The sequence below is a fragment of the Sceloporus occidentalis genome, unplaced genomic scaffold (assembly GCF_023333645.1).
Source record: "Sceloporus occidentalis isolate IW3139 unplaced genomic scaffold, rSceOcc1.0.p SCAF_1, whole genome shotgun sequence".
In the NCBI taxonomy this organism is placed as follows: Eukaryota; Metazoa; Chordata; class Lepidosauria; order Squamata; family Phrynosomatidae; genus Sceloporus; species Sceloporus occidentalis.
In genome coordinates, this window is record NW_028316981.1 from 156,008,307 (window position 1) to 156,080,395 (window position 72,089).

The 72,089-nt window shown below is 42.8% G+C and overlaps 1 long non-coding RNA gene across 1 annotated transcript; it reads left to right on the forward strand.

Annotated features, from left to right (window-relative positions):
* Positions 1–20,345: 20,345 nt before the first annotated feature.
* On the forward strand, positions 20,346–41,117 carry LOC149322483 (uncharacterized). Its single transcript, XR_016279909.1, has 3 exons — positions 20,346–20,495; positions 31,674–31,718; positions 41,000–41,117. It is a non-coding gene; the product is annotated as an uncharacterized LOC149322483 (long non-coding RNA).
* Positions 41,118–72,089: the final 30,972 nt, after the last annotated feature.

A 72,089-nucleotide genomic window follows, 5' to 3' on the forward strand; every position in this document is an offset into this window, starting at 1 on the left:
GCAGGAGCTTTTTTCTAGACTAAAGTCTGCTTCCTCCGATGCTTTTGGTGGAGTGGAAGCCAGAGACACACACATATAAATGCCATTGGTATGCGAGGATGTCAATACAAAAGTCCTCCTTTTCCAGGACTTTTCCAGAGGTCCCCATTTTCCAGGATGGTCCTCCTTGCCCAGGACTTTCCCAGTCTGTAGAGAGATCTTGTAGCACCTTGGAGACTCACTGTAAGAAAGAAAGTTGGCAGCAGGAGCTTTCGTAGACTAAAGTCTGCTTCCTCAGTTGCATTTGGTAATAATAACAATAATAATAATTGTAGAGAGATCTTGTAGCACCTTTGAGACTCACTGTAAGAAAGAAGTTGGCAGCATGAGCTTTTCTAGACTCAAGTCTACTTCCTCAGATGCATTTGGTGGCATGGAAGCCAGGCACAGACATATATATGCCATTGGTATGTGAGGATGTCAATACAAAGGTCCTCCTTTTCCAGAATTGTCCTCCTTGTCCAGGACTTTTCCAGAAATCCTCCTTTTCCTGGACAGTCCTCCTTGTTCAGGACTTTACAGAGCTCCTTCTTTTGCAGGACTTTTTTTCCTCCAGAGCTCCTTCTTTTCCAGAAGTCCTCCATTTCAGGCTTCTGTCCAGGAGGAATTTAAAAAGGTCCTCCATATTGATCAGGACTAAGCAACATGGACTGACATTTCTGTCAGTGGTGTTTTTTCTTTTTAAGCTTTGATTTTGTCACGTCCCACATTTTTTTGGAATGTCCTCCATTTTGCGGTGCCTTGCGGTGAAGTCATCTAGTGATTTGATTCTGGTGTGTGTCCGTGTTGTATTCTGGAGTGTGAGTGTTGTGTGCCTTCAAGCTGTTTCTCACCCCTGGTGTGAACCTAAGGCGAACCCATCATGGGATTTTCTTGGAAAGATTTGGTCAGAGGCTTGCCCTTGGTTTCCCTTGAGGCTGAGGGAATATAACTTGCCTAAGGTCACCCAGAGGGTTTCCATGGCCTAGCAGGGATTTGAACATTGGTTTCCAGTTTCCTAGTTCAACAGTCACACCATAGTGCCATGTTGTTGTTGTTGTTGTTGTTGTTGTTGTTGTGTGCCTTCAAGTCATTTCTGACCTTAAGGTGAACCAAGGGTTTTCTTGGCAAGATTTGTTCAAAGGTTTTCCTTTGCGAAGTCAAAGGCTTTCATGGCCAGCATCCATAGTTTTTTGTGGGTTTTTCAGGCTATGTGGCCATGTTCTAGATGAGTTTCTTCCTGACGCTTCACCAGCATTCGCTGATGATGCTAGCCAGAAATGCTGGCCAAACATCAGGAGGAAACTCTTCTAGAACATGGCCACATAGCCCGAAAAACCCACAAAAAACGATGTTTGCCTTTCCTCTGAGGCTGAGAGCAAATGACCTGCCCAAGGTCACCCAGTGGGTTTTGATAGCCGAGTGGGATTTGAACCCTGGTCTCCAGAGTCGTACTCCAACACTCAAACCATAATGTCACAATGTTTCTCATGATTCTGGAGACCAGGGTTCAATCCCCCATTCAGCCATGAAGCCCACATGGTGCCCTTGGCCAGATTCTCTCTCAGCCTCAAAGGAAGGCAAGGGCAAACCTCTTCTGAACAAATCTTGTGAAGAAAACCCCATGATAGGTCCACCTTAGGGTTGCCAGAAGTCAGAAATGACTTAAAGGTACACAAAAACAACAAGGCAGCATCTTCTTATTTTGCCTTACATGGAAGGCAGCAACTTCTAAGCCAGGGGGTGGGAATCATGTCCTACCAGTGGTGTTGGACTGCAGTTCCCAGCTTGCTTCACCATTGGTTATGGTGGCTACCACCAACGAGAATTGCAGTCCAACACCATCCAGAGAACTAGGCGATTCATTCTAAGCTCTGGAATGGGAGCATCTGCCCTGTAGAAATAATTTTGTTTGACACCACTTGAACTTCTCCATCCTACAGAAGCTTGGGATTTGTAGTTTGATGAGGCCCAGCACTCTTTGACACATCCCAGCATTCCATAGGAATGCTGAAAGTGGTGTTAAACTGCATCGTTGCCACAGTGTAGATGCACCCAACAGCATTTTAGTGAGAACACCCAAAGCTGTTTCTCCCCTCCTGTTGAATAGCCTCTTTTTGGGATTTTAACCCTTGACTCATCTTATTCAATCCAAACAGGTAGAACGTTTTGCAGCAGTGGCGGGGAGAAGTGCAGAAGTTCAAGGAGGTATATTTTGGGATCCTATTGGCAGGTGGAAGTGTCAGCTAAAAGTAAAAGGAGAAACCCCCCATGGATGTTGAAGATCCCACCTTCCAAACTGACTGTTGACTTGATAAGAGTGAAGAACCAGTGTGATGTGTGGTTAAGATCCAGCTTCAAATCCATACATGGGCCAGTCACTGTTTGACAGCCTCTCCCACCCCATATGAGAGCCATATTTGTTCAGTTAAGCTTGTGGGAATAAAGATGGGAAGTAAACCAGTGTATCTTGGGTTGCCCTATGGGATCAAAAAACAGTAAGAAGACAAGCTTTTTTTATTAAAGATCTGAATGAACAGTTGATCTTCTCAGAGCATGTGAAGCTTGTCTCCTTCCTGTTTTCTGCAATGTGCTTTTCAGTCCTATGTGAGAACATATACGGGACTGGCACCAGTGGCATCACGAGGGGTGTGTGTGGTGGTTCGGCCCACACTGGGTGACACCCCAAGATAGGGGTGACACCCAGCTGGGCCCTCCCCCTGCCATGTTCTCTCATCCTTTATGCTCCCTCCCTCCACTGTGCCATCCTGTCTCTTGTGCTCCCTTCCCCTGGTGCTGTCCCATCTGTCGTATTCCCTACCCCCCACCATGCCACCCCTTCCCATCCTCCATGCTGTCTCCCCCTGCCATGGAGTGCAATCCTGTCTGTTGTGCTCCCACCTCCCCAGTGCCATCACATCTATCACACTTCCTCCCCTGCAGCGCTATCCTGACCTGTCCTACTCATGAGGAGAGGGATGAGGGCAACACCTAGGGAGGTCACGTGCTGGGCCCCAGAAGCCCCACACCAGGTGGCACCAGTTGCAGGGACGCCACTGATGGGCCCTAGATTTGTGCCCATTGGCTACAACTGTTTATTTCATTCCTGAAAGCTTGCTGTGGACCAGAAGCTGATGGACAATTTTGAATTTTGGAGTATTTTGGAATTCTGGATAAGGAATACTCAGCCTGTAATGGGACTTGAGCATCCACAGAGTTTGGTAGCCATGTGAGGGTCATGGAACCAAACCCCAGCTAATAACAAGAGCCCACTGTAATGAAAAACTTGAACATCAGATAATGCAAGATAAAGACTTGAAGGCACACAACAACAATAACTTGACATATTTTCTGTTGAATATGTTTGCTTTGGTGAACAGAATTACTTTGATTAATCCATTAATGAATCCAGACAGGTACTCTGTGGGTTAGTGGGCCAGTCCTCTGCACATGTTCTTTGGAGTAAATGCCATTGAGTTTAATGAGGCTTACTCCAAGTAAGCGAGTGTAAGATGACAACTTTTGCAATACAGTCTTGTACACACAATTATTCAAAAGTAAGTCCCATGTAGCTGAATCAGATCTGAAGGGCCTAAAAACGCTAAAAGAATCAATCCCTTCCGATCTTGGAAACTAAGCAGGATCAGCCCCAGTTAGTATTTGGATGGGAGACTACCAAGGAATACCAAGTGCTGCAGGCTATATTTCAGAGGAAAGAACTGGCAAAACCAGCTCTGAGCATCTGCTGCTTAGAAAACCCTATGAAATTCATAGGGTTACCCTAAGTGAGTTGACAGATAATTTGAAGGAGCGTGCGTGCACACACACACACACACACACACACACATGTAGTGTTTCCTCATTTCACTCTAAACCTGCACAAGTTTGCCTAGAAAGATGGATTTTTGAAAAAAAATGTGTTCTTTGTAATACTGTGATGCTAACATTTTTGTTAGATGTCATTTAATGTGCTAGGGAATTGAGATAATCCCTTAAAATATATCTTAACATATGGTGATGCAATTTTTGTGCATTGTTTACCCAGCTCATTTTTATTTTATTGTTTTAATGTTCTATGACTGCCTAATAAATATTCACTCACTCACTCTATTTGATTTGATTTTGCTCTGAAGAAAACATAATCTAAAGTCAAGGCACCCATTTTAAACCACTTTACTGAATGGAATATATTCTTGTGGGAATTCTATTGGGATAGTAAAAGAAGAAAGCCAGGATATTTTGTTTAGATGTTTCAAGCTTCATTCATAGCTTGTTTCATAATGTTATTACATCACTATTACTGTGAGATCATTGATGTCTCACTGATCTTGGAACATTAACCACATTTCCAACCGAAATATTAACATGAAGTAAAAACAACTGAAGGCATGAGGCACTTAACTAACTAGTCCAGTTAACTACTTTGTGTTTCTGTTTCTGTTGTTTGGCTTCAAGTTGCTTTTCACTTATGTCCTAATGTGACCCTAAGGGTGATTTTTCACAGGGTTTTCTTGGCAAGACTAGTTCAGAGTGGGTTTGCCATTGCCTTCCTCTGAGGCTGAGAGAGTGTGACTTGCCCAAGGTCACCCAGTGGGTTTTCATGGCCAAGCAGGGATTCAAACCCTGGTCTTCCAGTGTCCTAGTCCAATACTCACACCACTATACTGTGTCACTAGATGGTTTAGTAATTACCTGTTTAAATAAGAGTGCATGCATGTAATGCAGTTTTCCTATAATTCTTCAATTTCCTACTTTGTTTGGCTAAACTAATTTCTTTCATTGACTCAGAAACAGTTAGGTGCATAATAAATTATCAGAAACTATAACAAAGTATAAGTAATGAAAAGGGTGTGGATACTGCATTGAAAAGCACGACCTTTAAAAATAGTTAATTTCAGGAAAGATTGTGAGTCTAAGATTTGGTCATTACCCCAAGAGTAACATATACTGGGGTAACACTAAGGCCTGATTATTATTATTATTAGTAGTAGTAGTAGTAGTAGTATTACTATTAACCTTTATTTATAAAGCGCTGTAAATTTACACAGCGCTGTACATACAATCATTTTAATTGGATGGTTCCCTGCCCTCAGGCTTACAATCTAAAAAGACACGACACAAAGTGAGTGGTGGTGGGGAAGGGGCCTCTCTAGTAGGATAATACATATAAAATACATAGCAATATAGGAAATGATTCAATAAAACAGACAACAAAGAAGCTTGTTTTCTTTTTATCGGGTTTGGGCTTTTTCATAGCTGTGGGCCAGAAATCCAATGAGTGAGTTATTTCTGGTGACTGTACCTGTTGAATTTCAGCCTGACTTGGTGTTAATACAGAATCCTGTCGGAAATATTGCTAATGACCCCCCCCCCCCCCAGCAGAGAAAAAACATCTTCACATGGAGATGCAGAAGGGACACATATTTCTTCTGTCTTCTTTCTGTGGTCTATTTGTTTGTAACATCCTCATTTCTGTAGTATTGTTTCCTCCCCCTTCATGCTACCTGGAACAGAAACCAGGTGAACATGGGTAGGCAGCCTGGTGCTATGCATATATTTTGGACTGTGATTCCCATCAGCTACAGACATCATGTTTAGTTATCATAAAGGATGAAAACTGGAGGGGGCTAGGTTGCCTACCTCTGCAGATGAAATGCATGCCATAATTGTATTTGATTTGTAGGCATTAAAGATCTCTTCACAGTCTATCCTTAAGCTAGATAAGAGTGATGGGAGAGATTGGCGGCTGTGCCACAGACTTGCTTTCTGAATTGTCTTCACCTTTTCATTCTGGTATTGCCTTTCCAACTGTGAGACTTAACAAAAACTTTGCTGTCAGATCTAAAAGGTCAAAATACATTGGATTGACAGGCTGACATCCGAAAAAGGGACCAGAGAGACATTGGAAAATGAATCTCAGCCTGCAAGCCTATGCATATTTATCTGGAAATCTCATTCAGATCGGTGGGGTTTATTCCCATCTAAATGAAGTTATAATAAAAGTGCTCATGGCAAAATAGTTTTCTAAGATGTTAGGATTTTCTGAGAACCTCTCAGGTGCATCACTGTTCAGCTGCTAGGCCTTTCATTCATTGCTTGCAGAACAGGTACATCATAAGGTCTTAATTTTAACAAGAAAGGTCTTGCTTTTAGCAAGCTATCCTTGGTTAGGTTAGGTTTAGTTTTGCAGTATGGTGCAATAGTAAAAGTGGCCATGACTACAGTGACACATGCCTGGATTATATCCCAGTTACATATTGTAATGTACACTGCGTGGTCAGAAACTTCCAAGGGGTCTGAAATGCTGGAGGTAGACTCCTGACTGGGGCTGGCATAGTAACTGCTGTTCTCCCCCAGGCCCCAGATTTGTACTGACAGACAGCATTTTTTACTGTCCCTTCCAGAAAGGAGGAAAGCAGGGGATGGAAGAAACTGCTACTTCTATTTGGAAGCCCTTTCTCCAGAAATGTGGAGCTTCACAGCTGTATTAGGCTGCCTCTATACTGAAGAATTAATGCAGTTTGACACTGTTTTAACTGCCATGGCTCCATGCTATGGAATGCTGGGATTTGTAATGTTCTTAGATATTTAGCTCTCTGTCTCAGAAAACTGTGGTGCCACAACAAGCTACATATCCCAGAATTCCACTTCATGGAGCCATGACAATTAAAGTGGTGTCAAACTGCATTAATTCTGCAGTGTGGCAGCAGCTTTAGAGAGACGTCTGGTCATCCAGGTAAGGTTCTTATTTTTTATTATTGTGATATGCTTTCACATCAACTCTGACTAGTGGCAAGCCTATCCTAGGGTTGTCTTGGCAAGATTTATTCAGAGGAAGTTCACTATTGTCTAACATTGAGGGTGAGAGAGTATGGTTTGGCCACGATCACCCAGTGGGTTTCCTAGGCTGAGCAGGGATTTTAACCCTGGTTTCCTGGAGTCTTGGTCCAACACTGAAAATATTAGACTGCCTCCTACACTTATTTATCCTCATTAACATCTAGCAGTGTACTTAAAGGCAGACAGAATACCAAGGGGTCATTTCCACTCATGTTTTTGTACCAAGGAGATCCAGGGAGAGTCGATGATACCATATCAAAGTTCCCACTACATTTTCCACAATTGAATCTCTCCATGGCATTTTAATCCTATTGATGTTCACATTACTGTAGTATAGATGTAAAGTGGAGCCTCAATTTTGAATGCATTCAATCATTCTCAGGGGTTTGTTTTTTTAAATGTCAAATGATGTGCATCTTTGTCATACCGCTTATGTCAGTATTTAAAACTACTTTCATACTGATAGAGAATGGTAGCCATGCAAAAGCCACAGTGTGCATAAGCCGTTAAATTTTATTTTAAAAAAGTCTACCATCTCATAATGTTCCCAAGAGAACCCCCTCCCCAGCTCTTGTGAGCTCTGAGAATCTGCCATCAGTGCCGATAAGGGGACTAATTCACCAGCAGAAGATAAAAAATGCCAGGCGGCTCTTTAAAGGGACCACTTTCCGAAGCATGGGAAGTTTGAATCCACCGCATTTATGGAGCCAGTTTATTCAGCCCCCACAAGAGGGAAAGACAATGGTGCTTTGCCAGCAAGGCAAGGCCAGTGGGATGTGTATTCCCGGCCCTCTGCATATAACCACTCCCTTCCTGAGTGCTCCAAATGGAATTGACAGCATGTTCTCAGCTGTGGCTCTTTAAAAAAGATTGGTTCTTTCTAAAAGTCATGGTAAAAGCTCCTAGGTCAAAAATACTGGGTTAAGTGGGGTTTTTGCCAGCCCCCCACCCCAAATTGCATCTAGTGCACTTGGTGCGAATATGAACGACCTGGAAATAACCCAGTTTCCACACCGGGTTATTCCAAAGTTTGAATGATCCCTAAATGTAAGAAAGGTAAAAAATTAAAATAAAGTAATAGAATGGTTTATGCTCTAGACTCCCTTTCCTATAGCTTTCCCTCACTTGTTTGGGAGGTGGGGGGTATTTTTTTCCCTAGGCATCTATCATCTCAGGTACTAATTCCAACTTTTTTAAGAACTGTATGGAAGGGAGGATATCCACCAGGTATGATTCCTTTGCTATGAAGGTGAATGCTGGATTTCATTTTTGTGAAACTCTAATGCAGAGGAGCCCTCTCATACAGTGTCACCAGCAAGCTCGCCACAGCCCTACTTGTGGATAAATAGATGAAATCTGAAATGAGTATTAGTCTTCACAAATTAATATGACAGTACAGTCCAAAGGCATATGAAATAGAAACCCTGTTGAAGATAAGCAGGTTTAATTCTGGCGAGTACCTGAATGGGATGAATGAATGAATGAAATTTTATTTCTGTACCACTATTCCTTGCAGATCACAGCGGTTTACAAAAATCACCATCAAGAACACTACAATACATCAACCCATAACCCAGTAATACAAAACCCACGATACCAATTTAAAAAACAATACAAAGTATCCTAAAACATTTCATACAATCAATTCACTATCTAAAAACCAATTAAAAAACCATACAACGAATTAGCTGGATCAACAATATGCACAAGGGAGAGAAAGAATAACATCAAGGCACATGGGGGAAGGCTTGACGGAAAAGAAAGGTCTTCAGATTTTTCCTAAAGAGATCTAGGGAGGTTGCTGAGCGGAGCTCGTCGGGCAAAGAGTTCCAGGTCTGGGGGGCCATGATGGAAAATGCCCTTTGTGAAGAAGACACAAACCTTGCCTTAGGAACTCTTAATACGCCCGATCTGAGAGTGCGGGGTGGACTGTATGGGGTGAGGCGGTCCTCCAAGTACCCTGGGCCCAAGCCATTTAGGGCTTTATAGGTAATAACTAACACCTTGTATTGCGCCCGGAAGCGAATAGCCAGCTGATGTAGATCTTGCAATATAGGTGTTATATGGCTAGTCCTGGAACATCTAGTGACCAGCCTTGCTGCCATATTCTGAACCAATTGTAGCTTCCGAGTTTGGTACAAGGGTTGCCCCATGCAGAGCGCATTACACAAATCCAACCGAGAGGTTACCAGAGCATATACCACCGTTTCAAGGTCCCCCAGCCCAGGTAGGGTCGCAGCTGGCGTATCAGCCGAAGCTGATAACAGGTACTCCTGACCGTCGCATTCACCTGAGATGTAAGGTGGAGCGACGAGTCCAGAAGCACCCCCAGACTGTGAACTGAGTCCTTCAGGGGGAGCGTGACCCCATTCAGGACAGGTGGACAAATATCCATCCCCAGGCCCAGGGAACCTATCACGAGTACTTCCGTTTTCTCTGGATTCAAACTGAGTCTGTTCTCCCTCATCCAGCCCATTACTGACTCCAGACAGGCATTCAGAGGAGAGATGCCATCTCTGGTCACTGCATCAGTCGGAGACACAGAGAAACTTATTTGGGTGTCATCAGCGTACTGATAACACCGTGCCCCGTGTCTCTGGATGATCTCTCCCAGCGGCTTCATGTAAATGTTAAATAGCATGGGGGACAAAATCGCTCTCTTAGGGACACCATATGTCAGGGCCCTCTTGTTGGAGCGACAGTCCCCCAGCTGCACCATCTGGAATCTACCCGAGAGGTAGGAGCGGAACCACTGGAGCACAGTGCCCCCGATGCCTAACTCCCTCAGGTGTTCCAGAAGGATACCATGGTCAATGGTATCGAAGGCCGCCGAGATGTCCAAAAGCACCAACAGGGACACGCTACCCCTGTCCATGCCCAGACGGAGATCATCGACCAGGGCGACCATGGCAGTCTCAACTCCATAGCCCGCCCGGAATCCGGTTTGAAATGGGTCTAGAAAATCCGTTTCATCCAAGATCCCCTGAAGCTGGAAGGCAACCACCCTCTTGATCACCTTCCCTAAAAATGGCAGCAGCGAGACAGGCCCATAATTGTTCCGAATTAGGGGGTCAAGGGAGGGCTTTTTTAGTAAAGGTTTTACAACGGCCGCTTTTAAACTCGATGGAACCTGCCCTTCCCTGAAAGATGAATTGATAATCCAGCGTAACATCTCTGTCACAGCCGTTCCCCCCTGAGCTACCAGCCATGAAGGGCAGGGATCGAGAGAGCACGTCGTCTTCCTAACGCTACAAAGGATCTTGTCCACATCATCAGTACTAACAGACTCAAAATGATCCAGTATAACCGAGTCCACGGAAGCTCTGGACACCTCTACTCTAGATTCTGAACTAATACCGGCGTCGAGATCAGCCCTTATCTGAGAGATTTTATCCGCGAAGAAGTTGTTAAACTCGTCGCAGCAGGCCTTGGATGGTTCCAAAATAGGGTTCGGGGGGGAGGCAGTTGTGTGAGCTCCCTCACTACCCTGAACAGCTCTGCTGGGTGCGACTCCGCGGACGCAATACGTGCAGCATAGAACGAATTCTTTGCTGCACTTATTGCCACTCTGTAGGCCTTCAAAAAAGAGTCCAGGAGTGTCTTGTCGGCTAAGTGATGATGTCTTCGCCAGTTGCACTCTAGTCGTTGCACAGCCCGCTTCCTTTCCCTGAGATCTTCCGTATATCAGGGCTTTTTATTGGAAGCAGGCCAGAAAGGACACTTGGGAGCGATGCTGTGTATAGCCCTGGGGAGGTCTACATCCCAGGTGTTAGTCAGGGCATCAACAGAATCGCCGTCAGTGCCAACCATAAGCCCCTCTAGGGCTTCTTGGAACCTTGTGGGTTCCATCAGCCTTCGAGGGTGGACCATCCTAATGGGTGCACCACCCCCGGGAGGGAACTGGGTAGAATCTGAGGCTCTCAGGTGATCTCTCAGGAGAAATGATATAAATGTATGAAGATAGTCTCCACTTGCTATTCTGTGAAGTAGATAATCTCTTTCCCTTTCCTGTTTTATATGTGGAACTGTGCTTGAGCAATACTGAATTTGTCCCGGCAGCAGATGACTGGGACAAACCTAGGTCTACTATAGCCAGAACAACTGGGCTATGTTGCCTGCTGTCTGCTTTAACCTTAAAAGTGCCAAATCTGAAAATAATGTTAGTTTAAAGCAAAAGACCCCTGTCATTATCATGGGACAGGGTCACATTCTATTTAATAGGATCTTCCCTTCATGCCAAGCCAGAGAAGCATAATGGCTTGAAAGCTGGCCTAGGATCCTCGAAGACCAACATTTGAATCCCCGCTCAGCCATGAAAACACACTGAGTGACCTTAGGCAAGTCACACGCTCTCAACCTCAGATGAAAGCAAATGCAAACTTCTTATGACTAGATCTTACAATGAAAACCTTATGACAGGGTCATAAGTTTGGAGTGACTCGATGACACCTAAAAAACAACAACAAACCCTACCATGGAGGCTGCAGATGTCTATGATGGCTTTCTGGTTGGTGACTACAATGTGTGGGATGCTAAAGCATTCTTAAGCCTGTGTTAGGATCTTGATACAGTCTATGCCTTTGTAGGCTATTTTCAAAGTAGAAAGCTTGGTCTTAAAATGCCTGCTACTGTCAGAATATTAGATGTCAAAGTGCTGGATGTCAATATTAATATCCTGTAACAATGTTATTTTTCTCTTTCACCATCTTTTTAAACTTTCAGATAGTAGCCCACTTTTTATAAATAAAGTTAAATGTGGAAAGGACCTAACTGAAACTGCTGAGTAGTAAGTATCTTTTGCTCAGAAATCACTGGATGAATACTAATATTTGTGAGATCCACTACTGGACTTTTTAAAATGTTTGCTCATCAGTATATTAGTGTTCTGATATCAGGATCAAATTTATTTGTGTGCCAATTTTCCATGGTGAAACCACTCTGAAACTTGGCTAACAGTAATGTCGGGAGGAGTGGGGAGTTGCCTAATATATTTCCAGATAATTCAAGGATAATTGGGGTTTAAATAAACACAGAATGAGCCAAGATCAAGGTGTAGGTTTTGCAAGAATCAGGATTCACATCTAGGTGGTCTCCAGGCATGCTCTATAGCAGACTTTATAGCTGAATTCACTGTCCTGCCCTTCCAATTCAGATGGAAATGAACCAGAAGACCTAGCTGTAGATTTTGAAGGACCTATTATTAAATGCTTTTTTCCATACACTTTCTGCAACAAGGCAAATTCTGCTTTTACAGCTGAAGTCATCAAGTCCCTCTGTTCTCCAGGCCCAATTAGGGTTGCCATAATTGTCCACTTTTACCAGGGACAAAATGTGGAACAAATTCAAGACCAAACTGTAGGACAACTGCAGGACAAAACTCAGCCCAAAATGTAGGACATTGAAGAAAAATGGTGGACCTTAAATGTCCTACATTTTGAGCTGAGTTTTGTCCTGCAGTTGCCCTACAGTTTGGTCTTGAATTTGTCCTACATTTTGTCCCTGGTAAAAGTGGACAATTATGGCAGCCCTAGGCCCAATGGAGTTGGACCTAGAATCATAGGCGGGATAGAGATCGCCCAAAAGGGTGGTCTCCCGCCTCCCTCGTTTGTTGTGTGAGGGAGCCGCAGCAGATAAAACACGCAGCTCCCTCGCGCAACAAAAAGAAGCTACAAAAAGTGGCTTCTTTCTGCGGCGCCATTATGACGCCACAAGGCGCCAATGGCGCACTTGTGGTGTCATCAAGGCACCGAGACGTGTGGATGCTAGGCGTCCGTCACATCAAAATGACGGTGCCCATGTGTATAGGGCGCTGCCATTTTTACGCCTTCATTATGTGCAAGGGGCAAGGTGCGTCAGGAAGCGCCGCCCCTCGTGCGTAACAACGGCACCCAATAGGGCCTGTCTATACGGCGCCATAGAATCATAAAGTTGGAAGGGACTCATGTCCAACCCCCTGCCATTTAGGAATAAGTAATCAAAGCTTTCCCATCAGATGACCATCCAGCCTTTGTTTAAAAACTTCCAAAGAAGGAGACTTTACTCTCTGGACGTTATCACATGGGAGGAATGTCTCTCAATATCAAAAGAAAAGAAAGTAGAGCCACTTCAGTATGTGGATGGTTATCACACCACAGAAGAACACAGCGCCAATGCAAAGCCAAAGTGGTGTGACTGCAAAAGAAATTATCATATGAGTACGTACCCTTCATAGTATAGAATTCGAATTAGCATCCCTGCACATGCGCAGTGAGGGCAGAATCAGATTGTGACCTTTTTACACTTCCAGTTGCTTCCAGTTACCATGGTTTTACCTTCTTTCACCTTATTTGTTCATTCATTACCCTTTATTTCACATTATTTAGGCAATTCACATTATTTGTTCATTCATTACCCTTTATTTCACATTATTTAGGCAATTCATCAATTCAAAATCAGTCCAAAGCAACCTTGTACTTGGTTTGAGCATTGGACTATGACTCTAGAAGGCAGTGATCGACTGCCACTGGGTGACCTGGTGCAAGTCACACTCTCTCGGCCTCCTCAGAAAATGGCAATGGCAAACCCCATCTGAATAAACCTGCCAAGAAAACCCTGTGACAGGGTTGTGCGAGAGAAAGAGAGAGCCTTGGCCAATCCTTTCCCTCTAGTTGGAAAGGATGAGTTTGCAAAGAGAAAGAGCGGAAAGGGCAGAGAGGAGGGAGGAAGGCAGTGTGTGTGTGTGTGTGTGTCTGTGGGGAGGGCTGCTTCATCTCCAAAACATCTCCAGAACTCCGAGAGGAACTTTGTGAGGCTGAGAGAAAAGCCCCCCACACCTGGAGGGAGGGAAGAAAAATTGCAGCCAGCAAAAGAGCTTGGGAATTGTAGTCTGATTCGAAGGCAATCCAATGGCGACCAAGACATGCGTTCCATACCTGGCAAATCTGAAGTGAATGCAACTTTGGAGTGGAACAGAATTTGTAAATTACATATTTCCCTGAATTTACACATTTCTCGGTTGACCCTGGATTGGGTTCAAATTGACTTAGCATTGACTTCGATTATATGTGATAACCACTTGTGCAACAACGTGAACCCCCATGATTGCATCCGGGATCATACTGCATTGACCTTCCAATTTCCCCTGTGTGATATTGTCCTCTGAGGGGGGGTGTTCCACTATCAAACAGCTCTTATTGTCAAGAAACCCATACTGATTTTTAGTGATCACAGCATACTTTCTAAGACCTGACAAAAGACTCATGGTCTTGTGACAGATGTGTTTGTGTGTGTGTCCTTCTGACCTGTATCAGGAACCAGCAATTTACCTCTGCCTTACATCTGTCATATTCATATACTGCCAAATTCTAGTTCCCCAAACCCAGACAGTCACATCTAGGAAAGCTTGAAAATATTATTGTTTTATATTGCATCTTTGGGCACGCTGGTGGTTCATTTTGGGAGGAGCTTTTCCAAACTCTCCCTTTCACACACACACAGACACATACATACATACACACTCTGAGTCAAGAACAGCCAAGTTTTACCAGGAATCTAGACTGTACAACAGTAAGACAAGCACTGTTCCAGCACTGGAGAGAACAAAAGCTGAAAAGCTGAAGACTCTTGATTGTAGCTGTACTTGAAATCATCTGCATGTATTTGGAACAAACTTCAAAGCTTCTTCAAGGTTCCCTACTTTGGAGGAGACTCTTCAGGAGTTGCCTTATTTCTATATCAAATTGTTTTTAATTAATTAAAAGTGATTAATCCCATTTAAAAACAAAAGAACCCTGAGGGTTCCTTTAGTGTGCAAAGCAAACTTTAGATGCTTAGGCTTTATGGTCTTGGAGCAATGGTGGAGAAAGACAGCAGACAGAGCTATTTTGATACATATATGCACACGCATGCACACACACGCGCACAAACACAGAACAAATGGGAAAAATAAACAGTTCCTGACTGCAGAAAAATATTGTAACTGGTCTATGGATGGGGCAAGATTGGTCTCCCTGTTTGTCATCAGTCTTCCTAGAAGCAGGGAGTGCAGTCTTCCAGTGGCAGAGCATTCATTCATCCATTCAGCTCTGGACATCAGAACACCAGAAGCATTATGCTGAACAAGGCGAAAGGCCTATCTAGAGCACCTTCCCGTTTCCATCACAGCAGTGGTCAACCAAATGCTTACAAGAAGCCCATAGACATGACATAAGTCCAGTAGCACTTTCCTGCTCCTGTCCTCCAGCAGCTGTCTCTGGTTCTGGAGGTAGTGTATACCCATTGTGTCTAGTAGTCTCTTATAGCCTTGTGCTATATGAGTTTGTTCAAGTTTCCTTTAAAGATATCTAAACTATTGGCCACCACCAGATCTTGGAAGAGGTGAGCCCAGCTCTATGCAATTGCCCCTCGTCCTTTCCCAAAATTAAGTGGCCACTCCACCTAGTCCTTATAAAACAGTATGAAAGAGTTTGAATTTGCTTATTTTCAACTTCTTTCCCCCCATTGTTTTGTTTTTTAAAAACATAAACAATGGACCAAATCCTGTTGGTTAGCCCTAGCAAGAAAAGACCTGCTGAATCAATGGCTGAATAGTTATTCAGTTCATAAATAAATCACATTAACCGACTGGATTCAGGCCATTGCATAACAATAATCAAAACTGAGCAGCTAATCTGATGAGATTTCAGTGTTTTGATCAATCTTAACTAAATCGACCACTCCAAAAGCTAGACATTTGTTATGTGAAGGTCCATTGATACTGACCCGTATGTTAATTCCCCCCTCATTCTTTTGATTGTTTTGTGTCATATCTCCTACATTGTGTAAATCATTGTCTTCTAATATTAACTTCTTTGGGCACCGTAGCAGATGAGATATATAAATAAATACACAATATGTAAGAAGGGTTGCCAGATGTGAAGCATCCCAGGCCCAGACATTTTGGGGTCAAAACCTGAGATTTCAGGACAGCCCTCTGTTAAGTCCTGACCTACCTTACAGGGCTGTTGGGATGAAAAATGAAGAGGGAGGAAAATTGTTTACAACATCTTGAATTCTCAGGGGAAAAAGCAGGATATAATTATTATAACAACATTTTTCATGTTTCACAAGTCTAATCTGTAGCTTAATTTTCATGTGGGATGAGAGTCAGTAGTTCTTTTATGAAGCTTGAAATCTATAACTATAAACTCCAAAAAGTATTACTAGATTAGAATGAAGCCTTCAGCTCTTCAGCCTACAGCTATTTTCCAAGTAAGCTTTGTGGAGAATATTAAATTCTAGTTGCTTTGTATTTACTAATCTCCCCAAAGGAGAACCTAAAATTGGCTGCTTGTATAGCATTGGGTTAAACTGATACCTAGCAGCTGTTCAGTTCATTTGAGCACACCAGAGTTCTGTCTGCCTCCCTCACAGCATACCATGTGATGCTTGAAGTTGATCTAGAAGAATGCTCTCTCTAGAGGGAAAACTTATTGTTTGCAGTTTCCAAAGACGCTGTCAAATTCTCATGTTGCTGAGTTCCAGTTTCAGAAAAAAGAAATTGCAACAGGTCTTGGGTGGGGAGGGGTGGATTCATAAAAGGAAAGGGATCTAAAGCACCTTGAATGTTTGTGCAGACAATGAAATTTTAGCAGATGTAAAATGTCAGATTGCACCTGCTGAAAATCCCTCTTCTGTACAGTTACAAAAGGTGCCAGAGACCAGACATCCATCTAGCCATCATAATAGACTTTTGTCATTACAGTTGGCCCTCCATATCCATGCATTCTGTAGCCATAGATTCAGCTATCCAAAGCTTGCAAATACTCCAAACAACAATAACAACAAACAAAAAGCAGACCTTGATTTTGCCATTTTATATCAGGGACACAATTTTATTATGCCATAGTATATAATGGGATTTGAGTATCCACAGATTTTGGTATCCATGAGATGGAACAAAACCCCAGCAGATACCCTAAGGCCTATTCTATTTTAAAGATACTGTTTTGCCATATGGTTGAAGGTAATGCATACCACATACTGCACAGAAATTGACTGCACAGATTTTGTCTCCTCCCCAGAAAAAAAAATCCAGACAAATAACTGAAGGTGCCATCAAAAAATTGAATTTCTTTGATGTTTACCCATTCTCTCTGAAGTTTGCTACTCCCAATCAAGGATATTTTAATGTTTTGTTCATAGGAGGCATATTATCCTGTTTAGCATGTTCTCTTTTTTAATTATGATATTTTTGCTGTAATGTGTTTTAAAGACACCTATAAGTAAACAAAACATTGGCGGGGGGCGGGGGGGGGGGAAAGAAGACCAAAAAGGGTGTTATGTAAATCAATAGTGAGCATTATCCTTAGTCTCTTATCTGTTCTGCAGCAATCTTGTTATTGGTAGCTTTGCCCCTCTTGGCTTGAAGATGCATTTGGCAATATGCATAAACTTCCCTTGCTATTTGTGTGTGTGTGTGTGTGTGTGTGTGTGTGTGTGTGTGTGTGCTTGCTTGATGTTAAAAGCACAGGAGCAGAGTCAGTGAAAAGATATGGTAATTTACTATTTTAAATGGTAGCAGCCCTGGTCAGTTATTCTGGGAGCTTCAGTCTAACAGCATCTGGAAGGTAGTATGATTCCCACCCCTGGTTTTAAAAGACCTGGCTTTATATGCCACATCATGGAGCAGACTGGTAAGCTGTCCTCTTTTTTTCTGTAAGTGATTTGCATAGGGTTGCTTTATTATAGTCTCAAGGAAAACCTTCTGGCCAGCAAGTTCTAGGACAATAATTTATACCTGACACATTAAGCCACATTTGGCCTTCGGATTTATTCTCACAATGCCCTCTGAATGAGTAATTGCATTCTAACTTACACTCCAGAGTATTATGTTGCCCATACATCAAGTTGCTATCTACTTGTGATAGTAATCAGACATGATTACCTGTGCAAGAGTAAGTGTGGAGCAATTTTTCCACTAAATAAGAAGAAATCTTATTGTCCTGCCTTATCTATACCCAAATCCAGAGCGAGTTGGGAATGTCTGGCTCTGTAGATGTTGTTTGACTGCAACCCCCACCAGTGCTAGCCAGCATAGGGATCATGGGAGTGGCACTCTAACAAGACCTGAAGGGCCACACTTTCTCACTTTTTGCTGTTTGGAGTAGTCTGTGAAAAGACAGAGAAATATAGGTTTCAGATAGATTTGATTAACAAGCTGTCTGTTGGAGGAGTCAGAATCAAAAGACACAGTCCAGGGCTAGCATAGATCCATTTCTAGAGCTGTTAGCCAAAGTGACCACGGATAGACAGGCAGCATGATCTAAGGAAAGCAAGACAGCATATTCTAAGGACATCAATCCTAAATCCAAGGATTATAATAGAGGCGAGCAACCTGTATCTGAGGATAGGAATGAACTAGTTAAAATGAATTTAGGGCGCACCCACACTGCAAGAGTAAAGCACTTTGACACCACTTTAACTGTATAGCAATAGCAAGAGCAAGTGCATTTCTATACCGCTTATCAGTGCACTTAAGCACTCCCTAAGGGGTTTACAAAGTGTAAGCTAATTGCCCCCAACAAGCTGGGTACTCATTTTAGTGACCTCCTTGGAAGGATGCAAGCCTGAGTCGAGCTTGAGACCTTTTGCTGGGATTGAACTCGCAACCTTATGGTTTGTGAGTGAGTGGCAGCAGTACAGGCATTTAACCACTGCACCACCAGGGCTCCTCTGTAATGACTCCATCCTGTGGAATCCTGGGATTTGTAGTTTTGGTGAGGCACCAGAGCTCTCTGAAAGTCCAGACTGAATACCTCACCAAACTACAAATATCAGGATTCTGCAGGATGGGGCGATGACAGTTAAAGTGATGCCAAACTGCTTTATTTCTCCAGTGTGTTAGTAGCCAAAAGTCTGAAACACACTGCAGAAATAATCCAGTTTGAGACCGCTTTAACTGTCCTGGCTCAGTGCTAGGGAATCCTGGAAATTGTAGTTTATTGTGGGCACCAGGGCTCTCTGACAGAGAAGGCTAAATCTCTCTCAAAACTACAGTTCCCAGAATTCCCTAGCATTGAGTCAGGGCAGCTAAAGCGGTCTCAAACTGGATTTTTATTTCTGCAGTGTGTTTTGGACCTAAGTTATCAATGTACGTTGGAAATTTTCTTACGTAAAGGGGCAGCTTGATTCAATTCATTTTTAAGTGAAATGACTGTTGAAGTTGGAAGTTAGCATTACCTCAAATCCAGGATTTAAGTTATCAATTAATGCAATGAGGGGGTGGGGAAGTAACAAATTTTATATTCCTCAGCTGGTTTTTTACCCCAAACCTTATCTCCTGGATTTTTGCAAAAAAATAAATTCATCCATTTTAATAGTCTTTCTAACTGTCTAGGTTTCAAGTTCCAAGCCATTTATTTTAGTTCAAGATTAGAGTATAACAAGTTGGTTAATTTCAAGATTATAAGACATTAGGGATGCATCTACACAGCAGAAATAATGCAGTTTGATACCACTTTAACTGCCATAGCTCCATTCTACAAAATCCTGGGATTTGTAGTTTTTGTGAGACACTAGCACTCTTTGGTAGAGAAGACTGCAGACTTTGTAAAACTGTAAATCCACGAATTCCATAGAATGGAACTACAGAACTTAAAGTGGTCTCCATCTGCATTAGTTCTACAGCCTAAATCATCAAGTAATATGGTCAGTTTGGAAAGGGATGGTCATTTCATTGAGATAATCCTACGGTGTTGTACACCAGATACCGCATAGGTACTTTTTGTCTGTTCCAGGAAATGGAACTGTCAAGTTCTTAACTAGGACTTTTTCTGAGATCACTGAGCTTCTGCAGTATGGAAAACAGAGGACAATGAAGAAATGATGGGAGAATATTTAGGTAGAATCTCTTTTCCTGTAGCTTGCATCCATTGTTCCGGGTCCTATTCTCTGGAGCAGCAGAAAACAAGCTTGATCCATCCTCAATATGAAAGTCCTTCAAATACGTAAACAGGGCTATCATATCACCTCTTAACCATCTCTTCTCATGTGCTTGACCATTCCAACCTCTGCATTTTGAAGGCTACAGAACAAAGAGTTTTCAGTGAACCTCCTGTATTCATGTAAGAGGAGGGGCTGCAGTCCGTGCATTCTCTCCCATTGCCTCTCTCTCTCTCTCTCTTTTTAAGGGGGATGCCCTTTACAAAGTGAGTGTGGCAGCAATGTTGGGGCAGTGGCTTTTTAACTGACCCATCTGATACCCATCTTCACTAGCCACTGCAGCCAGCCATGGTGATTGTCTGTGCAGTTCATAGATTACAGGGAAACTCAGTAAGGAGAGGAACATGTGGTTCTCATAAACCTTTATTTTGGTCCTGGTTCTCCGTGACCGTAATATATAGACACATTATTTCTTTTACACTGCAAATGGAGTGCAACCCCTCCCCCCCAATATGATTGTATTTCCTATTTGGAACTTTTCCTTTTTTCCTTTAAAGGATTCTGTTATCTTCTCTCTCCAGTACTCTTCCTGCTAAGAACAAGGACAAAGTTGCCTCCCAATTAAATGCTAATCTCGAGTCTCTGTGATTGATTTGAATGGTTCCGTGAGCAACACATGCAGCGCTTCCAAGTCTGGATAAAAAATGGCAAGGGCTATCATCAATCCTCATGCTTGGGTATGTAATTCAAGCACTATTTAAAATTGATAAATTTCTTTAGCAAAAATCCAGAGAGCTCTAACCTACTTGCATGCCACCTATTTTATATTTTCCTGAATTTCTAACACAGCCATTTGGGGTTAGAGTGGGAACACTTCATCCAATAGCCAATAAAGAACGATAGTTCCGTGAGAGATCCCATACTTAGTATGCAGAAGTTTTCAGTCCTCAGCATTTCCAGCCAAGGAAAGGGAATGCCCCTATCATCTGGCCAGGGGCTGCTGTTGGTGTTGCAATCAGTGGCGTCACAAGGGTTTATTATTTATTTTATTTACAGTATTTATACCACGCTCTTCAGCCCTAAAGGCTCTCAGAATGGCTTACAGATAGTTATTCAGATGGTTCCCTGCCCTCAAGCTTGCAATCTAAAAAGACATGACACAAAAGGAGAAGAGAATGGTGGTGGGGAAAGGGATCAAGTCCAGTGGTTCTTCTCTCCCTCTGAGGCCTGGGCTGAGACACTTCCCCACTGACTTCTTCCCATACCACACCATACAGAATCCTTAGTAATGTTTTTTTTCTACCAGTGTTACTCATAAATCATATTTCTTGTATATCACTGAATGTAATAGCAATAGTTGTGATATAAACAACTAGCAAAATTAAAATTATACCTTTAAATTACAAAATTATATGCACAGCCTAAATGTATTTACATGTACATAGTTTCATGTGGTTAAAGTGAAAATTTGGTAAGATGTGATGTATTAAAATTTAAAAAATTAATTTTAAAAATTATTTTTTATAAAACAAAATTAAACTCTGATGCCTCTCCTTTCTCCTCACATTGAGCCTCATCTCACTCGCACCATCTCTTCCTCTGAGCCCCAGCATTTTAAAGGAATGCAGGCAAATGGCAGAGCCCATTTCTGCCCAGTGGCAGCTGTTTTGGGAGCCATGGTGTCATCCCCCCTTTAGGGTATCACCTGGTGCGGTCTGAACACTCCACACACCGCTAATGACACCCTTGGTTGCAATAGTTCATGCATACCTGCCGCACCTTTTATCTTTCCTGTGAAAGATCTCAAGTTAAGAGGGTAGGTGCTGCCAGAATGTTTGAGTTCTTTGGAAGAGGAAAGGGGATCTAGAAGCTGCTGACACACTGGCATGGAGTGGGACTTTGGAGCTTAGATTTGGGGCATCACAAGGGGGAAAGTGATTGCTACAATCTTGATTGGTTTACTGAGCACATTTTGCACAGGCATGCCTTTGAAGAGTGTTGAGAGACTTCATGTTACATGTTAAATCCATGTTACAACTGCAAGGTTGTCATTTCGAGTGGCATCTTGGGGTACTGATTCTGCTTTTTGGTGTTCCAGCTTCTTTTCTTTTTACTGCTGCTGCTGCTGCTACTACTACTACTGTACTACTAAAATTGTCTCTCTATATCCATAGATTCTTTATCCATGGATTCAACTATTTACGGCTTGAAAATATGTTCCAAATATATTCATTCCAAAAAGCATTTTATTATACCACTGTATTTAATGGGACTTGGACATCCTTGGAATTTGGTATCTACCAGGGAGGCAGGGGTCCTGGGACCAAACTCCAGCAGGTACCAAGGGTCCACTGTACTAATATTTATTTCTTACTTGCTTCTCACCAAGGGTCAAGGTGGGATACAACATAGACTAAAAGACATAAACCACTGAAACACATAGGTTAAAACATAAACACATTCAGTCATTGAAGCTCTCTGGGCAGGTTATTGTCTAGGGGCCGCTGATGAAAAGGATTTTGGGAAAGGATTTTTTTCAGTAATTGTCTGCTTTCTCTCTTCTGTCCTCTACACACACATACTCAAAAGGCAGAAACTCTTGTTTTTTGGTAACAAAAACAAGCATTAAAATGTCCCACACTTTCACATCCTTAACCCAACAATCTAGAAACTACATTTGAACTTCTAGAGTCTAATCCAGGTTTACAATAAACTTCCATATTGCCTGTAGCTATATTCATGTGTAATTAAACTGGGTAGCGTAAATGAGTCGATAGTAGAAACCTGTGACCTTGGTCAAGTCACACTCTCTCAGCCTTACAAAAAGGCAGAAGCAAACCCCCTCTGAACAAATCTGGTGATAGGTTCACGTTAGGGTCACCATAAATCAAAAACAACTTGAAGACACACAACAGCAAAAAATAAAATTAAATAATAAAAATAAAATTAAAAAGCACAAGGAGAAAAGTGTGTGTGTATGTGTGTGTGTGTGTGTGTGGGGGGGGGTAATCAGCATTCTAGCCGTGCTCTGCTTCATCACAATTTCTGTCACACATGGAAAAGGACTGTCTGGAAAGGAGAAGTGCAACCCTGATTTCTTTGGGTTTGAAATCCTGTGGTGAGTAATGCCTAAAAGGTATTCACCTCTTTAGAAAGTTGTCCTCCAGGTGTAGAAGGCAATGGGCATGCTAATGGAGGGGAAATGGCATGTATCTGTTTCCTGTCCAGTTATATTTTCCTAAATTTAATAATGCCTGAACAGGAGTAGTAATAGGGAGGACAACCAGCAACCATGAAACCAGAGGTTCTGTAGTTCATTCAGGCTACCAGTGTTTCACAAAAGACTAAAACAAATCAGGAGGCTAGCAAAGGTATATTTGGACTACTGTATAATGAGCCCCACTTCATTATACAGTATGTTTCTTCTGTCATTTACTTTTTGCTCCCCAACCCCCTTTGCAGAGCAACGTTTTTTCTTGCTTGGTTATTCAGCAAGAATAGTGTGATTAAAACTAAATGGGAGTTGGCAACCATTTGGCATCAGAGAGAGAAAAATGTTCTGGTCTCCTTCAAGAAGGGCTGTGATGGGGTGGGCAGGTCTCAGATGTGGTACCTGCCTTGCACTGATGAGAAGCAGCTTCTAGGGTAGAAGAGGTCTCTGTAGTCCCACCACAGTGTGCACTTTATTGTCACTGCCTTTGTTACTCTGGTTTCAGAGACCAGTGGCATGGTCACAGTTGCAAAACAGATGCATTATACATTTAAAATAAGGTACTGGAGGAGCAGTCCTGAGAAACTTCCAGAATCACTTTTGAGTTTAAAATCAAGACACATGCTCCCCTTGTTTTCAAGGAATATGCAGGTTTTTGACCCCTACTAAACATAAATGCTACAGGCTGAGTCTCCTTTATCCGGAATCCAAAATGTTCCAGAATCCAAAATGGGTGGCTGATACAGTGACACCTTTGCTTTCTGATGGTTCAGTGTACACAAACTTTGTGTCATGCACAAAATTATTTTAAAATATTATATTAAATAATCTTCAGATTATTTGTATACATGAAACATATATGAATTTTGTGCTTGTAGCTCCCATCTCCAAGATATCTCATTATGTATGTATGTACAAATCCAGGTATTTTGAAATTAAAAAAAAATAACAAATCACTCCTGGTCCCAAGCATTTTTGACAAGGAAGTCTCAACATGTAGAGTAAAAAAAAAAAATACTATTGTTATAGATACAAAAACAGGTGGAGGTAGGTGTCATGCCCCTCCCTGATCTGCTACAATCTTTAAAAGGCCAATCCTGGTGAGTCTTTATATAATCTAGATGCTAGTGCATAAATAAAATTCTAATCTCAGGATTGTATCTTATTTATATTTAATGTTGAACGTTCCATTTTCTGCTAAAGAACACAGTTGGCACGCATAGAGGTCATTTCATCTCATTCTCACAAGAGCAGTCCAGGTTAAGACAGACTAAGCTGAGAGGCCATCCATCACCAGCCTCCTTGCCCAAGCAAGAATCTCAGTTCTGATCTCCCCAGCCCAAGCCTTTCTTTTCCACACTTGTTTTGGAGAAAATAAGATGCTTTTCCAAAAGCAAATCCCAATACTTGGTGAGTAGGTGTGCTGCTGCATCATTTTCAAGTTTGCGTGGCATTTACTGCCCTGGATCCTTATTCAAAGGAACAGGAAGGCTTCTTAGTCACTTAGCCTTCCCTTCTTTCCAGTGCAAGGAAGGTTATAACTTATTAAGGGAAGCCACTCAGTTATCTAGCATCATAAACAGAGTGGTTATAAACTAGCCCAGTGGAAAGATTCGTAGCTGCACTGTAGTGTTAATGTGAGTGCTTATAATAGTGTAGTAAATAACTCATTTCAACACTACAGCTTGCAGGGCCCACAAACGGGGGCGTTTGAATGTTCCCTAGATTATTCCTAACTCTTCTATATTGGACAATAAAAGAAATTGCTTTCCAGTGTTTCTTCTCTCCGCCCCTTGTGTGTACCTGCTTACAAAACTATCTCATACATAATGCAGTGCAATAAAGTGCAGCACGTAATGGCTGTTTTGCCTTTACCCCAATGTGTAAATAGCAGGAGAAACCCATTATTCAAAATGTTGCCTTCAAACAACAATCTGAGCACGACAAACTTTAAATAATTTGAAAGGACGATGGAAACTGATATTTCCTTGGAGCATCTTTTAGGAGGCTCATCAAACAACTCTTCTCCCCCTCCCTTCCCTGCTGCCCTAGCTCAAGTGCCCAGAAAAATGGATGATTTTCCTTAAAGGTAAAGCTTCTCTGATTTGAAATGGTGCATTAGGATGCTGCTTTGGAAAGTCATCCTCAATTTCAGAATTCAGATGGAAGCATTTTATTTCTTTGCTTTGACCAATTTAGTCTGATTTTTAAGTGCTCTTTTTAATGAATACTGCAACAAATGTTGTAGATGAGCCTTGATTCTCCATATCCCCGTATTATTTGAATTTGCTCAAAATATGGATAGTATATAGAAATAATTCAAAAACACAGCTGTGTTAGTTTGGAAAATCAGTATGCAAAGGGAGCTTGCAGCACCTTTGAGACTAACTGAAAGAGAAAAGCTGGTGGCATGAGCTTTCATAGACTTGAGTCTACTTCTTCAGATGCATGTGGTGGACTGGAAAGCCCAGAGGCAGACTTATATAGCAGTTTATGTGTGAAAATGTCCACAGGTATGCAAAATGTTGTGGATGTGAAGATGAGGTAACATGTTCAGTTTTAATGATGGTCAATGGTCATTGAGGGAGAAGACAAGGATATTTCCTAAAACCAAGGTTAGTAGTCTTGATTAGCCAGTTTCTCTTTTCTGAAGTATGGTTATTGGAAATGCACACGGTTTTTCATTATGTTGTAAAGTTAGCATGTTGTAGTGCTTTGGGTGTTGAATTAGGACTCCCACAAACCAGGATTCAACCCCCTGCTTACTCTTGGAAAGCCCCTGGAGTGATCTTGGGCAAATCATCTCTCAGTTGTTGAGGAGGACAATGAAAATATTCTCTGAATAAATCTCATCCTCCCCCCCCTCCCACAGCAGGATAGGGTTGGTATATGTCAGAGTCAACTTGAAGGCACATAACAGCAGTAACAACAACTGCTTTGTCAAGAGACCAGACTGGACAGTCTGGAATATATACCCATATCCACTAAAGCAGGTGTGGGTAACTTCAGCAAGGATGAGGGCTAGTTTTCTACACTCCGAGGGCCACATGGAATGCCAAAAATGTAATAAACCTAAAGGTGACTAGAAGTATACATTTGGTTTAGAAAAACTATGCACTTGCTTTTTAAAATTGTTGAAAACTGTGTAAGAGAACCTCTGACTTACTTAAAAGGTACATGGATTGCTATTCGGGGAGGGGGGGGGGGTCTAGGGCTGCTGCCACACTGCAGACTGAATGCAATTTGGCATTGCTTTAATTGTCATAGCTCCATCCTATGGAATCCTGGGATTTGTAGTTGTTGTGACAACAGAGTTCTCTAGCAGAGAAGGCTAAGTAACTCAGAAAACTGATTCCCAGAATTCTATAGCATTAAGCTATGGGTTAATGTCTTATTAAATCTTTGGATTTGTCCTCAGAGAGAGACAGTTCACATTCCCCCCCCCCCCTTTTTCCAGAAAAAAAAAAAGAGTGCAGGTGTGTCAGAAGACTGGGAACAAAGAGCAGTGAAACAGCTTTGGCATTGTGTTATGCTCCAGGGCCACACTTTACTCACCTCTTCCTTAAAGTATACATGAAATTTACTCATGGTGGGATCGTCAGAAGTGCAATAAGTGTTTCATTACAAAATTACCCTTTCTTATTTAGAAAATATGCAGGAGTGGCTGTGTTGGCCATTTAGAAAATTCAAACAAAAATCCACCAAGCATGGGAGCTTATCACATGGGCTTTTGGGAATGGTCCCAGCGCAGAATGAAAGGGGGAGGGATGGGAATGGAACGAGGCTATCACTTGTTTTATTGCACAATGGAATGTCACCAATGCTGCTGGAAATGCCTGTTCCGTTCCACATCAGTCTCAGAGAGAAATATTTTCAGGAACTGCTCAGAAACAATCAAAAGAATTCTAGGATTCTGGCCTCAAAGAACAAGCAATAGGGCTGGATACAAAGGTGTGCAGCTCCTGGATCCATAGGTCTTTAGACAGACAGTGCTGAATTCACGCAAGAATTATAATCCAGTCTGGAATTCCTATGACTACCCTGCCTAGCAGCCCTTTCCCATTTGTGGCAAACTTACACTGCAATTCCATGCATGTTACATAGTTGTAAGGTCCATTATGGTTTATGGAGCTTGTTCCCTAGTAAGTAGTTTGAAGATTGCATCCTTAAAATATATATTATAGGAAGGCAGTGTCTTGCTTTGCTTTCTGTATCAGAACATTTTCCATCTGACTCAATGTTATTAAAACTGACAGCAGTTCTCTGAGATTATAAAGAGGAATTTTTCATACCTGGAGTTGCTGAGGATTGACTTTCTGTAGGGAAATTGGGTGATCTCCAACACTTGCCTAAGTATGATTCTTTTCAAATGAATGAGAGTCACAGTTTAAGTAGTGCTGGAAATTCCCAGTAGGTAACAACAGGGAGAAAAATTCATTGGTGCCCTTACTATATTATATAGTCAGATTGAAGCCAATCTTCCAATTAAAAGGATTTTTAAAAGTAAGTGACAAAGGATTAATTGGCTGATATATTTGACCCCCTCTTCAGTATTTATAGCATTTCAAGTTATTAGCTTTTTAATTAACACTGAAAGATCCAAAGGCACCTAATTGTATTCCAGTGTAATTATAGTAACAAATGACAAGTACAGAAATTAAAATTTGGTTGCTCTAATATTTCTGTTTAGGAATGTGCAAACACAGTGGACGACTTACTATTAAATGTCCCAACTGTGATGTTTTTCAGCTGAATGAGAAAGAGCATGTTCATAGCATGCTGTTAAGCATTCTCACATTCTTCTGGGATTGCGCCATGAGAACAGATGGTGTGCTAAAACACTACCCTTCTCTTTTTTTAAAAACCCTTCTCTTCAAGACTGATATGTTTACTGAATTATTTAGCACACATAGGCCTCTGTGTTGTATTAAGGTTTGTGTTGTATTAAGGATTTGAAATTTTCTCTCCTTTTTGCAGAAGAAAGGAAGGGTTTTCTGTTACAATAGTGACACTTGAGAGACAGAACTGAAGGATTTTTTGGCCCAGTCCAGGTGTTCTGAAACTGAGGAGATTACTACATGAGACATTTAAACTGAAATTACACCAGGAAAAAAGAGGCTTTGGCAATACATATTGCACAATGATGCCTCTGACACATAGCTGCTACATACTAATGGATGATTAGCACACCCCATTTCACTGACAGGGGAGACCCATCAATGGGTTTTCAATCGCACTAGTCCCCATATGTGAAATATGCCAGTAACAGCTATGTTATTGGCAGTCACATAGTCTCTCCTCCTCTCCTCTGTCTCTCCTCCTCACTATTCCCAAGCAGCCTGATTCCTTGGTTTTCACCCCCTATTTCTTTTTTTCCCTTTCTTTCTCCTTGCTTTTCCTTGACAAAATTGTCAAGGTTCTTATATTATTTGATCTGAAAAATTGTTTTGAGGTTTTGCTATAGCTCAGGTTAATGGGTAGGAAAACATTTAACTCAGACATGCAAATAGGTTCCCTTAGGGTTGCTTATGTCTATGCCACAAACTTTAACTGGTTTAATAGAGATTTCCTTTCCTGAAAGAATCTCCTGTTGGGGATGTTAGGAAACCCCAGCAAACTCACGAGAATTGCCAGAGTTCTTTGGGAGAAACCTTGGCAGTTAAACTGGTGATATCATTGGTTAAACCACTAGGTTTGTAGTATTCTGCTTCTCAATTGTCTAGATTTGACAGGGACAGTCCTGATTAATCCTCTACTGTCCCACTTGTATCAACTCTTTTTCAAATGTCTCAGTTTTTCTTTCTCCTCCTTCCACTTTCCTGATTTGTCCTCAGTTTACTTCAGTAGCTGCAAAATCCAAAAATAGTTTGCACTGAGTTAACTTAGCATAGAAGAAAGGAGTAGAAGATGAGGAAGAGGAATGCTGCCCTTCCCAGTAGGCCCAGGAAAAAGCAGACTGCTGCACCCTCTCCTAGGTTTTGTGTTCTTCCTCATTAATAACTTTTGCAATATTGAGCACAGCCTCATGTTCACATGGTGATTTTCATCTGTGAAATGTTGGAGGGTCCATAGTGTAGATATGCACTTAGTCTCCATTGGGTCCACTTGATGGGCTGATGGACTTTTTAGTCAGTTCAGCTAGGCTACTTCTTCCATTCACAATAAAGCTATCCCACTAGAAAACATATGTGCCTTTCCCCCAGAACAGTTTCTGAATTCCTATTTGTCCTTTAATACAAAATTAAAAGGATAGGAAACTCTGTAATTAACTAGCCATTACTTGGTTTTAACTTTAGTCCCACTTTGGGTCCTGCCTTGGGTCCCACTTTGGGAGAAAGGTGGGATGAAAATAAAATAAATAAATAAATAAATAAATAAATAAATAAATAAATAGTCTAGTCTTTGAAATTTACTTTGAAACACCCTGGATAGTTTTATTGTACTTTAAGAAAAGCAACATTTAAAAAGAGTTTCAGCCAAGATGTACTATGGATGGGATTGGTGGGGATTTTAAATTAGCACATCTGGAGAACACAGGTTGAGGATAGCTAATTTAGATGAAAATGGTCTGTAATTTCCTTTGATGCTCCCTGACCTAAATGCCTATATACCTGGTAATCTATCAGGACTTAGCACTCACACCAGTTCAGACAAATTGCCTCTTATGACAACCTTCCTGCCTTCTATCAAAATAACAGGGTCTTGGACCAACTATTGAAATAATTTTACCAACAAATGTCTGTCTGTCTATCTATCTATCTATCTATCTATCTATCTATCTATCTATCTATCTAATGCTGCAGTAGGCTAGAGCCTAGTTTTTTAGACCAAAGTTGTTTGTTCCCTCTAATCAGGTTGTGAAGTGGCCTTACAAAATCTGATTGAGAGAGAAATTAGCTGGCATTGGTGCAGGAAGTAAGATGTGAAAAAATCCTTAGCTCAGTATATAACGTGATCGGTTGCATTCACAAGAAACAGCTTTGACAGGTAGAAGAGAGAGGGCGCGTTCCCACTCGCTTATACACCGGTTTACAAATCGAATCCAAGGTGTATCGTTCTCACTCAATCCCGAGTTAACTCTAGAACAGTTCTAGAGTAACCCGCTATCGTTCCCACTGCGTTTCGAATCTGATTCGAACCCAAACATTTAAACTGGATCAGAAGCCTATAAACCGACACAAAAAAATAGTAGGTTTTACCCCGGGTTATCCCTTGATCCGAGATACGAATCCTGGTTTTTAAATGGGAACGTTTCGGTGTCTGATTCGGGTTCCACAGGATGGGAGGAGCGGAGCGCGATGGGCTGGCTCGGGGGAGTCGCCCTTTCTTTGTCCCCATCTGTTGTCACCGCCATCTTTCCCTCTTAGACTCTTAAGAGCTTAGGCGCTTAGGACTCTTAAGAGCTTAAGCGCCTCCTCATTGGCTCTTTTAAAAAAAACGCAAAATTTAAAATGAATTAAAAATGGTCAGGTAGTGGGAACGCAGGTAAAGGTTATATCGATGCATGTTACTCCGAATTATTGCGACGTCATGATGACGTCTCTTTGATTGACAGCCGAAACAAGTGAATGTGAACGAAAAAGTAGCAAAACTGATTTAAATAAACACCAATTCATCCATGAATGGGAACAAAACCAGGTCAATTACACTGAATCAAAATAAAACGTTACGTAAATGGGAACGATACAAATAAACCGATTTGAAAAGCGGGATAACACTCGCTTTATTTTGAGTTGCTTTAAAACAAACTGCTGTATTTAAAATCGTTTTAAATCGCAAGTGGAAACGCCCCCAGAGAGGTACACTATCCATTCCCAAACTCTTTTGCAGCCCCCACAAACCTTGAAAACCTTCTTGAGAGAGCTAGAGAACTCTCCAGCATTTTTGTGTGTGTCAGACAGGGCTGCAGAAGGGAGAGGAGTGCCCCAAAAGTGCTGATGTCACCATAACATTTACTCTGGATTTAAGACATAGACTTGATTTCATTGACCTAAATCTAACATCAACCAGTTCTACACTAGCTGCTTTTACCCAAGCTCACAAGCCTTCCAGAAAAGGTTATATAATGGCCAAGGGACAGTTATTTAGATGGTGAAAATAATCCAGGTAGAATCCAGGTTGAATCTTTGTTGTTCACATACATTTCAAATGCATCCAATTAAGGCTTGGGGGGGGGGGGCTGCGAAAACCCCCACTTAACCCAGAATAATTGACCTCGGGTTTATTCCCTATTTTTTCTCAAAGATTTGCATTCTCAGCTGTGAATAACCGATGCAGATAGACCCGGGATAAACAAGTATAAAACTCTGTTTGCCTTGAACGTGTTTCGAATACATCTGCTTCATCATCTTTATTTGAGTGCTGGCACATGTGAGCAACAGAACTTGCAGAAATGCACATAGATTTGATTCTGTAGCGTTAACAACAAACCCAGAATGTGTGAATGAAATCATTAGCATCCTGATGCACTTTATTGTACACATTTTTCTTGATGTACATTTTTGTACACTGTCATCATCTTCACATCATTTTGGGTATATCCCATTTTCACCCAAAACTGGGACACATATACCTTTTTGCATATGGCTCCTACTGTGTGCATTTCCCTGTTGCACAATGTGTGTTATTTGCATATTTTTCAACCATATCTATTTTTAGTCACTCATTTTTTAACTGTATACATTGTTTTGTGACTTTTTTCTAGGAAGCACACCATGAAGATTGCAAATGAGTGACTCTCTGACAGAAGGTAAGCTCAGTCTTACAACAGATCTCAGGAGGTGTGAAATAGATATTTTCATCAAAAATCTCAACATGAATTATTTTCCCCCACACTTTCATGCAAGAGTAATTCTAAACTCTGGTAGACTGGTGATGGTAGGAAGGAGAAGAGAGAGGAAACTGAAACTTAGGTTCCTCACTCACTCTGGCTGCTAATACTGTATGTATAAACAGCCTTGCAGGGAGCCACCATCAGTTCCACACAGGGACATTCTGGCCAATATCCTGCATTGAGGTTACACGGGAAAAATTACCACATGCAGAATTATTGTTGGATCTACTATGAAATGCTTGTGTTAAATGGAAACATTGCACAACCAAGCATTCAGCCAAAGGAGCACTGCTATTAGTTTCAGCAAGGGCAGGTGGATGCACATCAGCTGAGGATAGTCATAGATATGTTTCAGGGCAGTATGTTAACCACCCTGCTTTTCCATCCTTGAATTTAATACAGATATTGCACATCAGACAAAAATGTCTTAACTCCTTCTGAAAGAGATACACAGGATTCTGGACTGTAGTTGCTAGACTCTGTAGGTGGCTTCCTGTGCCATCATTTCTTGCATGATATGAACAAAATCCTTCAAAATATGCCAAATCTCCATGATGAAATGTGCTCCAAACAATTGGTTTCCACCTGCTGCAAGTATTGCAGCTTGGATGTAGATAAGCCTGCAGGTGTTGAACAAAGACCCTTGTGGCATCTTTGAGAATAACTAATTTTTCATGGTAGAAATCCTAGGCCTCTCTGCATGATAGTCTGCATGAGTGCAGCGGAGTGAGCCTGTGGGAATCGTATAGCAGAACCTACTGTATTAAAGAGACTATCTTTTATTGTATTTTATTGATGTGTTTTTGTATGTATTTTATAGGTTGTAATTGCACCTCGATTCATTATTATTATTATTATTATTATTATTATCATCTTGATGTTTCTTTCCTGAATGCAAGATGTACTAGCAAATCTCTCTATAAACCAAGGCAATTGCTTATTAATGGCTTCCCCTGTCCCCCATGCCTGAAGATGCATTTCAAAATACTGGAGGGAGAGAAGGCTGTCCTCCTACAGCACACTAGATAATAACCCCAGAACAGATTTGCCAATGCTGTTATTTTGCTGGCCTCAAAGGAGGGTTTTGCTGGCCAGTGTTACCTGGAGACATCGCAAGATGGCAGTGCAGTTTGTAACTAAGAAGAAAAATAAAAGTAGAGATAAAGTGCTCTATTAATATTTCACTACCAAATAATCCATACTGAGATATATAGTCTTAATATATAGAAAGACTGAAGAGTTACATCATGACCAAGTATATATAGTTCCTTCGGTTTGATATCTATCATGTTAAGTGCAACCTTTGAAGTTGACCCTATGGATCCTATGCTTTATTGGTATTTATAAAATGTTAGCAGCTTCTTCAGCATTGAGACTTCATTGTTACTAACATACAATGCCCTGGAAGAACAGGAGTTGATAAGCATCTTTGGATAATCCACCCATTTTGTTATGAAATGCTAATAATGTGAGTTTTTAAAATAATACATTGCATTTTTAAAAATGCTGTCTTACAACGTAATGATAAAAATCATGCCAGATCAATCTCAAATGGTTATCACAGGGCTGAGGAACACGTGCCCTTCCACAGTTGGACTCAGACTGTCATCAGCCCCAATCAGCCTGGCCAACAATGGGGGGATGATGGGAACAGTGGTACAACAGCAACTGGAGGACCTCTGTTTGCCCATCTCAGACTATCCATTTGCCTGAAACCTTACATTGCCTTAGAGGGACACCGCCGCGGACAAATGAGAACAGTGCATGCTGGAGGAAAGGCCACAACTTCATTAGCATACCAAAACGTAGGGTTGGCTCCAATGCATGAGGTCTGGATCTGTCATTCATCAGCCCAGTGCTGAGTGAATGAACAAAGGTGCTTGGTCACGGCTAAGCTTCAGGATGGCAAGGGATTTTGTTAACGCTTACGCTCCAACCGTTTTGGCGATTGATCGCATATTTGCAACGCGCATCAATGCCTAACTATCCCTTGTCAATGGAGGGGGAGCTGTGCCGATTATGCCCCCGCAATGGCAACCCGGCATCACTCGCAGCCACCCCCCCCCATGTCCGGATGGACTCCTGATCCAGTGCTACACAGCCCTGGAAACCACGCTCACCAGATCCAAGACCTATGCAACCGCCACTGAAGGCAGGGACTGTCTTCCACCAACCCTACAACCCAGCACACCCAGAGTTGCAAGAGTCCTTGTTTGGGCGAATGTAGCCCGCGAAAGCTCCCGACTTCCATCTCCCCAGCCTTTTTATATTGTCCACTGTCAATCCACATTGTGCAGCCAACGTGGCAGCCCCGATCCAGAACGAGTGGCCCCCGAATTCTTGCGGTGGCAAGTCAGGGCTCCTCAGGGCCATCCACAGCACCAACACCAGCTGGTAGCGCATCAGCAGGGTTCCATCAGCATGAATGAACAGGGGGCCTCCTTTATTGGGGCACGCGGCCATGAACCACTTTAGCGTCTTTACCGGGCACAGATGGGAGCCACGGAGCCTCCGCAGTTCAATAGTTGTTCCCTTCCCCAGCTGGTCACACTTAGACCTGCGAAGAACTAAGTAAACAACATTATGTGCAAAAGATACATCATTAACTTGCAAGGCCCACCCCGATCTATCGGCCCTGGAGGCAGGAATCAACTCCCCTATCCTGAAGGCCCCGAAGAAAGCCATGATGAACGCTGCTTTGAACAGATCTGCCTCCAGGGAGGAGACACAAACCGAAGGCAACTGTCTCACCAGCTTGTCAAGGAGCACGAAACATATGGGTCTCCTCCCGTCCAAGTTGGATTGGTGTGCTCTCCTCCACCCCTCCAGTGTCCTCTTGACCTGGAAGGTGGCACAAGGGTCTGGGTGTCCCTCGGCTTTGGAAAAGAACAAGATCCCCGCTAAATGTACTGACATAGTCCGAGGTGATGTGCCGGCTACTCTCAGCCACACCAGGAATCTGAGCACGATGTGGGACTGTATAGGCTAGTGGGCCTGCAAGTTGACTGACTTGAAGAAGACCTGAAGCTTCGCCATAGCTCTATAGTAGGCTCTGAGAGTGGCGGGAGCCACGGATGTGAGGATGCCCTGCATCACAGCAGCTTGCCAACCTACCACAGCTCCTCCTGGAAAGGCATGGGCAAGGGGTCTGCCTCGGGCGCCAGCAGACGAAACCTGGAGTCCTGGAACCGGGAAAGAGAGTCTGCCACATTATTTTTTAAACCTGGTACAAAACGGGCCCTGAAGGTGATGTTACGTTGTAAGCAGCGGAGCACGAAGTGCCTGACCAGCTACATGACCCTCTCAGATTTGGAACTCTGGTGGTTGATGATGTTGACAACAGCCTGGTTGTCACACCAGAAGCAGATAGCCTTGTTGCTGAAAGCCTCATCCCAAAGGTGGATGGTGACCACGATTGGGAACAGCTCAAGGAAGGTGAGGTCATGGATAATGTCGCTATTGGCCCAATGCTCAGGCCACCGCTTGGCGCACCAATGGCCCTGGAAATAAATCCCAAATCCCAAACTCCCTGCTGCATCGGAATGGACCTGCAGGCCCTGGCCCAGCTCCCAGGATCTCTGCCAAATGGACACCCCATTGAATTGGTTGAGGAAACTCTCCCAAACAGCCAGATCCTGCTTGATGCCCCGAGTCAAGCGGACATGATGATGTGCAGCTGTGACCCCCGTGGTGATCCTGGCCAGCCTGGCACAAAAGGCTCTGCCTGGTGAAACCACCTTGCATGCAAAGTTGAGGTGGCCAAGCAAGGACTGGATGTCCTTTAAAGTCGCCTTGTTGGCCGAGAGCATGGGCCTAATCTTGTTGTGGAGCGCTTCTAATTTGTCAGAGGGGAGTCGAGAAATGCCGGCTACCGAATCAAGCTGAATGCCTAGGTAGGTGAGAGATGTGGCGGGGCCCTCGGTCTTGTTGGGGGCCAGCGGGACTCCTAGTTCTTGAGCCAGGGTCTGGAACGTGGCCAGGAGTTTGGAACATGTGTCAGAGCGTGTCTCACCCATGAAAAGGAAGTCATCCAAGTAGTGGGTGACCAGGGGTGAAGCCGCCCTGCGTTTGACCTCCCACTCAAGGAAGGTGCTGGAGGTCTCAAAAGCTGAGCAACTGACAGAACAACCCATTGGCATGGCCTTGTCAAAGTACCATTTGCCTTCTACCTTGAAGCCCAAAAAGCAAAAATCATCAGGGTGCACCGGCACCAGTCGGAATGCCGATTGGATGTCACACTTGGCCATGAGGGCCCCCCATCCGCAGGAGCGGACCAACCTGACTGCTTGGTCAAAGGTGGCATAGTGGACAGAGCAAAGCTCCGGCGGGATGGTGTCATTGACCGAACCCCCCGGGGGGTATGAAAGGTGGTGAATGAGCCTATATTCGCCAGGGGCCTTCTTGGGGACCACCCCCAAGGGGGACACTCTGAGGTTGGGCAGGGGCGGCGACAGGAAAGGGCCCGCTACCCTGCCTGCCTGAAGCTCTTTGTTGACCTTTTCAATTAGTACATGGGGCATGTCCCGGGCAGATTTCAGGTTCTGGGCGTCGGAAGGCAGCCTGGGGCCCGCCGCTGGGATCCTGAAACCTTCAGTGAAGCCAGATGCTAGGAGGGAGGCTGCTTTCCTGTCGGGGTAGCGCTGAAGCAGGGGGAGAAAGGCCCCAGGCCGTACGGGAGTGCTGGCCAGCCCAAAACCCAACGAGGCAGCTGGGGTCAGCTCACTGGGGACCCCCCACCTTTCCGGAGTCAGAGCTGGGGGCTCCCTTCTTTCCGGAAGCTGCCTGGGTGGGGCGTCCCGAGCGAAAGGGCTGTTGGGATCCAGAAGGGCGAGCGCATGCTATCTTGGCGTGGGGGCCAAAGCACAATTCGCAACAGTGGTCAAACTTGCACTGGGGGCGAACATACTTCCCCGAGTTGAATTCCCAGCAGAGGAGCCTCCTGGAGTCCCGCTTTCCCTGCCACTTGGCTGAGGGCCTGGCTCTGGCATGAGGACCAACTTCAAGCAGCCAGATGTTGCTCTCTATGAGATCCCATCTGTCTAACCCGCTCTGGGAAGCCCTTTGCCGGAAAGCTGAATCGTAGGCAATGGCGGCCACCTCGACCCCAATGGACTGTGCCCTGAGGACGTTCAGCATGTGGCTGATGAGGTGCCACCCCCACTCAGGGTAGGCCATGGCAACCACTGCCATGAACACCCCATACCCCTCCACCCAATTGAGGAAGGTACGCTCAGCCGGAGGAGTCTTGTGACCCTTCTTGTCCTTCCTGGAGGACAACACCACCCCTGCTTCTTCCCCCTTTGGCCTGAGAAGGGAAAATACATCAACAGAATAACCCCGCAGGATCTTTCTCCGGACTCTGTTGGGGAGGTGGATGCCCGGAGGGTTCTCACCCCTGGAAAACGTAGGGAAACTGGCCGCCTGTTGGTCAACCCAAACCCCTTGGAGTCCAGGACGCTGGGTCCTGCACCTGATGGCCCACGCGGGCATGCCCAGGATCAGCGCCCCTTCCAGCCAGTAGTGGTCCCTGGAAGCGTTGGGCCCCAAGCACTCACCACCACGGCCGAAGCGTTGCCAGGTGGCAGAGGAGGAAGTGGTGTTGCCTCCTCCCTGCCTTGGCCATCAGTGTGCCGGTTAGCCGGAGAGGCTGCTGGTGGTGGAGCTGTTGGAACAGGAATCACAGAACTGGCGGAGGAGCCCGATGAGGACGCAGAGCCTCTGGAAGACGTGCTGGAGTTGCTAGAGGAAGAAGGGTGACGCGTCCACTTCTTCTTCCTCGCCGGAGGCAGTGCTTGAGCCCTGCTCTCTCGAAATTCTCTGATCAGCTCAGCAATGGACTGCTGCATGCTTGCCAGAGCATCATCCCTGTCTGGAGGCGAAGCCTGGGCCGTGGGCTGGGTCCTCTGCCTCTTGGGCTGAGCGGGGGCGCGCGTGGGGGCCTCCGCTGGTCTCTTTTGCTTTGTCCGGGGGGGCAATTCGGCCCAGGACTTCCTGGGCTGGCCGGAACGCCCCCTAGTAGCTGGCGGGAGTGGCTGCTCATGGGCACCGCTGCGCTTGGAGGGCATGATGCAGGCAACCCAGTGAATCCTGAATTTTTTTTTGTATATATATATATATATATATATGTATGTATGTATGTATCAGAGTTGCAGCCCTTTGTCCTCTAAATAAGCCCCCTCGGGCAACTCACACACAAACCAGCCCCTCCTCAGAGCTATCGAGTGGCTGGGAGTATTGTGTTGCAGCTCCAGGCCCCAGGAAGGCGGTGGGGGTGTGTGTGCCCAAGATGGACGCCGCCCTTGCTGGGCCGCCCCTGGCCCTTAATGTCCTCCAGCGGCTGCTACCGCGCCTCTCACAGCTGTGACTGCTGCTGTGGCACTGGCTGCTGTTGCGGTGGTGGCGCGGCGGCGGCAAGCGATAGGCTCTCATGGAATGGCGCCAGCTCCCTCGCCTCATGGGCCTTTTTAAAGGCCCACTGGCCAAGGGAGGTCGGCAAAGGGGGCCAGAGCCCTCCCCCCAGCTCCCCAACCAATTACGGGCGACACCATCTAGTGACGCCGCCCAATCAGCGGGTGCTTCCGCCCGCAAAGCCCGCTGGGACCTGTAGTCCCAGCGGTGCGGGCGGAAGTCCCGCCTCCCGCCCTCCCTCCGGGCCAATCGCGGCTTGAGCGGCCCCACGCAGGGGCTTCTGGGGCCGCTCAAGCTGGGAAGGGCTCGCTGCCCGCCGCGGGGGGCATCTCCCAGCGGCAACTGGGCCGTCCCACCGAGGCGGGCAGCCTCATTTATGTAAAATTATCTAACATTCTCTCATTTCTGTGCATTGGATGGCAGATTATCTCTTGCAAAATGAGGTACAAACTTCTCTCTATCTCTTCCCTCCACCACCAAGATTTCCAAGGCTTGTGGATTGCAAAATGGGATCCAAACCTCTCTCTCTCTCTCTTCCCTTTACCACCAGCATTTCCAAAATGGGGTACAAGCCTCGGCATACTCTCTCTCTCCCTCCCTTGCCTCACCAGCTGTTTGCTGGCTATGAAGGAAGGCTGAGGGATAAGACACACACAGAGAGACATGAGAGTGCACTGGGACTCAAACAGGGAGGCAAACTCTCTGTCGCCTCAGCAGCTGTTTGTTAGATCTGGCTATGCAGGAAGGCTGAGGGATAAGACACACACACACATACAGGAGAGCTCACAGGGACTCAAACAGGGAGCTGTTTAACCCTCTCTGGCTACGAAGGAAGCATGGGCACTTCTTTTAGGAACTCTATAAACAGTATTAACTTATTGTCCTGTATATAAGTTGACTCATGATTTTAGAGTCCATTTGGGGCATAAATATCTCAACTTATAGTTGAGTATATGTGGTAGAGCTCAGATGTGGTGTCATGCATTGCCTAGCAGTTCTGAGCTGCCCTGCAAGTGGTAGCCAAAAGAGTAGAGATTGATTCAGGAAAATGCTGAGCACAGTGAAATCAAAAGTCCACTTTGAAAAATACCATTAGGAATGTATGAGGAACTTGCATCATCAAGATTCCACCGTCTTCTTCCCAGAACACCTGGGAACTGGCTGCAGTTTGCAGCCAGAAACATGTGCATTTCTTGCAACACTCACTGCATAACAAGTGTGTGTGTGTGTGTTTGCCAGTATGTACTAATGTTTTTTTAAAAAAACTGCACAGAGAAAAATATATTTCTAAAAGCACACAAACATGTTTATTCAGTCAGTGTATGCATCTAAAATGCATACAATTTTAACAATGGGCACAGTTACCTTTAGTAAAATGTACATTAAAATAGATGTGAAATATTTGGGGGTGAATAGAGTGCATATGCATAGAACTGGAGTGGAATGATCTGGGGTGTTATTAAAGTGTGTCAACAACCCCCCCCCCCAAAAAAAAAAAAGGCAACACCAAAGATAAACGTACTATCTAAAGAACTGTCCAAAGACATCTTTCTTTTCCCATATCCATAATCACCACCTGCCTGGTAGCATCATTTTTAATGGGCTAGAATGTTTTTCCTTTTTCCTCTTTTTAATATTTCTTTTTAAAAAATGTTCTTATTTTGTACAAGTTTACATTATAGGTCTTGCATGAATGCAATCTACCATCACCTCTACTACCTACAGTTTTACCAGTGTTTTGCATCCATTTGAAGATTTGCCTTTTTCCATGTGCACTTCTCAAATAGGTGTATATTTCTTTGCAGATAGCCCAAGGATATCAGAGAGCAAAGTGAATCAGGCTTGTGGACAATTTGGCATAAACCTATTAAACCTTGGACTGAAATCAGATTCCTCACACTTTCCAAGTCATTTATTTCTTTTTAAAATTTATATCCCACTTTTCTCCTGCATAGGACCCTTAGTTCAGAAAGTCAGTATGCAAAGGGATCTTGTAACACCTTTGTGACTAACTGAAAGAGAAAATTTGGTAGCATCAGCCTATGAAGTCTATGAAAGTTCAAGCTACCAACCTCTTTCTTTCAGTTATGCTACCAATGTCTCTCTTTTATTTGGTCTCAAAGTTGCTACAAGTTCCCTTCCCTACTGGTTTTCCAGACTAACACAGCTATGTCTTTGAATTTGTTCTGAAAGAAAAATGAAGCAAATGTCTTTGCAGTAATTTGACCCCAACGCCTCAAGTTCTAAGATCAATACAGGATAAATTTCAGTTCCATTCTTGGCTGTATTTATTTTATTTCACATCTGATTGCTGCAGTAGCTTTGTACCTGGACTTATTTCTATTAATTCACATTACGTACAGAATATATCTGCAAGCTTATCTGCAACTGAATATTGTTGTTGTGTTTCTTCAAGTCAATTAGATCATATGGCAAACCTAAGGTGAATCTACCTTGGCAAGATTTGTTTAGAGGAGGTTTGCCTTTGCCTTCCTCTGAGGCCGAGAGAGTGTGACTTGCCTAAGTTCACCCAGTAGGTTTCCATAACTAAGCAGGGATTCAAACTCTGGTCTCTCTAGTCCAACACACAAACTACTACACCATGCTGGCTCTTGCAGTTAAAAGCTTCAACCATTTCAATAGCTTCAACCTTTGGAAAGAGCTGAAAATGTTACATGTTCCCTTTTAGTTTTGAAAAAAGACAACCCCCCCTCCCTCTCTTTTCATTCCTGCTTTGCCCATTTACACCCATGACATTTTTTGCTTCCCCTTTCTCTCTTTTTCATGAGGCTAATTAATTACTTCAGAAGGAACAAAGGAAGAGCAAAGAGCATTGGCAGAATCTTTCATGGCTTCCTGCAGCAAAGCAAGCTGAACCATCTTGGCTTCTGTGCACAGTTTGCAGATGGTAATTGTATAAGAACTGTTTGTTCTCAAGCTTCATGTCAAGAAGGTAACTTACCTGGGAAGTTTTTCTTGAATGCCTAAAAAAGAAGGGGAACAAAGATGCAGTAAATTTATTCTGCCAGGAGTGTGTGTGTTTTCTGATACTAAGCTCTCAAGGAATGAGAGAAATTTCAAAGAGCAAAACTGAAGTAGTTGAGGAAATGATATGGATGTGCAAAGATTCTGCCTTGTTTTGTACATGTCTGGACGCTTTATTAATATAACCACAAAACTGTCTGACAAGGGCCTGGAAGCAGCAGGCAATAAATTCTGTTCAATCAGTAAAGCAAACTTTATCTGGAACATGGATTAGATTCTTGAGGTTCAAAAGTGAGATCTTTGAGGCTCACAGTTGGCAGGTATGGACATTACAAACACCTGAAATTTTATGTTATGTTTAAATGCCTGGGAACTATAGAATAGTGCACACAAAATACTCCATGGCACCATAATTCTGAGCCTTTTATACTCCATTATCCTGTTTTATGTTTAACTGAATATGTAAATCAATAATGTGAATCATACAGCCTTCCAAATATTGTTGGACTGCAGCACTTAATGTCCCTAGTCACCACAAGCAATGATGAGGAGTAATGGAGCTGCATTTGACCAACATTGGGAGGGCACATCATTATCACCCTTGGGTAACATAATATCCTTTGACCATTGTTATCACCTTGCTCAAACTTACCTCTGGCATCAGTGGTTGAACACTGGGACTCTTTGGTCCACATTTATGTTGTCCTTTTGAACTTAAAAATGTGTTGCCTGTAGTTACCAAGGTATTTGAACATGCCTTGAATCATAATGAATGGTTCAATGATTATCATATCCCAGTGGGCCCAGATGAAACAAATGGAGATGCTTTGACTGAGAGTTACTGCATGGTAAAGGGTTGGACTGGATGACCCTTGTGGTCTCTTCCAACTCTATGATTCTATGATTCTATGAAATGTTTAGCAGTTCTGATGTTACAGACATGTGTAGCTAATACCCCAGAGGACAGGATCAAAATTCAAAATGACCTTATTCGAAATCTAGGCCAAAGCTAAGAAAATGAATTTCAACACAGAAATGTAAGGTACTGCACTTAGGGCAGAAAAATGAAATGCACAGATATAGGATGGGTGACACCTGGCTGAACGAAACTACGTGTGAAAGGGATCTGGGAGTTCAAGTAGACCACAAGTTGAACATGAGCCAACTGTTAGAGAAAAAGATCTTTGGGATGGTTGATGTCTCTTGTTACCGGTGGTTCTGAACTGGTACCAACTGGAACAGATGCAGTCTTCTCAGCTACTTAATATCAAAGTAACTTCCACACAGATTTTCACTCAAATGAGGGTTTATTGACTTTGTTGCTATTTACACTTTACAGCAGGCTACTATACATCTATTCTCTTTCAGAGTCCATGCTAGAAGCTCGAATGTGACATCAGTCTTTGTTCTCACACAAGATCAACCTTCCCACCAAGTGGACACACCTCTTCCCCATGAAGTCACCATACTACACAAGACCATAACAATAATACATTTGTTTGTATTATGTCTTAGGCAATGTCCTTGAAGACTTGTTCTTCCAGGCCTAGGCTTTCTGGCCTGCAACAGGAACCATTTTTAAACCTTAGTTAACTATTGACACATCTGAACATTTTCAATACAAATTAGAAATATATTTTAACACCAACAGTGCGACATGGCAGCTAACAAGGCCAATGTGATTTTAGGCTGCATCAATAGAATATTGTGTCCAGTTCTGGGCACCACAATTCAAAAAGGATGTTGAGAAACTGGAGCGTGTCCAAAGGAGGGCGACCAAAATGGTGAAGGGTCTGGAAACCATGCCCTATGAGGAACGACTAAAGGAGCTGGGGATGTTTAGTCTGGAGAAGAGAAGATTAAGAGGTGATATGATAGCCCTGTTTAAATATTTGAGGGGATGTCACATAGAGGAGGGAGCAAGCTTGTTTTCTGCTGCTCAAGAGACTAGGACCCGAAGCAATGGATGCAAGCTACAGTAAAAGAGATTCCACCTAAACATTAGGAGAAACTTCCTGACAGTAAGGGCTGTTTGACAGTGGAACACACTCCCTCAAAGTGTAGTGGAGTCTCCTTCCTTAGAAGTCTTTAAACAGAAGTTGGATGGCCATCTGTCAGGGATACTTTGATTGAGAGTTCCTGCATGGCAGGGGGTTAGACTGGATGGCCCTTGCGGTCTCTTCCAACTCTATGATTCTATGATTCCATAAGTGTGTATCTTGAGGATGTGGGAAGGTAGATAATGCAATGGTACAAAACAGTCTTGTTCTTCTCCTGCTAGGGCTGGGAAATAGATACCGCTCAATAGCTGATGATACTGATCCATAGAGACCAATGACCTGACAATATAAACCAGTTTGCTGTATTTGATCCTAAATATGCTTAACAGGAGGTAAATGTAACTGAGCACACCAGGACTTACCAATGAATAACTATATGACTGGAGAATTCCCACTCAGCCACTACCATGCAGGAAGACACAACCAAAGCATCCCCATACAGTGAAAGTAACAGTAGGTTGTTTCATAAGGAGAACCTGTGATATACAAAGGCATTGAAGTTGAAGGGCTTAATCTCACCAGTCTCTGCTTAGCATTGGGATCCTGCCTTTGAAAATGTGTTTGGAAACTGCAGCAGCTCCGGGTCAGAACAGAGCTTCTGACTGGAACTGGTTATAGGGAGATCAGAAACTTCTCATTATAGCAACTTCACAGGCTACCTGCTTTTTTCTCAGCACAATTCAAAGTGGTACATATGACTGTTAAGGCCCTATATATAGTAATAGCAATAATAATAGCAAGTACATTTCTATACTGCTTATCAGTGCATTTAAGCACTCCCTAAGTGGTTTACAATGTGTAAACTAATCCAGAATATGTGAAGGACCTCTATGTCTTTCCATGTTGAAATCCTCAGGGGATGTTTTTTCTCTCTCTCAGTGCCACCAATATCACAATCACATTCAAAGTTGTAAGAAAGGGATTTCTTGATGACTGTTCCCAGGTTGTAGGACTCCTTCCCTCAGGAGACTAAGCCAGCACTACTGTCCTTGTGGTGATAGGCAAAGAACTTCAGATTAGAACAGGCTTTTGGCCACACACAGGTTACTGTAGAAGGATTAGGAAGCTTGCTTCTCACTGCAGCTTAGTCTCATGCAGCACCACTGCTGGTCCAGAGAGGAAGGCACATGGGTCCCTAGGCTCGTTCTACCTGAGTTCTGTGCTGTGGAAGAGAATGGGTGGCAGACCAGTGAGGGAGGAGGACGAGACCCCCCCAACAAAATTTGGAAGCTGGCCTTGGATTTGGGGACATAGTCCTTACTTGTTCCCAGATGAAAAGACATTACAATTTGTATGGGGATCTTTGCTTAAGGTCTTGGTCCTGGAGCATCACAGCATCGGAACAAATGCACGCCTGTCTCCTCATAATAGTGTTTGGCAACTGTGAAAGGGACGGGGCCATTTTCACTCCCACATCTCCTCAGTGAGCCACCGTGGCACAGCTGACATGAGTGGAAGTGAAGTGATGTCCTTTCCAGTTTCAAAAATGGCTCCTTTGGGGCTGATTTTCTGCTTTTGTTCCTCAAGGTTTGAAATGTTCAAGGACACATGGGGAGAGGTGAACCACTGCATTGGGGGATTTGTTTTACTCATTTTGAACTATTGGGGTAGTGAGGTGGGGTTAAATCACCAAAACATTAATTGGAGGGTGTAGAAGTGCCTTGAGCCTAGTCTCATGCTGGGGAATGACACTGGCCAACAAAAGGGTCTGTAGTCCTTTTCAGCAGGGCCCTTACTCCTGGCATGTGGTGGATATCTTTATCTCTTAGGTTCTTTCCATCAAGAGAGCCCCAGAATTTCAGTTTCACACACGAATCCATTTTTTGGCTGGGCAGTAGGGCTTTAGGCATGGTGTGGGCACCAACAACTGCAAACCACAGTGATATTGACTTTTAAAAAGATTTACTAATCTAATATAAAACAACAAGAAAAACTCCTCTTTTTTTAAAGCTCAGAATTAGATCCTAAAACAAGAGGAAAAAAGTTTATTTCAGTTTAAATCCCAAATGAGCAATAGGAAAACAAATAAAGAATAAGCAAATACCTCCAAAGTTATCTAATCACAGTTTCTAAGGCCCCATTCCCACTCGCTCATTTGCCCTGGATAGAACTGGGCAGATCTGGTTGCCCCATATCAAATCGGCTCGGAAAGAAGTGCTCACTACCCTTTACCTTGATCGGGGCATTTGCAGTACTGCTTTAAAATGGAGCCTCCTTTGTTGTCAATCTAATCCACTTCCGCTTTCGTCGAAGGTGACATATCCTACAGCCATTGGCCATCCAAATGGGTGCTTCCCCCCTCCTTTTTTTAAAAAAAAAAACCTAGCTGCAGTGTGCGCATATTCTGTCAACTTTTCAAATTTCAAAACCTCCAGATGTATGTGTGTGTTGTGTGTATTTGGGTCATTACAGATTATGGCAACCCTAAAATGACCCCATCCTGGGGTTTTCTTGGCAAGATTGGTTCTGAGGAGATTTGACATTGCCTTTCCCCTGAGGCTGAGAAAGTGCAACTCCCCCAAAGTCATGGGTTTCCACAGCCTTCCCTCTGAATGCCAGCCTCTAGCTTCCCCTTCGCTTCCAGCCCAGCATTTCCTCCTCTTTGGAATCTCTTCCCTTCCCTTCCCTTCAAGCCCAATGCCACCTCTGAAGCCCTTGCCTCCCCCTCAGATGCCAGCCTCTTGCCTCCCCTTCACTTCCAGCCCAGCATTTCCTCCTCTTTGGAACCTCTTCCCTTCCCTTTCCCTCAAGTCCAATGCCACCTCCGAATCCCTTGCCTCCCCCCATGCCATCCTCTTCTTGTCACAATAATAATAATAATAATAATAATAATAATAATAATAATAGCTCACCTCAGAATGCCATCTCTGCATCCTCTTTCTTTGCTTTCCCTCCAATTGCAATCCCAGAATGCCATTACATACACAAAGCATTCACACATTGGATCAATTTGCCAAACTGAAAGGGAAAAATTTGTAACATTCGCATTGTAGCATTCACATATTACACACAATTTTTTTTAAAAAAAAGCACTTGCAAAGTCAGGTGCCGTGCCGGCAGCAAGCAAATGAAAGGGAACTGTAGCACAAGCAGACACATTGTATCAATATGTATCAACCTGTAGAAAAAGCATTCTCATAATCTGTCAAGAAAAAAAATACCTCCAAAAGAGAGAGAGAGAGAGAGAGCTGCCTGCGAGAGGGAGGCATGTTCCGCCCTCTGCCCTCCCTCTGACCTAATCCCTTCCCTAAACTTGACCCGAACATGACCGGGGCCAAGTTCACATTTGCCGGCACCCGGTTTTTCTCAAAAGATACAGGAAAAACTCCGCTTTCAAAAGACCTGCGCCAAGAGGGATTTGCCCCTGAACGGGTGTGGAAAGCTCAAATTCGAGTGTAAAAGAACCAGTGCCAATATGAACTTCCTGCTTTTAATCCAGTTTCTGAACCAGGGTAAAAGGTAGTCTGAATGACCCCTAAGATATACAGGTTGTTCACACATCTCCCCTCATCTTCTTCTCTGGTTTCAGGCAAGACATTCTTTGCAGGAGAGCCTGCAAATCCCCCCCCCCCCAAAAAAAACCCCACTCTTCTACAAATCAAGCCTCATGCTTTTGGGGAAAGGGGTGCTAATGGCTCCATTTGGGGACCCCAAATACTGCATGAAGCCTGTAATTGGAACTTTGCCCACCCTGTCATATAAAGCCTCCTGTTTGTTACTCCCAACTGCAGTTGTTGTTTTTGTTATGTGCATTCAATATATTTCTGACTTATGATGACCCTAAGGGGAACCTATAATGGGGTTTTCTTGGCAAAATTCTTGAGAGGGGGAGTTGCCTTTGTTTTCCTCTGAGGGTGAGGGAAATTGACTTGCCCAAAGTCATGCAGCAGATTTCAGTGGTTGAGCAGGGATTTGAACCCTGTTCTCCAGTGACATATTCCAACACTCAACCCACTACACCATGCTGGCTCACTCAACTACAATAGACCTATTCAATCAATTGAATAGTGAGTCAGCCTACAGGTACATTTCATTAATTGAATCCATCCACTCCGTTAGGACTAGCAATAGGATTTAGACCATTGTCAAAATTATTATAAATTCTTGAACTTCAGACGAAGTCCTGAAAACTTTTCAAGATGATAGTAGCATGTTCTGATCTCTCTTAATGTTATAAAGGAATTATTTTCTCTTGTTTTCTTAGGAGATAATTACTGACAAATTTCACAGTCAGCTCCCATTGCTACAGCTTTCAGCGCTGCAGCAGGGAACCCATTCTGGTTTCATTTACATTTTCAGAGGAGTCCTGTAGTGAGGACCTGAACCCACAGTACGTCTCAGAATGGTTACCAGATGTTTGAACATGTTCACTGTCATGTAATTGTGGTTCCAGGAAGAACAAGGAAGAACAGGAAGACTAACAACACCAACAAAGAAAACTGTTCAGCCTAGCAGGCCCAATTAGATCAGGTAGTAATCCTATTGTACACATGTCATTACAGTTTTGAGTGAGGGTTACTTTGCTTTTCTGACCAGCTTGAACAGTTCCTCAACCTAGCATCCACTCAATATTTTGTGCTGCATCTTCTAGCATTCCTGCTTACTGGTCATGCTGGCTGGGGCTGTAAGCAGTTGAAGTCCAAACTGCCTGGGGGACACCAGGATGGAGAAGGTTGAGGATCATTCTTTGGATGATCCTTGTTAGCCACAAAGCACCGTGCTCCCCCACTGCCTTTACTTCAAGAATGACTTTACTCCACTCTCATTCAGGAGCAATGAGCAGGAGTGGAATAAGATGTGTGTAAAGTAGACAAAGAATAAGTACCATAAATCAAATCAAATTGGCTCTGGTGGATGTGTGATGCTGTATGCTGTGCTATAGGAGAAGTAAACAGACCAGGTATCAAGAATCTCTGCAAGTTAGTAAAGGGGCAAAAATGGTCATTAATGTACCTTAGAAACTCAGTAAAATGAAGGATAACTGCCATGGATATAAAAAAGTAACTTATGTAATTACATAGCATGATCCTTGAGGTATCAAAAGCTTTATGGCTGTTTAAAAAGAAGGCCCATTCCAGAGATGTATTGCATGCCCTCAGAAATTTCAGACGCTATTAATTCCTACCACTGTAGGGAAGGCAATGCAGTGCTGTTTAGCTCATAACTCAGAAGTTTTATTTTGACTCCAAAGTTACTAAAAAGTTAAGGCTCAAGGTGAACAGGCACTGAATTTAATCTTGTCTAAGAACACTGTGGGTGTTTTTCTTTATTTAAAAAAAAAACAGATCTGATCACAAGGAAACAAAAACAGCAGCTTGTCTCAGAAATGAAGGTAACAGAAATGAAGGCATTGCCCTGAGTCTAAAAGGAGCATCTGAACAAATATAGAGGTCTCTTAATTTCTTATGTATTCGTGTACTGCAAGAATGGAATTACTATTAAATTATTATGGCTTTTGATTGTTATTGTAAATGTGCTGATATGATGGAAGCTATGTGGGAAATGACTTCAATTATCACCTAATCAAATAAGTGGCATTTTTAAAGCTTTTATAACTACAGAACTCAAGTGTTCATTATTGTGAAAGAAATAAACCCCATCAGTTTGTATGGGCTTCTATATGCATATTGTACCCTTCTACAAGTTTGCTTCCATTTAGTGTTTGCTACATCACTAAGTACTAGTTGAGAGTAGATTGTGACCACAGTACAATTCCTATACTCTTTGTCTGATAACAATGTATAGTAAATATTCACTCATATGGGAATAAGCAGCAGATGCCATCCTGGTGTCAGACTGAAGTCAGACCAGTAAAAGCTATCCACAGAGTAAGCAAAACAGCTGAGGAGGAGTATCCAAAAGCTGCATTCAGAAAACAGAGCTGAGATCACACTACATGAAAACAGCAAACTAAACAGATTAGACCATAGTCACAATTGATTCAGTCTCACTAGATTGCTAACTCAAGTTAACTGTGTGCAAGCCAAAGGTAAAGTCCATCATCTATCCAAGGTCAGATAGCAAATGGAAGCATGCCAGAAACAGAAAGTATAAACATGTTTTCAGAAGTTTCTTCTGTAGCAACCCACTCTGGTAATTGCTATCAGATCTCCTCTCCTGGAATAGCAGTAGCAGATCAGATATCACTAGCCAAAATCTTCAACAAAAATAGTTCTTTACTACAGCTTTGCACTTCTGCATAGGCCGAATAGCGCTTCCCCATCCCCATGGCAATCAGTCTGGACCCTGAAGTGCCCAATCCCTGGATCAGGTGTGAACTGTCCAGATGTCATTCAACCAGTTCAGCATGGGTCCCAAAGTATACCATCCTTAGAATGGTTTTTAAAAATGTGTCCTTTTCTTCTGTTCTTCTTGGAAAATCTGGAGCCCCCCGTAGCGACATGGGGCATCTGTTTACAGTGTGTCCAGCTGTGCCATCCACTGCTGCCTGCACAAGTCACTACCTCTGAGGTCAGAACAAGGTACCCAGCCATGTGATTGATGGTGGGCACCTTGTTTCTGCCCTCCAAGGGGTGACCTGCACCAGTCACAGGAGTTGCAGATGGCATAGCTGGATGCACATGTGAACAGCCACTCTAGTATCCATGGGATGTTGGGGCCACTCCAGAGCCAGAATACTCTAGGGTGGCTATTCCTGGAGTATTTTGGCCCATGTAGACCTAGCTCATGCTGAGCAATTCTCTCCTATCTCTTCAAGCATCACCACTGTATGAGATTTCGGTACAGATCTGTTTTTGATGCTGCTGCAGGGCTTCCTCAACCCAGCTATCTGGCAAATTCAGAAGGGATTTTATTTTTTGAAGCCTTGAATCTTGTTCAGTGAGGACTCATTTAATAGAGACTTGATAATGGGCACTATTTAGGGCAGGTTGGCTAATCCTGCTCTCCTACCTCTATGACCAGTTTCATGGCAAGGTAGGTTTTCTTCTTCTATAATATTTCCATCTGCAGACCATTTACTTTGTGTTATAGCTCACCTACTGGTCACTTTTTGCCATTTCCCAGATGACAAAAGTCCTATTCGGGTGTTCAGTGTGTTCTGGCCAACATAAAGAGGCCTTTTAAATAAAATAAAATAAAATAAATTTTTACCATGTTCTGGCTTGAGTGGACAGCCTCCATGAATATAGCATAATCTTCTCTAGCGTTACTTTGCAAAAGTGACAGTGGAGATACAGAGCTAGAACTCGCCCCTTTTCAATGTGTGGAGTACTCATTCCCATTAACTGTTTCCATAGGGGAAAAGAATAAAACCCAGGGAAATGGGGCTGTATGAGATAGAGCAATAGAAATACAGTTAGCCTGTGCCATATGTGGGCTTCCCTTCCATGGCTTTCAGCATACGCTGAAGCTGCGGCACAATGTTATGAAGGATGCATGCGCCCATGGTGTGCATGCTGCACCGCTTGCACATGCCCCATTATTTTTAATGGGGCATGAGGATACGCGATTTCCCCCTTACATGGGAGGGGGGGTCCAGAACGGATCACCCGCATAAGGGAAGGGTGGACTGTATTGAGACCAATAGAAAAATAAAATTCTACCGTTATACTCAGATAAATCCCAGAATAGATATCTCCAGTATTAGCAGCAAGAATTAATGGCCTAATTATTCATTGTCTGGCTAAAGAGTACAAAATACCAAACATACACATTTTGAGTGGGTAGACAGAAGTGAGCAGAATGGAAATAAAGTTGTTAGTTAATAGCAAAAACTGGTCTCAGACTCAATTGCTTGTCAGTGTGATATAATTCCAAAATAAGTGTTTTCTATAATGAGCCAATAAAAAAAACCCCAAAGAACACCCCAATAACACAAAGCAACAATCTACACTATTGTAAAATATACAGTTTCTTCAGACATTAGTTTGCCTCAGGACTCAGTCACATCCAGGTAATTATAATAATGCACTGTTGTTTCTAGGCTCAGAGGGGGGCGTAAAGCTTTCCAAGAGGTGTTTTCAAGAAAGAATATCTGAAAACTTAAACTCACCATGCAGGAAATAATACCACTAAAATGCTGAAGGCAGATACTCGGGGAGCTCACTGTCACAATGCAAATACTATATAATGTATCCAATTAGTTTCAGCTAGTTGCTTTATTGTGAAGCGCATTTTCAGAAGGGAGTGTTAATCTGGTATTCTGGCAGCCATTGCTAATTCCATGAAAGCTTTTCCCATCCACAGATTGCATTGTATTTCTTGTTTGGTCTGTTTTGCTAGTAAGCTTTTCCCAGTTCTATTCTGATGTAATTAGAAGACATGCACAATCCTATATGTAATTGGTTGGCATTTTCCCCAAGAGAAAATAAAATGCAGAAAAGGAACAAGGAGATGTTAAAATACATTTCTCTCGAGATGCATAAAAATAGAACATGAATTTGCAAGCATGCTAACTTCCGCTTTGTTTATAATACAGAGCTCCCTGACAAGCATGAATTAAACCATTCAAGTAATGACATGAATCCCTGAACCAAAACAGCACAAAGAAGGAAGGCCCAAGTGACCAGGGAAAAGCCAAAGAGATCTTCAAGTAGCTCCAATATTCTACTAAAACAAACACATTCTGGTACAGAGAATTCTTTCTTCAAGTACCTTTACATTTTGAAATATGTTGCACTCTGTAAAACACTATAGGTACTTTGTGCCTGGGTTTTCTTATACCCCGCCATGAAACCTTTAACCCCTTCTCTGATTCATTTATGCCCAAAAAGTTTCTTGGAACAAGGGTGGTCATTCCAAGTAGGAAACTGTGGAGAGCAACTACCCACATGTATTGGAGGGAACTTCAGTAATGCCATGGACATTGCCCTTTAGAAATAGAAGTGACATGAGGTGAGTCTAGGTATAGACTTCCAGCCAAAAGCTACTGAATGTTCAGCTTGTAGAAATTGCAAAAAAGATTGTTGAGAAAGCACTAGGAAGGACTTTACTATTCAAATGAAAGAAATACACTCAAGAGCATGTTCTTGGTCATTTTTAAAGATTAGAGCAGGAGTGTATCTTTGGCCCTCCAGATGTTGGTGAATTACTAGTCCTATGATGCCTGTCTACCGGCTGGTGGGCTGATGGGAGCTGGAGTGCAACAATATATAGCAGCGCAGCTATATGGTGCTCCTTCAGCACTGCATAATCTGGATGCAACACCAGAGGCAGGCCATGATGCCATGTGGAGTGGTGCACAGCATCGGGGCACCCTGGGGGGGGGGTGGAGTCAGACATGCGTCTTGACTCTGCCCCCATGCTGACCCAAAGTTCTTGTTTGTAAAGGGCCTTACTTCCATCGTAATCGCACTGAACTGCCGTGAAGCCAACACCTGTGGTTTGTATCAGGCAGCAGACATGAGACTGAGCACTGCTGGGACTGGTAGATTTTGAACTTTGCATTGTTGTTCTTTTCTTGAGTAACAAGTTAAAACATGCTGTCCACGCAAACTGATGTAGCACCTACACAAATTAAAAGGGAAGGGATGTTTCTGCAAAATTGTCATCCCACAAAATACAGTCGGCCCTTCTTATACACGGATTTTTTATACACGGATTCAAGCATACACAGTTTGAAAATGTTCCAAAAAATGATAAATTTACCTTGATCTTCCATTTTTTATAAGGGACACCATTTTGCTATGTCATTATATTTAATGGGACTTGAGCATACACGGATTTTGTTATACACGGGGGATCTTGGAACCAAATCCCAGCGTATAACAAGGGTCCACTGTATACATTTTCACCCTGGATAGGAAGGTAGAAGCGGTAGAAGGAAAGGAGTTAGCACTTGCCAGTAGATTGCTGACCTGCTGAAGTAAAGCTTAGAGAAGCCTCTGGAAGAGATTGTTCAGGGCATGAAGCCATGGCATTATACAAGTATGCAACACACCTCTGCCTTGTTCAGCTTGCTAAAGTGAGGGCAGGATGAGAAGTGTATTGGACAGACAGAAGAAACGCTAAAATGGGGGACCTAGGAGATGGACAAATGGAGGCATCAGTTGGGAGAAATGAAGATGGTAGGAGTAGGTATATACAGGGGGGGGGGACTGAAAAGCTAAGGGAAATATTGGAACACATGAGGTGATTTATATAAATGTTGGCTAGAATCCTCTTGATGGCATATCCTTTTCTAAATAGGAGTTCCACTGGTATAAAGTGCTGTTGTTAGTTTTTTTGGAAGGGTGTGTGTGTGTGTGTGTGTGTGTGTGTGTGTGAGTGCGTGCATGCGTGCGTGCGTGTGTTACTGAGTATCCCTTTGTTGAACATCCCCAGGTAATGTAATGGCTGCTGGATGGTGCTAGGCATTTTTTTGGCCATCAAATCCCAATAGCTACTGATCAGCTGGAAGAGGGGAGGTATGTCAAGTCAATTCTGTACTCCATCATCCAACTGGTAACTGTCACCATCTGAAAAGAAAGGCACAGAATATTTGTCCACACCAATGGAGAAATCAGAAACCAAACATGGTAGATTTTTTATGGTGCAATTAATCCCATCTAGTGATCTATTAAACTCGGTAGGGGTGGCTACAAGGCCAGGATTGTTTCCTTTCCCACCTAATTTAGCATTACTACTGTTCCTATGGCTTTCCCCTACTTTGCTGCATCCCATCGTTCTACCACTCAGTGAACCAGATCTGCATGGTTGTAGTGAAGTCTCAACCGTGCTCGCTGATCTGCTAGGGAGTTTCCATCTTATCTCTCTGGGCTAAGCTTTTGCTATCGGTTACCAAGACAAGAGTGAAGCCAAAGCAAGTTGAGCAACATGGTCTGAGGGGAGAGGCAGAGGCTGAGTCCAAATGGCCTATTTCATGTTAGCCTGTTCTTATTGTAAGGATTGTGTGGTCCTCTAGATCAGGGGTAGGCAACCTTTTTGAGCCAGGGGCCGGGTTGCTGTCCCTCAGACAACTGGGGGGCCGAAGCCGGGGGGTGGAGCTTCCACCTTCCGGGGGCGGAGCCGCACATGGGGGTGGAGCTTCTACCCTCCGGGGGTGGAGCCACATGTCAGGGGCGGAGTTTCCACCCTCTGGGGGCGGAGCCGCATAATAATAACAGTATTTGCAAGAAGCTACTAGGCAATGCCATAACACAGGAAAAATGCATGCACACTGTCTCAACCCAGAAAAGAGCAAGCAAGTCCATGTGGGGGGATTTTGCAAAGAGAATACCAAAGGATAACAAAAAAATAATAGCAATATTTGCAAGAATGGAAGCGACTAGGCAAGGCCACAAAACAGCAAAAAATGCATGCCACTGTCTCAAACCACTTTCTTTCTCTCCCTTCCTCCCTCCCTCTCACTCCCACCCTCCCACCCTCTCTCTCTCTCTTCTCCCCTCCCTCCCTCCCTCTCCTCATCCTCCCACCCTTTCTCTCTCTCTCTCTCCTCCCCTCCCTCCCTCCCTCTCCTCATCCTCCCACCCTTTCTCTCTCTCTCTCCTCCCCTCCCTCCCTCTCTCTCTCCTCTCCCTCCCACCCTCCCTCTCCTCTCTCCCTCTCTCTCCTCTCCCTCCCACCCTCTCTCTCTCTCTCCTCCTCCTCCTCTCCCTCCCTCCCTCTCTCTCTCTCTGTCTCCTCCTCCTTCCCCCCCACCCCTCCATTTATAGGAGGGAGGGCAGAGCCAGGAGGGAGGTGGGCGGCGCCCATTGGAAGGTCCGCTGTGGCCGCCGGAGCCCCGTTTCTGGGCTCCGGCTGCCGCAGAGGGCCTCCCAGAGGCCCGGTGTGGCTCCTGGAGCCCTGTTTCAGGTCTCCGGAGGCCACAGCGGGCCTCCTAATGGGCACTGCCATTTTGCCCTTCAAAATGGTGGCCGGAGCGGCCGAAATCGGCGGCGATTTTGGCGGCAGGAGGGACCGGGGGCCGGCGGAAAGGCGCCCGCAGGCCACATCCGGCCCACAGGCCGGAGGTTGCCGACCCCTGCTCTAGATATTGGATTACAACTCCCAGCAGTCATTGATACTCTCTACTAGGTAGGGTTGTTGGGACCTTCATTCCAGCAATATCTAGAAGGCTGCGTGGTTCTCACCACAGAGTCATTGTAACAGAGGTCGATAATTTCCATGAACTATGGGGACAAATTTTCCTCCTTGGGATCCACTGTGAGATGACCTCCACTGCAATGGTATTTTTCTTTTTTGTGAAAACAAGACGTTTCTGGGAGCACTATTAGCCTTGTCAATAATGCACTCAATTTTTTTTAAAAAAATGAAAAAGTCAATATTTGTACTTCCATGGAAAACCCTGGAAAAGCTCAGATTGCAAATGTGGCCCATGGTTTTCATATTGCTAAAATGTCATTTAAAATCTTAGATTCCCTGGGATTGGCCTGTGGGATTGGCTGACAATTGCTGCATTTTAGGTGGCATTCTTGTATTGCAACAATTGTATGGTGGCAGCCAGCTAAGGGAGGCTAACTGACTGGTGGTAGATGAGTCTTGGATACTTCATGTTCAGATGTGAGAGACAGCCTTCAGTATCCCACAGAACATAGGGTGATGTTTCTTCCTGAGGTATCTTAGTTGGTTGTTTGGGGATTTTCTGGTTGGACAAGAGAAGAAAAATGCCCGTAGGTGACAGCACCAGGGAAGTGTGACTGGGTAAGGAGAGGATCACAACTGGCTGGACTCACAGTTATTTGTGATTGAAGAAATCTGATTTGCACAGATATACAGTATATGCACCAGACCTTCCACCTGCTTTCCAAGCCCCTCTTCTCTGATGGCCACAGCCCATTTCTTTCATTTTCTGTTTGATGAGATTTCCAGCCTGATTGGATCCAGATGGTGTGTTCTGCAAAAGATGCAGATGAACCTCTACTCTGGAAGAATAGCAGAGAATTTTCAGCTTTGTACAGCAACATATCTTGGGTCCCTACAGCTTTGGAGCTGGCAAATTTGACCACAGCTGAAATTTCCAAAGTCCGGGAAGGTTCAGATGAGGGTATGAAGTTGGCTGTGTCTTTTTGTTCTTTCCAAATGAAGTCCTGAGGTGTATTTACTATTTGCTATGCAGCTAGCTAGTTCCATCCTCTGACAATACTAATGAGGAAATGGATGTAAACCTTTACCTTCGATCACTTGCCAGAGAGGGGCCTTTGTGTAGACATAATTGGCAGCAAAATCCTAGTTCCCTTCTACAGTAATCCCTTTCTTCTATTATTTCTTTATTATATATCTCCTATTTATCTGAAACCGTCACACACTCCAGCCTCTAGGCTCACAAATTTGTACATATACATATGTGACTGAATGTGTCCTTTTTCTTCAACTGCTCTGTGTGATCATTTAAAAAGAATGGACACAGCAAAACCTATGAGACTTGTCAGAATAATCAATTGCTGTCGACTCCCCTCTCCCTACTCTTTCCCCCCTCTGCTTGATTGAAAAAATGTGACAACTCTTGGGTAGCTTTTCTCAACATAATTAATGTAGGATTGTTCTGACAGCTAGTTCAAAGATATAAACCAAATATAATTATGTACTTTTTGAAAAGAATGCATTTGGATTCTCACCTAAAGTCAGAACATCCTGTCAGTTTTCAGATGTTCCTGAATGGATTATTATGAGACACAACACAACTAATATGCAGAAAAGAGTGAAAGGCTGTAGATGTATATATTTGACCATTGTTTGCGCTAGAAATTGACATTTTGCAATTACATCATGCGAGCTAGTGTGGTGGAGTGCTTGACTCTAGGACTCTGGGAGACCAGGATTCAAATCCCTGCTCAGTCATGGAAACCCCTTGGGTGACCTTGGGCAAGTTACACTCTGTTAGCCTCAGGGGAAAGCAAAAGCAATACCCCCTGAACAAATCTTTGGAAACAATTTAAAACACACACAACACAGATCCCTCTTAGTACTGGGATGGAAAAATGTATCAGTTGTGGGTTTTTTCTGTGATTCTCAGAACTCCATCAGAATGCTAACCTTACAAGTGACTGCCCAAGGCCAGACCAGCATGCACAAGAGCTAGTAGTTGAGAGATTCTCCTCCCTCCCCATCACACATCTGGATGGAAATTTAGATATATTTTGGTTCTTGATTCAGAGAAGGAGAAGGGGGTGAGGAATCAATGGGAAAGTAAAATACATGCAAATGCTATAGTTAATAATCTTAGAAACCATGAATGGGATAAACTGATTTTTAAACATCTGTGTTATTTAAAATTTATTTTCCACCAGCCCATGTAGATTTCATCCTTAGACACTGATGACACTTCCCTTTGAAAGGAGTCTCCAAATCTCTATGCTCTCTCTCCAGTTCATTGAAAAAAAGGGGGGGGGGGATATTTTCTGTTGAATTCAGCTGTGATCTACCAAAACTTGGATACCCCTGATAGTTGATTTCATTGTATTAAGTATGCATACAGAAAGCACTCTTCACAAAATAGAAAAGTCATCCCACCTGTAAAAACTGATATTTTATTTTAAAAATATGATAGTTATAGCATTCCTTCTTTATTGGGTGTTAACAAATTACTATTGGTATAAAAATACAAGGAGTTTCTTCCATGAGCATCATTTGATGGCCACAGGAGTTCCTAAAGCCACCAAAAGAATGAGAAAAACCCTAATCACATCTTTCTAGCCTTCCTGGAGCCAAAATGCATTCAATATTAAGCTAGCCTCATTGCTCATTTCAAAGTGCAAGCAAGTGTAAACAGCTCTTTCTAATCCTCTAGTCAGTTGTACAGAAAGTGAGGAGAAGGAGGAGACTGGGAAATTTGTCTGGAGTTGAGCTGGTAACTATTGGAGGTTCAGAGCTGTATTGTTCATCCCCAGAAGACCCTAGAGGGCTGAACACAAACACCAAAAAGGAAGGAAGGAAGGAAGGAAGGGTAATCAAATACTCACCACAGTCTTCAAGTCATTTCTGGACCATTTCCTGGTAAAAATAAGAACTTCTCCTGGGCTGATGAGGATGGAGATGATGATGATGATGATGACGACGACGATGATAAAATTGTTCATGCTGATATTTTTAGAAGCAGTTTGGAACCAAAAGATTTTGGTGTATGGACCGACCTAGAGGCCACACAAACAGACCTGAAAGCTTCTTGAAGGTTTCAAGCCACATTTTTCACATCTTTAAACTAAAGATGGTCTATAAATTCTTCTGTGACCCTTTTAGGTCTTCCTTCCTATTTTTCCAGGCAAACCTTTATGTTTTAAAACATTTCAGAAACTAAACTCAAGATTGCAAAATTCAACATATGGTATAGTTGTCCCTTATTTCACCACAGGGTTTGAACCTCCAGAAGCTTTGGACTTCAAATCTGCAAAGCCTCATCAAGCATGGAATTATGTGAGTTGAATCCCCAAATATATAATGGCTCAAATCCTGTGAACCACTGCACTACAGTAGGTTTTCAATATGTGTTCAGACTGTGGTCCAACAGAGGAAAGGGAGAAAAAAAAAGCAAAAACAGAAAATATCCTTCCTGTTATTAGGGAACTGGGAAAGAGTCATTTTAAATTCTTTCAGAAGGAAAACATCCCCCCCCCCCCCCAATCTAAACACAACAACAAAACACAATGCCAGTGTAAAAAGCCTGTTCATGGGAAAAATCGTCAACATCACTAGAACTAAAAAGTGATTGCCAATCAACCTATGGGACCATGGTGAATTTATCCTGTAGAATAGAGGTTTGATCTTCTGGACTAGCAAATCTATGCTGATAAGAGCTTTCCTAGAGCCTTATCGCATGAGAAAAGAAAGCCAAAATGGAAGTGGGAGAGTAGCAGCTTTCTCTGTGCCACTCCACATGCCATCAAAACTCTTCCATTCTCTGAGAGATGGTCATAAAAGCAAGTCTTTTGTTCTACTGGAAGCATCTGTTTGGCACACTTTTTATGACCGTCTCCCTCGTGAAGGAGAACAGAATAATAATAATAATAATAAAATTTTTATTTATATCCCGCCCTTCTAAAAATCAGGGCGGCTTACAACATGGGTTAAAATACAATCAAAACACATCAAGACAAGAGTTAAAATACAAAACAGTAATCATACAGAAAAAAACCAACAAAAGCCCCATAGCCCATCCTCTTGGCCACGGAAGAGGAGGGAGGCCCACAGGATTTTATTCGGGGAATGCCTGTTGGAACAGGAAGGTCTTTAAATCCTTCCTGAATTGGGCCAGGGTGGTAGACGAACGGAGCTCGGTGGGCAGCGTATTCCAAAGGGCTGGGGCAGCTGTGGAGAATGACCTCCGTGTAGTGGAGGCCAACCTAGCCCCAGGCACCTTCAGTAATTGCTGCCCAGACGTTCTGAGGGTGCGGGGCGGAATGTACGGGGAGAGGCGGTCCTTCAGGTATCCTGGGCCCAAGCCATTTAGGGCTTTATAGGTGATTACCAACGCCTTATATTGGGCTCGGAAGCGAATGGGCAGCCAATGGAGGTCTTTCAGAACCGGTGTTATATGGCTGGTCCTGGGAGCACCAGTGACCAGCCGGGCTGCCATGTTCTGCACCATTTGCAGCTTCCGAGTTTGGTATAAGGGTTGCCCCATGTAGAGTACATTGCAGAAATCCAGTCTCGAAGTTACCAGAGCATGTACAACAGTTTCTAGGTCCCTCTGGGCCAGGTATGGGCGCAGCTGGTGAATCAGCCGAAGCTGATAACAGGTGCTCCTGACCGTCACATTCACCTGAGCAGTCAGGTGAAGCGACGAGTCAAGGAGCACTCCCAGACTGCGCACGGAGTCCTTCACAGGGAGCGTGACCCCGTTCAGGACAGGTGGAACCACCGCCATTCCTGGACCAGGGGAACCTATCACTAGTACCTCCGTTTTCTCTGGATTCAATTTGAGTCGGTTTTCCCTCATCCAGCCCATTACTGACTCTAGACAGGCCACGAGAGGAGAGACGCCATCCCCGGTCACTGCATCAGTCGGAGACATAGAGAAAATAATTTGGGTGTCGTCAGCGTACTGATAACCCCGCGCCCCATGTCTCCGGATGATCTCTCCCAGCGGTTTCATGTAAATGTTAAATAGCATGGGAGACAGAAGTGCTAAGACAGCTTGTGGAGAGGCACAGAGAAGGCTACTACTATCTCACTACTACCTCATTCTATTTCAGCTTTCTTTTCTCATGCAATAAGGGTCTTAGAAAAGAAAGCTGGTGGATTTTTAAATTATTATCCCCCCCCCCCAAATAATAGTTGTTTATCTTCCTCCCTGATTACAATACAGTATTAACTGCATTGTCATCTTAAATATCTATTAAATATTAAAAATCTAATCTAAATTTACTCCTTCCCTCCTTCCCTTTAAAGTCATCTTTCACCAAGAACTATACTTTGCTAAGGATAGACTCTTAGATCCAACCTCTTTTTAACAACAAAGGCTGGTGGATTTTAAAACATGTCACTATGGGATATATCCACATCAAGACGCTGCATGATTCCTTGGAAGTAAGTCACATAAAAAATTAAGTCCACATTGAATTGTATAAAATTGTATTTTAAATGATGTAAACTTTGTTCCATCTGAAATCAATGGAACAAGTTACTCATTATAGAAAGCCTCTTGATTTTATAGAAAGCTAAATTCATCTTTTTGAACCCAGTTGGGCTTCACAAATGTCCTCATTTTATTGTGTGACTTTCCAGAACATGCAAGTAACTTGTTACAGTAAGTAGTCACACATAATTAGGTATAATTAGATATAATAATACTAGGTAGACCAAAGGTCTAACTGTACTACATTACAAATGTAACTTAACAAGACATAACTGTGCTGCTTTTGTGGTGCTATTGTAATTTTAGTTACTTTATAGTTATGGCCTTACTAAGGATGTTATCACACGGGGGAAATTGGAAGGACAATGCAATGTGATTCCAGGTGCAATCATGGGGTTTCACGTTTTTGCACGAGAGGTTATCACACATAATTGAAGGCAATGCTAAGTCAATTCGAATCTAATCCAGGGTCAACCGAGAGATGTGTAAAGTCGGGGAAATATAGAATTTAGAAATTCCGTTCCACTCCAAAGTTGCATTCAATTCAAATTTGGCAGGTCTGGAACGCATGTCTCGGTCACCCTTGGATTGCCTTTGAATCAGACTACAATTCCCAAGCTCCTTTGTTGACTGCAATTTTCTCTCCTGTGCTCCCTGGCTGCTCCCTCTGGGAGAAAAGAGGCAGGAAAAGTGAAGGCAATTGTGCTGCCCAAAGGGGGAGGAATGCTCTAGCCTCCCCCAAAAGTTAAAAGACCAGCATGAAAGTCTGCCTTTCTTCTCTCCTTCCAGCTGTAGGGGGCTTTTCTCTCAGCCTTGCAAAGAGTTCTGGAGCTGTTTTGGGGATGAAAGAGCCTTCCCCACAGAGACACACAACACACACTGCCTCGCTCCATCCTCCTCTCTGCCCTTTCCGGCTCTTTCCCTTTTCAAACTCATCCTCTCCAACTGGAGGGAAGGGATTGGCGAGGGCTCTCTTTTTCTCTCACACAACCCAGTCACAGGGTTTTTTGGGCAGATTTATTCAGATGGAGTTTGCCATCACCATTTTCTGAGGAGACTGAAAGAGTGTGACTTCCACCAGGTCACCCAGTGGGATTTGATCCCTGCTTTCTAGAGTCATAGTCCAGTGCACAAACCAAGTACAAGGTTGCTTTGGACTGGTTTTGAATTGGTGAATTGCCTAAATAATGTGAAATAAAGGGTAATGAATGAACAAATAATGTGAATTGCCTAAATAACATGAAATAAAGGGTAATGATTGAACAAATAATGTGAACTGCCTAAAGAACGTGAAATAAAGGGTAATGAATGAACAAATAATTTGAAACAAGGCAAAACCATGGGAACTGGAAGCAAGCCCTGTTGGAATTGTCAAAAGGTCACATTCTGATTCTGCCCTCACTGCACATGTGCAGGGATGCTAATTCGAATTCTAGACTACGGAGGATACACATTCATATGATAATTTATTTTGCATTCCCGCTACTTTGGCTTTGGGATGGGCGCTGTGTTCTTCTGTGGCATGATAATCATCCACGTACTTGCGTTCATTTCCGAATTGGGCCTACATTCTTTTCTTTCGAAATTGAGAGACATTCCTCCCGTATGGTAACATCTTAAGTGGCAGGGGAGTAACAGCATACAGCCCAAGTGCTACCTTGTGGGATGTCTTATGCTACTGCTAGAATCGTAGAATCATAGAGTTGGAAGAGACCACAAGGATCATCCAATCCAACCCCCTGCCATGCAGGAATTCTCAATCAAAGCATCCCTGACAGATGGCCATCAAGCCTCCATTTAAAGACCTCCAAGGAGGGAGACTCCATTACACTCCAAGAGAGTGTGTTCCACTGTCAAACAGCCCTTACTATCAGGAAGTTCTTCCTAATGTTGAGGTGGAATCTCTTTTCCTGGAGCTTGCATCCATTGGTCCAGGTCCTAGTCTCTGGAGCAGCAGAAAACAAGCTTCCTCCCTCCTCAATATGACATCCCTTCAAATATTTAAACAGGGCTATCATATCACCTCTTAACCTTCTGTTCTCCAGGCTAAACATCCCCAGCTCCCTTAGTCATTCCTCATAGGGCATGGTTTCCAGGCCCTTCGCCATTTTGGTTGTCCTTCTTTCGACATGCTCCAGTTTCTCAACATCCTTTTAAAATTATGGTGCCCAAAACTAGACATAATATTCCAGATGGGGCCTGAAACAGCAGAATAGAGTGGCATGATTACTTCCCTTGATCTAGACACTATACTGCTATTGATGCAGCCTAAAATTGCATTGGCTTTTTTAGCTGCCGCATCGCACTGTTGACTCATGTTCAACTTGTGGTCTACTTGGACTCCTAGGTCCCTTTCACACGTACTTTCATTCAGCCAGGTCTCCCCAATCCTATATCTGTGCATTTCATTTTTCTGCCCTAAGTGCAGTACCTTACATTTCTCTGTGTTGAAATTCATTTTCTTAGCTTTGGCCCAGCTTTCTAATCTATTGAGGTCATTTTGAATTTTGATACTGTCCTCTGGGGTATTAGGTACTCCTCCTAGTTTGGTGCCATCTGCAAATTTGCTAAGTATGCTCCCAATTCTCCCATCCAAGTCATTGATAAAGATGTTGAATAGCACAAGGCCCAGGACAGAATCCTGTGGGACTCCACTGGTCACTTCTCTCCAGGATGAAAAGGAGCCATTGTTGAGCACCCTTTGGGTTCTGCCAGTCAACCAATTACAAATCCATCTAACAGTGACTTTGTCTAGCCCATATTTCACTAGCTTGCTAGATGACCTGTGATGGCTGCTGAGACAAAGCCAAGGCAGATAGGATAAGAATATGTATTGTACAGCTTGGTGCCTTGGAGCATTCAAATTTTTTAAAGTAACTACATTTTTAAAAAGTAACTAAAAGTAGTTATTTTAATTTCTTTTCAGTATTAGAAAAACAACTACATTTACATTGGCAATTATAACACCAACTACTCTATAAGGTGTTAAAATAATTGTTGTTGTTATGTGGCTTCAAGTAGTTTCTGACTTTTGACGATGCTAAAGTGAAACTATCATGGAGTTTGCTTGGCAAGATTTGTTCAGAGGGGGTCTGTCTTTGCCTTCCTCTGAGACAGAGAGTGTATGATTTGCCCAAGGTCACCAAATGGATTTACATATCTAAGCAGAGATTTGAACCCTAGTCTCCAGAGTTGTAGCCCAAGCACTATACCACACTGCTCTCCAGTCAGATTACAACTATCTGTGACCAGAAGAGAGACTCTACCTATTGTATACACACACAAATATATCAGATCCACTAGACTAGTGTAAAAAAATCCCATAACATCTTTTTAAAAACTTTACTCCCACCTTTTAAGTTTTTATTCTCAAAACATGTGTATTGTGTTCTTGCTCTTTCTGACTTTCCAGAAAATTAGATCTATTTTATCACATAGATATTTAAGAATGTTTTTATAGTAGGCAAAAAAGACCTTGAAAAAGGGTTCTCCTGTTTATCCAAAGCTTCTGTTCTCTTAACACACATACGCAGTAAGTCATCCTTCTAGTTGTTTTATTTTGCTTAGCCAAGTGTGTTATTTATTTCACTTGGCAGTTTCTCTAATGCTTTAGTTATATTTGATCTTTGCACCTAGAAGATTTTGAGAAAAAGAAAATAAAACAACATATTATTTATTTGTTATCTTAAGGGTCAATGCACGTGGAAAGCAAATACACAGCTCTTAAGGCTTGTTTTGTATCATATAATTCTTTCTTTTGATTTGTGCATCATGGATGGTATATTATTTCCAGATGGGAACGGATATGCTATTTTCTATTGTAGCTGTGTTAATACTGCAATTTCATTTTGTTCATATTATCAGTGACTTCTTTTTCAGGGATATTATTTAAAGCTTATTATTTAAGTATGCCAGATTATGACGTATCTTGCATTTTATAAACTAAAAGCTGATTTACTACAGTAAATCCCCAAAGTTTATTTATGTCTTAATTACAGATCCCCTTGAGGTAGGGTTATCTAATGCTTAGAAGAGAATGGCCTTGATGAAGTGATTTCTCTGCACTTTAAACAAGTCTGTTTCCCTTCTCACATCTACACTGCTCTTGTGAAACACTCAATCCTGGAGTTTTCCTCTTGCTCAACTATGGAAAGACAGAAGCCAGAAGCTCCCTTTGGCTCCTGCAAGCGTGAAACCCTAAGAGACACCAAACCATGTAATATTTTTGATAATCTTATTAACTAACTAGCTTCAATTTATGCAGGACTCAGTGCTGTGATTCCTGGAAGGTGATAGCAATTTGCAGATGCTTCTCTTTGAGGGCAGAGAAAGAGCGGTTCCCAGAGAAAGATCTGATCTTGGAAGCCTCTTTCCAGGTTCAGAGCTGGTGCTTCCGGGACCCAAATGTCAGAGAAAGCAAAAAGTAAGCATTCTAAGGTCTTGTCCAGGAAGACTTTAGTCCAGATCCAATTGTTAGTCCCAACAACAGTAGACCCATTCAACAAATGAAATCTATTTAAGGTGTTACTCACCAATATCTCATTGATCCAGTGGACTCAGTGAATCAGTCCTCTTAAGCCTTGTCTGCACTGGCCAGGATACTTTATGGGCCGCTCCTGTTACCTCAGCCTCCATTCTCACACTGTGACAGCTGTCTGCACAACTGTCCTGCTAAGCCTCTTGACACATCCTCTGTCACCATGAGTTGCTTGCTTCTGAGGTCAGAATGAGATACCCAGTGATGAGCACATGCCTGGGTGCCTCATTCTGACCTCAGCACAAGTGACCAGCAGACAAGTCTTAGTCCTCTAATTGGGACTAATAACTGGATTTCATCTGAAGCTGTCACATTCTAGCAATTGAGAAATGGGGACTACATGAGTCCCAGAATTGGTGTAATATACAGTCTGCCCAGATTCCCCCGCGTAAAGCAAATACTGTGCATGCTGAAGCCCCATTTAACTGAATGAGGCTTGTGCATGTAGCGACACGGCAGCACGGCAGTGAAACCCTCATGTCCAGCTGTTTAGTTGTCTGTCTTGTAGACTTATTTTATTGTTTTATTTTTGTATGGCACTTTTCCTAAGACCTCAGGGCACTTGGCATATAATATTTTATCAATTTCCAAGTGTCCAGTTTCCAAACAAGTGCCCTTGAATTTAAACTCATACACATCCTTATGTTCAAAATTGTGGTGCCTAAGGCTAACTGAGAGTGCATTGTAAGTCCCTGACTGAAACAAAATTTGAATTTGGATCTTCCCCTCTTTCATAATTTGTTTTGGTTCAATATTATGCTACACAAGCTTTTCAAGAGTGACCTGAATTCTGCTTAGATGACTGATGCTCCTGGAAACTGAAGGCCATAAATTAAGATTGGGTTGACATAGTTGTCTTTGGTACATTAAATGCTGAATTTAAAATTCATTGTATTATAAAGGCTCTCCTACGAGGATAAACAGAAACTGTTTTCTAAGATAACTTTTGCTACTTCACTACAGGAAGTCTTATTAAGGAAACAATGGGTTAGAAGTGGTTGCTCTATTATGATCTTCTGTATTTTGAACAAGAGAGGCGGAAGTTTAAATCAGAGAAATGATGTTTAAGGAAGGAAAATACCTTAATGGGTTTGCTTATATGCAACTTGAAAACAGATTTAATCAATACAGCGCGCCTGCGTCATACGCGGGTGCGCCTTACGCGGTTTGAGCATACACGCTCAAGCCACGGGGCACGCAAGGGGCAGAAGGGCCGGCACATCCCATGCAATTGAATGGGCGTGCGCGCCCGTTGCGCCGCGCGCCGCCGCCCCGCCATGCATGAGCCCCATTGTTTACAATGGGGCTTGAGCATAGGCGGAATTCGCCTTACGCGGAGGGATCCGGAATGGATCCCCGCGTAAGGCGAGGACGCACTGTAAATGGCATCTGAAACTAGAGACTGAAGATACATCTGTAAAATAGTACATAATAAAGTGGGCTCAAATTTGGGGGTATAATACCCAAATTATTGTAGGGAGAAAATGTGGTCCAAAGATATAAAATCTGCTCTGTGCAGTCATTTAAAAGAAAGCTTTTATAAGATGATGTAGAGATGGTATCTAACTCCAAATAAGATGTCAAAAATTGTCCAGAATATTTCAAAGCAATGTTGAGGATATCAAAATAAGGAGAGCTCCTTTTTCATATGTGGTGAAATTTTAAAATGGTGAAAAGTTAAAATTTTAGTGCTAGATTTTGTAATGTTACCAGACATGTTTCTGTTGGGCATTATGGATAAAGAACTGGAAAGAGAATATGGATCACTTCTTCAGTATATAACAACAGTAGCAAGAATATTGTTTTCCCAAACTTGGAAATGGACTGAAACACCAATGATGGATTAATGGATTGTTAAGGTTGCTGAGGCCCTGTTCAGACCAGCGGAGTTGGGGCGTTGCATCCAGATGATGCACACCCCGACTCTGTCCACAGGGCGCCATGACGCTGTGTGCTTCTCCACACAGCATGTGGCATCATGGCACTCCTTCAGCGCTGTGTCCATATCACGCAACACTGAAGGATCGCCGCATAGCTGCACCAATGCAGCTGTGGTGCCCTTTCAAGGTGCAAAAATGACCCGCTTTTTGGGGTTTCTTTTTGTGCCCTGGAAGGCCAGATCAAGGCCGTGGCATGAGGTTGCTGTGGCTCCGATCCGGCTGAAGAAGGGGCGGCTGGAGACTGCCCCTTCGAGGCTGTTTGTACACCCCTTGAGTTAGTCCAAATGACCAAATTAACATGGGTTCTAAAGATAAGTCAGTTGAAGACTTTCTGAAAGATTGGAATCCACTTTTGGACATTTTGAGCAATAAGAAATCTAACAATATATTAATAATTGGCTGTGATTGTTAGTAATTTTAGTAAGATTATTTAGTTGAATCTGTAATGAGGTCAGAGCCTTACTGTGTATTAGTTGTATGTCTTTTCACCCTTTCACTTCTTCCTTCCTCTTCTTCCTTCTCTTCCTCCTCCTTCTCTTTTTGTTCTTTCTGTTTCTTTATTTTTTATTGTGGTCAGGATTTCATTCTACAGCATTGAGTTAGCATCATCAAGCCATATCGCTAAAGTAAATCAAAAGTTTCATGAAGAATGATAGCTTAATCTTGTACTCTTCAGTGCACAAAAGCTGCCTAATTTGGTCTTTCTATCCAAATTAAGATGTTTTCTCAATCATAAAACCTAATCTTCTGGTCTGTATACACCTCTAGTGGGTTGGCTTTCCATCTGATATTCTTTGCTAGTGGAAGAATTAAACAACCTCAGAAACTTTGGCCACCAGTGACTGTATATTTGTTCAAAGTTTCTCAGAACACACCTACACATCTGCTGATGCTAAACTAAGTTTATACATTTACTTTGATATATGAATGGAACCTGATGTTCATGTAAGCTGCAAACTCACGTCATCTAGGTGACCCCTCTGCTCATCCAACAAAGCTGGACAATGGGAAAGGCAGGTCATCTAGAAAAAAGTTATTTCTCATACTGCACACAATTTAACTATAAAATTTTTCATCACAAGATGTGATGATAGCTACCAACTTTGAAAACTTTGTACAAACACATGGGAAACAAGGATATTGATGAGTTTTAGTTATGAAAATGACATGCCACTTTCAGGAGCAGGGAGACCATTCCTCACTGGACCAGGTACTGGGTAACAACTATGAGAGAGGTTGGTTAGTGTTATGGTCTGTTTGTGCATTTCCCAGAAATACAACTATTATTTTATTTAATCACGGCATCAAGATTAATATACGCTGCAGATTGGAAAAGCAAAGAGAATATAGACTGTAATAAATGGATATTGAAGGTGTTAGACTTGGCAGAAATGGATAAACTCACCTGTTTGGCGCAAGGACGTTCTTGGGAAAGATGTAAAGAAATCTGGAATCCCTTTCTTATTTTTCTGAAAAAAAAGAAAAACATCAGATGTGATATAGATTAGGATTATATTATATTAATCAAATTTAATGACTTGATATTAATGTTTTGTTTCTCTACCTTATAACAGAAGGTGGGTCCACCTAAAGAGGAAATGAAGAAACATGAAAAACGACAAATTGGATAATTTTTTTTATCATAAATTCGAATCTCTGTATGTATGTTATGAAAGAGTCCCAGTTATAACAACATCAAAAGAAAATATTTGATTTAAAGTCGTAAGTCAGTTCCTTTGATGGCAAAAATAAAGAAAAAGGGGTTTAAATTATCTTTTTGATTTTACATACAGATTAGAAGGAGTGTAGTAGTAAACTTCAGGAAGTCAATTTTTATATTTTATGTTGTAGGTTGTTAGGTTAACATTTGTTTGTTTGTCAATGTTTGTTAATGTCTAGGACAATTCGTACAAGGTGTTAATGTATAGGTATAATAGATTTATTTGTATGGTAGGGGAGAGAGAAGGGAATATATTGCTTTGTTCTTTATGTATGGAGATATGTTTTGTATGTATGAATGTATTTTTAATTAATAAAATTCTTTATAAAAATTAAAAAAAGGAAAAAAAAGAAGTACAAGGGGGAAGTGTACTTGTTGGCATTGTGGATGAATGCTTTTAAATGATGTTTTATTGATTGTATATGTATAGCTGTTATTAACTTGTCACAGCAGTGATGGATTATATTGATTTTCATTTCCTTGTGATAGTGGCTCTTTTGTATTTGAGTAAGGCCCAAAACACACTGCAGAAATAATCCAGTGTGAGGCCACTTTAACTGCCCCGGCTCAGTGCTACGGAATTCAGGGAACTGTAGTTTTGTGAGACACCTAGCCTTCTCTGTAAAAGAACTATGGTGCCATAATAATAATAATAATAATAATAATAATAATAATAATAATAATAATTGTTTGTATTCTGCTTTTTCACAAAGGAATCAAAGCAGAATCCAACAATAAACTACAATTTCCAGAATTCCCTAGCACTGAGCCAGGACAGTTAAAATAGTCTCAAACTGGATTATTTTTGCAGTGTGTTTTGAACCTACATTGCTTCAAGCTGTCTCTGACAGTGAGAAGTGACTCATAAATTAGTGTGTGAATCTGGTTGGACACATTCTGCAAGAGAAAAGTGGACATGTTATGACTCAGCAGACCTTCCAGAAGAAAAGAATCATAGAACTTGAGAGTTGAAAGAAACTCCAAAGATCATATAATCAAATCCACTGATGACACAGAAAATCAACAGCTGGAACGCTCTGGCAGATGGCCATACAATTTCTGTCTAAAAACCACTAATGAACTATCATTATGCAGTTATGGTCACTACACCAATATCAGAACCTTGCAGTAAACACATCATCAATACTCAGTTAAAGAAAAATGTGCAACACACACAGCCCTTGAGAAGTGTCATTTGTTGCATTTAAATTGGCAGCAGAGGGTTGCTGTCCTAGAGATTTTTCAAATATTGTAAGGAATTCATTTTGAGTATCATTTTGTACAGCATCACTAGTCATTGTTGGTTGGCACACTCTCTAGAAAGGAAGCTGTATATGCTTCCTTGACACTGCTGGTAACTGTTTGCAGTGGGATGGAGGGAAGCAGAGTGTGAAATGAAGATGAATGCCTTCAAACACCCAATAGACGCCTGCCAGAAAGCTAGGCCCATTGGTGTGTGCACAAGTGTTTAGACACTCCTATTTCCTTTGTGCATCTTGTGTCTTTTCTCATTGGTAACACCATTGTCAACATGGCTGTAATGTGTGAATCAGTCCTTGGAGAATCTGAACTGGTGGGAATACAGAATTGTGATTGCTTCTTTCTCACCTGCATGCAAAAAAAGAAAAAATGTTCTGACATTTCTATTAGACTGCTGTGTGTTTGTGGAGCTAGAAGCATCAAATTTTTCACATTTGACAATTCACTGTGCAGTACATGATTTTTTGCACCCTTAGAGTAAACAAGTACAGGGTAGGTTTTTTTCTTCTTTTTATGAGGCTCCTGTCTATATTCCTCAAATGTCACATTGGTTCAAATCAATCACAAAGCCTGCGCTGCCTGGTGTGTAATCCTGATGGCCCCAGTCCCAATGAACAGGATTGCTGCAAACTGGATGTTCACTTTCCATTTTCTTTGCTGCTGGCTCTTTAGTACAGTGATAAATGCTTGGTAAGAGCCAGAGTTCAGCAACCTCAGTGTTTGCTGCTATTAATCACTGGCTTGACTGTATGTAGCCATTCTTACTCTGACCACTTACATGAATGGAAGCCCTGGCTAGAGTAGAATTTAAATGCAACATCACCAAATGGGATATAGATCATCAGATGGTTGTAGAACTTCCCCTTTCTATACATGATAGTTCTCTGTGTGTTTTCATTTTTAAAAAACCCATTACTCCCCTGACTTAACCAACTCAGTTTTTTAGGCAGCTACCATACTTACCTTAATTAAATGAAATTAATTAATTATTAAATTAAATAGTTAATGTGGTTTTATATTTTGTAACTTTTCTTCTTCTAAAATTATGCAATGGTCAATGTGCTTTTCAAATATTTAAACTATTTTTAATTGGTTTTCATTTTTCAATTGTTCCGCTTGATTTTTTAATTCTGTTGTAAAGATCTTGCAATGTGAGGTGGGATAAAAAAAAATACTGGCGATACATGGTTTTTAACAGACTCCTCCAAACTGGTGCCCTCCATATGTTTTGAACTACAGATCCCAGTATTTGTAGCCACTGCCCATGCTGAGTCATTGGGCCTGCTGAGTGCTGAATGACAAAACATTTGGAAGGCACTAAGTGGTGGAAGACTTTCTACTTTCTTTTAATGAAAGGGTTACAGAAATAGGGTTGGACACATCCCCACTCATCTCTCTGGCAACATTGAAATGGCCATTTTGTGAGGGGTAGCTGCACTGCTTTAAATGGAGCTTTGGGGGGAAAACTTTCCCCAAAGTATGGTCAGAAGAGTTATCCAGCCTGCACAATTATTGTAAAAGTGAATTGCAATGACATGAATCAGATGTATGCCATTGTAATTCTTGAACAGGATCCCACTTATACAGTGCTCCTGTGCCATATGTGGGGGTGCTATATATGTGGCTTTCAGCTTACACTGAAAGCTGTGCAACATACAGGAAATGGTGTGCTTGCTATGTGTGGTGCCGTGTGCACGAGCCTCATTATTTTCAATGGGGCTCGAGCATATGTGGAACTTGCCTTACACGAGGGGGGCCCCCGGAACAGATCTCCCACGTAAGGCAAGGGCACATTGTATTTCACCTTCATCCTTCTATCCTAAGTACATTTTCTTCCATGTCCTGTTGATTTAGATGGGTTCATCTTTCAAGTAAGCTTTCTACGAAGCTGAGCTTCCTGTAAA